The 72,089-nt window shown below is 32.8% G+C and overlaps 1 protein-coding gene, 1 long non-coding RNA gene and 1 pseudogene across 2 annotated transcripts in view; 1 reads left to right on the forward strand and 2 right to left on the reverse strand.

Moving 5' to 3' along the window:
• Positions 1-1,927, reverse strand: part of LOC130949979 (uncharacterized) — a 2,810-nt gene extending 883 nt beyond the window's left edge. The window contains exons 1-4 of the mRNA XM_057878560.1: positions 1,818-1,927; positions 1,283-1,547; positions 1,037-1,180; positions 257-501 (exon numbers count right to left, since the gene is read on the reverse strand). Coding sequence (XP_057734543.1) covers positions 257-501; positions 1,037-1,180; positions 1,283-1,547; positions 1,818-1,927 — 764 coding nt within the window. The remainder of the gene's footprint in view (positions 1-256; positions 502-1,036; positions 1,181-1,282; positions 1,548-1,817) is intronic.
• Positions 1,928-29,224: 27,297 nt separating this feature from the next.
• LOC130949981 (uncharacterized) lies at positions 29,225-48,595 on the forward strand (annotated as a pseudogene).
• Positions 36,299-39,297, reverse strand: LOC130951515 (uncharacterized). Its single transcript, XR_009073997.1, has 4 exons — positions 39,147-39,297; positions 38,998-39,051; positions 38,775-38,922; positions 36,299-36,485 (listed from the first exon to the last, which is right to left on the reverse strand). It is a non-coding gene; the product is annotated as an uncharacterized LOC130951515 (long non-coding RNA).
• Positions 48,596-72,089: the final 23,494 nt, after the last annotated feature.

Below are 72,089 nucleotides of genomic sequence, written 5' to 3' on the forward strand. Positions count from 1 at the left end.
TGAAATTCCATATTTTGTTTTAAAAGAGAATTTTACTTGTTTGCTTAATTTACAAGCATCACAAGTAAGATCCTTATCAAATTTAATATTTGGAATTCCTCTAACCAAGTTTTTCTTAACTAGCTTAGAAATTTGGTACATGCTAGCATGACCTAATTTCTTATGCCATAACCATTTTTCAGATTCAAGAGAGCTAAAACATGTCACTTTTTGATCTTTCAAGTCCTTAAGAGTCAATCCATACACATTGTTGCACCTTTTAGCCTCAAACAAAATATCCCCAGATTTTTCACAAACAACTAAGCACACAAACTTTCTAAAAATAACTTCAAATCCTAGATCACACAATTGGCTAACACTTAGTAAATTATGTTTCAAACCATCAACAAGAAGAACATCATTTATAGAAGATGAGAAGCTTTTACCAATTTTTCCAATGGCCACTATTTTTCCTTTACCATCATTACCGAAAGTGACAAACCCTCCATCATACTCATCAAGCTTTATGAAGAAGTTTGTCTTTCCGGTCATATGCCTAGAGCATCCGCTGTCCATGAACCACATATTGTCCTTCCGCTTGGATGCTAGGCATACCTACAAAATAAGCTTAAGTGACCTTAGGTATCCAAATCTTCTTGGATCCTTTCACGTTAAACCATCTCCTATGTCCCAAACCATTGTACTAAAAAATAACTTTGTAAACTTTGTCACCAATCATTCTTTCACCAAAAAAACATTGAATGGGAAAGTGGCCATTTCGGTTGTATAGTCTACAAAATCTTGGAGTTGCTGTTTTGCTAAAGCTTGTTGGGTTTTGAAACCTTATATCATTTGAAGATAAGGCTATGTTTTCAAAATAAGATTTTTCAACAGATTTGAAATTCTTGTGAAACCCCAAGCCAGCTTTATCATAGAGAGGTTTTTGACTAGCCAAGATTTGATTTAAATTTTTAGAACTTTGAGTGAACTTGGCTAAGTCATTTTCAAGATTTTTTATCCTTTTTAGCAAATTTTCATTTTCTTTAAAACAGTTTACGTATGAAACAATAGAATGGTCACTTTCACAGCCTCTAAGTTGAGCTTTTAACTGCATGTTTTCTTTAACAAGTTCAACATCAGTTTTAGTCTCCTTTAGTTTATCTCTAAGAAAACCATTTTCAGCTTTAAGAATGGTGATTTGCTGTTCAAGATCTTGGTTATCAAGCAAGAAACATCTAATTTTTTCAGAAAGGTGGTCTATCATAAGATGAAAATCTTTAGTGTCAGGGTTATAAAAAACTACCTGTTCAATGTGATCTGCCATGAGACATGGTTGGGACATAGTCTCTGATTCTTCATCATCGTCTGAGTCATTTTCCAAGTCCTCCCAAGAAGCCATCAGTCCCTTTTTCTTTCCTTTCTTTGGCTTCTCCTCCTTTTTCAACTTAGGGCAATCAGATTTAAAATGGCCAGTCTCTTTGCAGTTGTAGCATGTCACCTTGCTGAAATCTTTCTTTTGTTTTCTTGAACTGCTTCCCTTGCCTCTTTCCTTGAACTTTACCATTTTCCTGAATTTTTTGGCAAACAACACAAATTCATTTTCAGAGGAATTATCACTGGATTCATCATCCAGGGGGTTAGTAATAGATGTAAAAGCAATTCCTTTCTTTTTTGAGTCTTTTTTCAGATAAGTATTTTCGAAAGCAAGTAAGTTTTCTCTCAAATCATCATATGTCATGGAATCTAGACCACTACTCTCAGATATGATTAATGCCTTAGTTTTCCACTCTTTAGTGAGACATCTCAACACTCTTCTCACAAGCACAGATTCAGGATACTTGATTCCCATAGCATCCAAGCCAACAATGACGATGTTGAATCTTTCGAACAGTTCATCAATAGATTCTCCTTCCTTCATTGCAAACATATCATACTCTCTGTTTAACATATCTATCCTGGTCTTTTTTACTATGGTGGCTCCTTCATGAGTAACTTGAAGTTTGTCCCAGATTTCTTTTGTCGTTGTGCATCGTGATACCCGTCGGTACTCCTCGAAGCTGATTGCACAGTTGAGCAAGTTGATAGTCTTTGCATTGAGCTCCACCTTCTTTCGGTCTTCTTCAGTCCAGCTAGCTTCGGGTTTAAGAGAGACTACTTCTTCAGCACTTGTGGTGGTTGGGAATTGGGGACCCTCCAGGATGATCTTCTATAGTCTGTAATCTACTGCTTGCACAAAAATCTTCATTCTCTCCTTTCAATAGGTGTAGTTCTTTCCATTGAAAAGAGGAGGTTTATTGCTTGACTGTCCTTCTGTTAGATTGTAAGACACTAGATTTGAGCCACTGTTTTCTGTCATTTGGATCTTTTTCTACAAGCTGCTGACAAACCCCGTTTTGATGGTTTATCTTGTATTGATTTTAGGGGATTTTATAACCTTTTACCCACATTTATCCATTGAAATAGCATGGTTTTATAACTTCTCCTTTAATTGTGCTTAAGAGTGAAAACATGCTTTTTAGGTCTTAAAGTAGCTAAATCTAATTCTCCTTGATTCCAGTAGATGCCTTGATATGTTTGTTAAGTGATTTAAGGTTTAGGAGGCAAAGATTGGATCAAGGAAATGAAGAAAGAAGCATGAAAAGTTGGAGAACTCATGAAGAAATGAAAGAACCGGAAAGCTGTCAAGCCGACCTCTTCGCACTTAAACGACCATAACTTGAGCTACAGAGGTCCAAATGATGCGGTTCCAGTTGGGTTAGAAAGCTAACATCCGGGGCTTCGAAACGATATAAGATTTGCCATAGTTGCATCGCGCATAGGGGCGCGCACGCGCACGGTACGCGGACGCGCCGATGGTGGCACATGACCCACTTAATGCAACACGTGGCCAGCGATTTTAGAAGCCTTGTGGGCCCAATCCAACTCATTTCTGATGCTATTTAACCCAAGGAGTGAAGAGGGAAACACATGTTAGTTACCATTAGTTTAGTTGAGGAATTTTAGTTAGTTTTCTAGAGAGAGAAGCTCTCACTTCTCTCTAGAATTAGGATTAGGTTTAGGTTAATCTCCTTCCTTAGATCTAGGTTTAATTCATGCTTTGATTTACTTTTCCCTTGTTAATTCTTACTCTTCTCTTCTCTCTCTCTCTAGTTATATACTTTAATTCTTGCAATTCTTCATTTTTGTTGTGGATCTAGTGTTATTCTTTTATTTTCTTTCAATAATGCAATTTGAGATAATTCATGTGATTGCGATGTTGTTGATTGTTGTTTTGTTAATTCTTTGTAATTGTTAGTTGTTGATTCCTTTTATTCTTACAAATAAGAATGCTTTCTTTCATTACCCTCCAAGTGTTTGATGAAATGCTTGAGAGGATGTTAGAGTAGGATTTTATGTTCTTGGCTTGAGAAGGTAACTTAGGATTTCTTGAGTCACTAGTGTCCAATTGATTGCTAGTTGATAGCCATTAACTCTAGCCTTCATTAATCCAATTAGTGGAAAGCTAGGACTTATGGACTAGGATTGATATAACTCACTTGACTTTCCTTTGTTAATTGATTTAAGGATGACTAAGTGGGATTAATCCTTGCAACTACCATACTTGTGGCTAGTGATAATGATGAAGACCCTTGACAACCAAATCTTGCCAAGACTATTTTGTTAATAAAGTTTTCTTACCATTTACTATTCATGTTTCTCATCTAAAACCCCAAAATAATTCACAACCAATAACAAGACACTTTATTGTAAGTCCTAGGGAGAACGACCCGAGGTTCAATACTTCGGTTTATAAATTTAGGGGTTTGTTACTTGTGACAAACAATCTTTTGTATGAAAGGATTATTGTTGGTTTAGAAACTATACTTGCAACGAGACTTCATTTGTGAAATTCTAAACCGTCAAAAATCCAATCGTCAGCTGCAAAGCTTGATCTCTTTGAGACCAAGCTCTGATACCAATTGATGGTCTATCAGTGGCTAAGAGAAGGGGGGTTGAATCTTAGCCCCCTTTTTTGCTTAGTAACTCTTGTTGTCCTTCAGAACACTTGAGGAGATATTTCTTGTTTTTGCCTCGTGCCTAGCCAAGGGACTTTTTCATTTTGTCTCGTGACCATCCAGGAGATATTTTTTAGTTTTGTCTCATATACAGCAGAATCAGAAATGGAGTAGAAGAGAGAGAAAATTACACCACGATATATCCTTGTTCAGCTGCTAAGCGCAATGCAGCCTACATCCAGTCTCCATCACAATAATGATGAAATTTCACTATAATCATCTTTGATTACAAACACCAATTCTCCCTAGGAGCTACCCTTCCTATCTGGGACAAGTCCAGAGTCTATTCCAAAACTGAACTTGACTTGGTAACCCACCAAGCTTTCAACTGCTAAGTGCAAACCCAACTTGCAAGGAGATTCCCACAGAATCATGAAACACAACACATATGTACAAAGGACCTCTAAGGACATCTATGGCTTTTTCTTTTAATTTTTCATTCTCTGCCTTTTTCTGCTCTATGACTTTTTCTTACAAACCTCACTATTTGCCTTTTTTATGAGACTCAAGATAGACAAAATTAAACAGAAAATTACAAAATAGAAAACATTGAAGGAGAAGAACTTCTTGTTAGCTTAGGTAGCTATGTGAACACTGTGCTTTCACTCTTTTTCTTGCTTCAAGCCCTGGCTGTTCTCCCTTATTTATAGAGGGAGAAGCCTCCACGATTAAAACTGTTGAACCAAGCTAAACTTCTTCTTCTTCATGCAAAACCGGTTCGGCCAGAGAGAGAGGAGAGATAACCGAATGTAAAACCCAACATGCAATTACCTCTGTGTCTTTTCTTTATACCAAGCTTCATCAATCCTAGCCATCCATCTTGACTTACACTCCAAGAAAGATTCCTAGCCCTTGATACATTCTTGATGCATAACAGCTCCTCTTGCTCCACTTTTGCTTCCTCCTTCACGTAGCCTTCCTAGCTACCTTCTGTGATGAGTGAACACAAAGCAGAGACGAGCCATGCCTCTGAAATCTTCTTCTTCTGACCGAGATCAACTTCTTCCATTTTTGGTATGGAGAGCATGAGCTTACTTCACCAAATCTTACCTTTATTTGGTGAAGATCTCAGGCACAACATACTTTTTATTTTCTTTTTCTTGCCATCATTACAATGGTCTTGTTACTAGCTTTTTCTTCTTTCTGGTAGCTTGCTTTAGCTTCCATATTTTCCTGAGGAGTGACTGAAAGAGAAGAGAGAGTAGAAAGAGAAAATTTGAACAATAATTAATGTAACAAAGAGAGAGAATTAGAATGAATTAAGTTTCTCACTTCCCTTTGCTGAGTTGTGTGCATCATTAAGGCAATCAATCAAATCAATTGTAATTTCTCCCTCATGATTCTAATGCAAGTTAATTCAAATTAATTAAATTTGAAATCCATCACAACTTGAAAGTGGAATCCGTTGGAAGCATAGAACTTTGCTTTCTTTTAATATTGGTTTCGGACCAAGCGTTGGTCTTAGTAGCAAAGATTTAAATGGGCTTGTTTTAACAATATATTGGCCCATTTAACAAAACTTGCTTCAGTCACAATAATTAAATCAATTTGATCCAAGGCTGAATTTTAGCATCTCATTGGGCTTTGTTATTTTTTCTTTTCGGCCCAACTGAAATCTGCACCAACAAAATTATTAAATTAGCAATTATAAATATGAAGATCTAATTAACAATTTTGCAATTAATTATGTTAATAATATTTGATCATCATCAATTTAAATTAGATTTTTCCAAACTCATCAAATGTTTAGCTCTCCAATCTTTGTTCTTTAGTCCCGTCAGAACCACATTGTGAGCTTCTATAAGATAAATAGGTTGTCCATGGGCTTCTTGTTGCAAACCAAACTACCTCCTTTTCCTATTTGATGCATGTCACTCAATGCACTCAAAAGATATTAATGATACTGTTGCGCTTTATATTGCATGATGACAAGATGCCATTTGGAACTACAATGTTCCCCATACAATTATGATTATATGGGTTCCACACAAACTGCAAAAACATATAGTTTCACAAATATTTCAATAACTCAATAATTTTTAAATTCACAAACAAGGTTTTTATAATTTTAAATTTCTAATAAACATAATCATCAAGCAAGTATTTTGTAACAAAAAATATTCATCAAACATTTTTCAAACCAAAATAAACATTTTTTAAGTTCTAATCAATTAAACAATGTCAAAGTTATAACTTAAAAGTAAAATGAATTATGTTTATGGGTAGGGTTATTATGCTGGGTTGAGTTTATAATATTAATATTTATAAGAACTTAAAAACCAAAACAAATGGCAGGCCCATTGGCAATCTCTTCGTGTCGAAATCTGCCAAATAATGTTTATGGGTTAGGCGAATTTTTTTATTATAGCGGTCTAAAATTTTTAGTCCGATCAGCTTTTTTTGATGAGTTATACGAATCAATTTGACAAGTTTGAACCTATTTGCCGCCCCTAGTTAGTGCGAAGTAAGTTTCTCAAATTGAAATGAGTAATAGAATCTACTATCTCATAATTCTACTTCAACTTTGGAATCAGATACATCTTGATGGAGATGTTTTGATTCCAAATTTTTTGAACTTTAAAACAAATCGAAAAATAAAATCAATAATAATAATAACAATAATAATAATAATAAACAAATATAAAAAATAATAAGATATTTAATAATGTGATCTGTAGAATATATAATGTCATAAATCATTGTCTGATTTTATTCTTTCCAAAACCAAAATATAATCAATTATATTATATAATCTATAGGGTAAATCACTTAAATAAGTCAATGGGAGCTCAAAATTATACAAATCAGCTAAATGTAAAAATGGTTCATGAATTTATCAGAGACACATATCTATATAGTTCGAATCACCCTAATTCGAACTTCATTTTCATGTAATTCGAATCATCCTGATTCGAACTACACACACGCACACACCCACTAATTCGAATCAACCTGATTCGAATTACACCTAGAGTAATTCGAATCAGGGTGATTAGAATTACACACGTGCACATAGTAATTCTAACTGGTCAGATTCGAATTACTCATGAGTTAATTCTGTCCATTCTTTTATTAAAAAATTAATAATTTAAAAATTAAAAAATATGTATTTTATTTCATACATTAAAAAAAACTAACAAAATATTTAATTACAAGACTTTTTTAAACTATTAATGAGTTATCAATTCGAATTTTTTAACACCCCGATTTTTTTAAAAAATTAAATAATAAGTTATTTATGATTTATTATTTTATTTAAAGAAAATTGTGCTTCTAAAAATAATTAAATTAAATTTTATGATATTTTGAGTTTAAAATCTATTAAAATTTTTAAATTATTCTTATTATAATGAGATATTTTTAAAAAGATAAAAGAATTATTATTATTATTATTATTATTATTATTATTATTATTTCATTACTTTTGGTAAAAGCCATTAAGAAACAAAAAAAATTAAAGAAAAAAACGTGCCTGTATAAGTTTGACACCTAACCTTCTTTCAGTCATATAATTATCAATTAATTGCCACATTCTCTTGTATGATTTCTATTTAATATGACCGTGGATCACATGAAACCATGACACATATCCCATTTATTTATTAATCTCTATACTCATCATCTTGCTTTATTTGGTACTTTCATCACGAACCAATATGAAGAAAAAAGAGAAGGAAGTGACCGAGAGAGAAAGTGAGAGAATCGTGATTTTTATCGATCCTCCGATCTTGATTTCTTACGATCCTTACGATCCGTAATTCTAATAAGAAATTTAATTCGATAAAAATGTTCGTATTCTCTTCTTTTACGTGTTGGTGTCACTTTTGTCTGGTAAAAGTTAACAGTGCTGTAACGACTCTCAATTTTAAAAATATAAATAAAAATAAATTATAATTTATTTCATAAATTAGAGCTTTTTTAGTTTTAGAAATTATTTTTATTATCAGTAATGAACTAATTTTATAATAATTTAAATTTAATTAAATTATTATTATTATTATTATTATTATTATTATTATTATTATTATTATTATTATTATTATTATTATTACAGTAAGTATTAAATTGCATTATAAATTTATATATATTATATTCATTGTATTACTATTATGACGTTTATTATTATTATTATTATTACATGATCATCATTACTATTTTTAGTATGATCGTTACTATTATTAATTATGAAACATGGAAATCAAAGGCGATTTACATTTCTCATTAAGTTAGATATATATTATCATTATCATTGCATATATATATATATATAAAATAATTAAAAAGAAAGCCAAAGGCGGCTTAATAGCTTACTAATTAAGCCTGCATATATATGTATATGATGAGCATATGCGGGAGAGAAAAAAAAAAGAAAAAGAAAACGGGAGAGAGAAGAACATAACAAACTGTAAATCCCACCAAACTTTCGGCTTCGATTTTTAGCAATCCGTAACTTTAATCAAAAATCTAATCCGGTGAAAGTATTCGTAACCTCCTCCTCTGCACGTTGACACCATTTTTCATTAGTAGAAGTTGACAGTGACGTAACTCCTCTACTCTTTGAGTTTGGCCAACGAAAGATTTAGGAGGCACAGATGATTCTGGACGTTTTCTTCTTCGATAGCTCGGTCAGAAAGCTTCTTCAAAGCTTTGAATATTTTGATTCCGTATGAAGGTATGGTTTTGGTTTCTCGTAGTTAATATTTAATGTCACGTGAAAACTTAGGCTAAAAGACCTTAAGATAGGAATGAAATGAATGAATAATTGATGGATTGTGTATATGGTATAAAATGTGAGGTTTAGCTGTTGTCAATAATTTGCTGTTGAAGTTGGTCAGTTTGGAAAAAAATTTAATATTGGTATTTGTTTGATTATGAAATAATTTGTTACTGGAAATGATTTGAGTGACTGAGAGGTGTTTGGTTTGATAGTTGGGACCCTTGAAGGGTTGCAGAAATTTGAGTCTTAGAGGAGATATTGCCAAACTTTCTTTAAGAATTGGAGTTTTGATTTGAGGTAATATTTTTAAAAGGGAAAGAGATTATTATGTGGCTTGTATATTTGAGACTATTTGTTGACCCTCTGTCGCAAGATGTGACCGGGCACTTTAACTCCCTGGATTCCCCCATGGGCATGCATATAAATATGAATATTGAATATTATTGAGCTTGGAGTTTAACTCCATGGAATACTATATTATTGAGCTTGGAGTTTAACTCCATGGAATACTATACTATTGAGCTTGGAGTATGACTCCATGGAATATTATATTTGAGCTTGGAGTTTGACTCTATGGAATATTATTGAGCTTGGGGATGCGCGCACAGAGGATCTGTCCAATGGTTAACTACCAGGACTTGTCGGGTTGGCTGTATAACCGACAGATGAGACTCATCAGTCATAGGACAGACATACATCATATGCATTTGTTTGTTTGCTTGAGTGTGCATTGTTTTGGTTTGCTTAGCTGTTTAATTCTGCTTATCCGCTACTTGTTCTACTTGCTGTAAATGCTTCTCTATCTGTGTTTTCCTTGCTTGAACTGTATGTGTATGTTTTCTGAGAAATCCCTCTTGACGAAGGTGTGAGGGGAGAGGGTTGTTCCACCAGTGATTCGGAGGATTGGAGGCGACAGAAAGTGAAGTATTAAGTTAAAGTTACATTCAGAACTAGAATACGTTAGATAACTTACCTAACTTTTGGTTTAGTTTATTTTATTTAAGGATGATTTTGAGTGTCGGAGTTTTAGAAATGCCTCTGACTTTTCTGAGACCTTTTATATTAACTATGCGGGCACCTTTACCATACTGAGAACCTCCGGTTCTCATTCCATACTATGTTGTTATTTTTCAGATGCAGGTCAAAAGGTATCTCATTAGGCGACTGGACACCTGAAGCGAAGTGGTTACTGGGTTATTTTGGTGTGTAGTGATGTATATACACGTACTTAGCTTTCTCTCCGCATAACTTATTCTTTTTGATCCTCCTAGAGGTTTATGGAGAGGCAGGGTTTTGTTTATGTACATTTTGGGTTTTGGATATGTGTATATATATATATATATATATATATATATATATATATATATATATATATATATGTAAATATTCTCTAGCTAGCCTTGACTTCGCGGACTGAGTGAGGAGCTTGTTATTTTGTACCTTTGGCTTTCTATTCATACTTTTATTATCTTACGTTTGATAGTTATAGTTTGACTCACACGTAAGTTATTCCGCTTCTGGAGCGTGGTGCTTTTCATTTTGCGGTTTTGTTTTACCCATTTTTCAAGGCTCCTAGTCTATTATCTTCTTTCTACTACTATAAGTATGTATTTATTTTTTTAGAAGTCGTAATACCTCACCACCTATGCTTTACGACTTAAGCGTAAGGCTCTGTGTGGTAGGGTGTTACATTATGGTATCAGAGCAGTTCGTTCCTATGGAGCCTGAGGGATGGACTGATTATGCTTCTGGGCATACTCTGGGTGTGTGTGTGTGTGCTATTAGGATATCTGATTGATATATGTGGCATAAATATTCATGAGCATGCATTTGGAACTTGAAGCATTAAACTTGCGATATTGAGACTGATCAACTTAATATCACTTGTTTGGTGTGAACAGGGACCAAATGTCGTCTCGTGGATCCGAACGAGGTATACGGAGAGGAAATCCCGTGGTTGAACCAAAGCAAGGACGTCGAGGTGGAAACTCTAGTGCTAGTATGAGTAACGTAAGTTGATACTATAGGTCAATGATCCTTACTGACTTCCTCAAGAATGGTCCACCTCGGTTTAACGGAAACGCCAATGCCCTGGAGGCTGATCAGTGGTTTCGAGAAGTGGAGAGGTTTTTGTACACTCAGCATGTTCCTGAAGTACAGTCAGTAGAGATAGTGACTCATATGTTGGAAGGAGATGCTCAGAATTAGTGGCAAGAATTGTGCCATACCTTGCAGGTGGAGTTAACGGATGTCCCTTGGAAAAGATTCAAGACAGAGTTTTATGGGAGATATTTCTTGCATGCGTTTCACATTGCAAAGGAATTGGAGTTAATGCAGTTGAAGCAAAAGGATATGTCCGTCGCTGACTATACCCGTGAATTCGACAACCTGTGCCGTTTCTCAAAAACTTGTCAAGGAAATCCAGCCGATTATGAGGAATGGAAGTGTGCTCAGTATGAGAAAGGACTAAGGAGAGACATCTTTAATTACGTGTATCCACAAAAGCTAACAAATTTCATTGAGTTGGTTAAGAAGAGCCAGCTCGCAGAGGATCGCTGCTTGAAGTAGACACTGCTACAGGAAGACTTTGGTGAGACTGCTCCAGAGGAGCCGCATAGGACTAGACTGAGAATGTGCTTTCGATATAGAGCACCAGGACACATGTCTAGGGATTGTCCGCGTGGAAGAGTCGCAAATGCGGGTTGGCCATGACAAGATCGAGGTAAGTATGATACAGAATGCGTAGGACAGATTTGTTCTATGTAGAGCTAGGACCTCGCTTTCATTTAGGTTGCATAATCGAATTGGAAAATTTAGGACTGAAAAGACTGGACATAGTTTTGAACTTGGATACGGACTAGGAGTTTAGGCCGATAGAAATATCTGTTTGATAACCGGTTAGGTGCCGAGAGAAAGAGTAAGTTGTGATAAATTCAGTGTCAGAGGCTGAACCAGTTTCGATTGTATTACGTAAGATGACACCAATAGAATTGGCAGAACTTAAGAGCTAGATGAAGTGAGTATTAGAAGTGATAAACCCGTTATTCTATTACCAACCTGCCTTATAACCTTTCAGCATCGAGTTTAACTTGTACCTTCTGTTTTGCGTAGACTTTTAAGCCATAAGAATATTCTGGATTTACAAACAAAGCATGTCAAATTTTTCTGTTTTTCTTTGACATGTTTAAGAAGGGAAGTTACGTTAGTATGAATCTTTTTCATTTTATATCAATTTTTGAGGGTGAAAATTTTTGTAAGGTGGGTAGAATGTAGCGACCCTCAGTTTTAAAAATATAAATATAAATAAGTTATAATTTATTTCATAAATTGGAGTTTTTTACTTTTAGAAATTATTTTTATTATCAGTAATGAACTAATTTTATAATAATTTAAATTTAATCAAATTCATATTATTATTATTATTATTATTATTATTATTATTATTATTATTATTATTATTAACATTGTATATAATTACAGTAAGTATTAAATTGCATTATAAGTTTATATATATTATATTCATTGCATTACTATTATTATTACTATTATTATGTTTATTATTATTATTATTATTACATGATCATTATTACTATTTCTAGTATGATCGTTACTATTATTAATTATGAAGCATGGAAATCAAAGGCGGTTTACATTTCTCATTAAGTTAAATATATATTATCATTATCATTGTGCGTGTATATATATATATATATATATATATATATAAAATAATAAAAAAGAAAGCCAAAGGCGGTTTAACAGCTTACTAATTAAGCCTGCATATATATGTATACGATGAGCATATGCGGGAGAGAAAAAAAAAGAAAAAGAAAACGGGAGAGAGAAGAACGTAACAAACCGTAAATCCTACTAAACTTCCGGCTTCGATTTCTAGCAATCCGTAACTCTAATAAAAAATCTAATCCGGTGAAAGTATTCGTAACCTCCTCCTATGCACGTTGGCACCATTTTTGATTAGTAGAAGTTGACGGTGACGTAACTCTTCTACTCTTTGAGTTTGGCCAACGAAAGATTTAGGAGGCACAGATGATTCTGGACGTTTTCTTCTTCGATAGCTCGGTCAGAAAGCTTCTCCAAAGCTTTGAATATTTTGATTCCGTACGAAGGTATGATTTTGGTTTCTCGTAGTTAATATTTAATGTCACGTGAAAACTTAAGCTAAAAGACCTTAAGATAGGAATGAAATGAATGAATAATTGATGGATTGTGTATATGGTATAAAATGTGAGGTTTAGCTGTTGTCAATAATTTGCTGTTGAAGTTGGTCGGTTTGAAAAAAGATTTAATGTTGGTATTTGTTTGATTATGAAATAATTTGTTACTGGAAATGATTAGAGTGACTGAGAGGTGTTTGATTTGATAGTTGGGACCCTTGAATGGTGGCAAAAATTTGAGTCTTAGAGGAGATATTGCCAAAGTTTCTTTAAGAATTGGAGTTTTGATTTGAGGTAATATTTTTAAAAGGGAAATAGATTATTATGTGGCTTGTGTATTTGAGACTATTTGTTGACCCTCTGTCGCAAGATGTGACCGGGCACTTTAACTCCCCGGATTCCCCCATGGGCATGCACATAAATATGAATATTGAATATTATTGAGCTTGGAGTTTAACTCCATGGAATACTATATTATTGAGCTTGGAGTTCGACTCCATGGAATACTATATTATTGAGCTTGGAGTTTAACTCCATGGAATACTATACTATTGAGCTTGGAGTATGACTCCATGGAATATTATATTTGAGCTTGGAGTTTGACTCCATGGAATATTATTGAGCTTGGGGATACGCGCACAGAGGGACTGTCCAATGGTTAACTACCAGGACTTGTCGGGTTGGCTGTATAACTGACAGATGAGACTCATCAGCCATAGGACAGGCATACATCATATGCATTTGTTTGTTTGCTTGAGTGTGCATTGTTTTGGTTTGCTTAGCTGTTTAATTATGCTTATCCGCTACTTGTTCTACTTGCTGTAAATGCTTCTCTATTTGTGTTTTCCTTGCTTGAACTGTATGTGTATGTTTTCTAAGAAATCCCTCTTGACGAAGGTGTGAGGGGAGAGGGTTGTTCCACCAGTGATTCGGAGGATTGGAGGCGACAGAAAGTGAAGTATTAAGTTAAAGTTACATTCAGAACTAGAATACGTTAGATAACTTACCTAACTTTTGGTTTAGTTTATTTTATTTAAGGATGATTTTGAGTGTCGGAGTTCTAGGAATGCCTCTGACTTTCCCGAGACCTTTTATATTAACTATGCGGGCACCTTTACCATACTGAGAACCTCCGGTTCTCATTCCATACTATGTTGTTGTTTTTCAGATGCAGGTCGAAAGGTATCTCATTAGGCGTCTGGACACCTGAAGCGAAGTGGTTACTGGGTTATTTTGGTGTGTAGTGATGTATATACACGTACTTAGCTTTCTCTCCGCATAACTTATTCTTTTTGATCCTCCTAGAGGTTTATGGAGAGGCAGGGTTTTGTTTATGTACATTTTGGGTTTTGGATATGTATATATATATATATGTAAATATTCTCCAGTCAGCCTTGACTTCGCGGACTGAGTGAGGAGCTTGTTATTTTGTACCTTTGGCTTTCTATTCATACTTTTATTATCTTACGTTTGATAGTTATAGTTTGACTCACATGCAAGTTATTCCGCTTCCGGAGCGTGGCGCTTTTCATTTTGCGGTTTTGTTTTACCCATTTTTCAAGGCTCCTACTCTATTATCTTCTTTCTACTACTATAAGTATGTATTTTGTTTTTTTTAGAAGTCGTAATACCTCGCCACCTCTACTTTACGACTTAAGCGTAAGGCTCTGTGTGGTAGGGTGTTACAGGTGCCGTAATTCCCCTGCTCCTTGAATTCGGCCAACTGGAGTTCTAGGAGGTATGGACGATTCCTGACATTTTTCTCTTTAGCAGTTCGGTTAGAAAGCATCTCCGAAAGTCCCATTGGTTTGATTTCGTATGAAGGTAAGGAGTTTCATTTTGACATTAACTGTTTTAAATTATGAATGCCACGGAAGTCTAGTGGATATTTGCAAATAATTTATGATTGCTTAGAATGACTGAATGATGAGTTTGAATTGAGGTTGTGATTGATATTGTTTTTTTGATTTTGATAGAGTTGTTGAAATTCTGATTTTTTGTGATTATGATGAATTGGTTGAGTTGTGACTATGAAAAGTGATTAAATTAGTGTTACTTTTTAAATTGTAATATGATGAGTTAATTATTGAAGAAATTGTCGTATTGATAATTGTTGAATGGAGTTGGATTTGAGTTTGGTTTGGAAAGTTATAAATCTGAGGGAGTCTACATGGGTAGTGAAGTCTAATTTTTAAGAGGAGATTATGCCCAATTTTATGTAAAAGTAACCGAAAATGTGGTTTTATTTCGAAAATCTTATTTATAAATTTATTTTGAAACATGAGTTTATAGTGTAAAATATTTTATTTACATATTTACTTATATTGAGAAACGGGTTTTGTATTGAAAATTTATTTTATTAGTAATAAATTGAGAGTTAGAAAAGATTTTGACATTGGAACTAGTTGAATTTTCAGATTTATAAATGTTTTGGATATTGGACTTGGCCTGCTAGTTTATCGGAAGTAATCTGTGAGAATTGAAAATAGCTTTTTAGTACTGAATTTGATTAGTTTGAATTATCAAAAATGTTTTCTGAGAATTAGAAATGGTTTGGTTGGAACCCTGGAAGGGTGTCATAGTCCAAATTTTAGAAGAAATGCTGTCGAAATTTTTATAAAGTTTGGGACTTTATTTGAAATGCTATTTAAAAGATTTGTTTTGGAAAGTTAAATTATTTGAGGCTTATTTAGTTGGAAAAAGATTTATTCTATTTCGAATTCGATTTATTAAGAAAAGTATAATGTTTTAAATCCAATATTTTGAGGAGAGATTTTATTTTAAGTTATGAAATGAATTCGGTTTGTTAAGAATAAGAGAGAAAAGGGATAAGAGAACGCGACACGTGTGATTAAGGAATGACTAAAAGGTCACGAGAGGGTGAAGGAAAGTAAATAGTTGAGGTGCTGATGTGAGAATGTTAAGTCGTGGACTTTATGTGTGAATGATTGTGCGAGGATGCCCGTGTGTATGGAATGGCTTCCAGGAGAAAGTGGCACATGCTTCAGCTGGAGAATCAGCGCTTGTAAGTACTTGCAGAGGTCATGTTCGGCATACTTCAGCTGGAGAATCAGCGCCTGCAAGAAGTAGAAACTTGCAGAGGTTATGCTGCTGGAATGCCTTATCTGACTTCCGAGTCGGATTGCGTCGGGTGCGGGTCGAAACCGACAAATGAGCTCATTACCTGCGATAGGGATAAACATGCATCATCATTGTTTGCACCTTTACATTTGGTTGTGTTTTCTTGTATTACTTCTTTGTAATTGTGCTGTTTGACTTGTTTGTATGTTGGTCTGGATCTCTTTCTTGAGCTATTAGTTTGCGAATTATTGAAATGTTTAAGAATTGATGTTGTGATTGTTGAGAATTAATTATGTGGCTAAAAAATAGTTGATATGATAAGTTTTGTGAATGAGATTTTGTTTTAAACTCAAAAATTTAAAAGAAAGTATTTAGTTATCTAAAGTAAAATTTAAAAGTATTTTTAGGGTTGGTAAAAATATAGTTCTCTTGAGTAAATGGATTATTTGCATTTTAATCTCTACTTTTACGGCATTCTCGTTCTCTACTGAAAACGTGTGGTTTATTCTCACCCCAAAATCTTCCACCCTTTTAGTGACAGGTTCGAAGGTTCAATATAAAGCTGCGGACGAGTAGTAGTTTTACTTGTGATTCCTATTGTTTTTATAGAGTTCCCTCGCCCTTGTTGCTTTAACTTTTATTTTATCCAAAGGGATAAGTATTGTATTCGAGTTTTATATTGAATTTATTTGTATAGCACTTATTATTATTAATTATTATGTGATTATTATTATTTGAAGATCTTTGATATGTGATTTTAATTACTAAAAATATTTTCCTGAAATTTTTTATAAAACTGAAACGAGATATCGAACTAAAGACTCAATATTAAATAGTTAATAAGGAAGACAGGTTAGTAATGCCTTACTTTTGGCACGATCATGACGTGCTAAAAGTTAGGGTATTATAAATTTCATACAATACTTTTTTGCCCATTTTTAATAGCTTATGAATATTTTTTAATAAATATTTTAATAAATTTATTTAAATTACACCACAAAAAAAATATTTTATTCTATACAAAATAATTTAAAAAATAGCTTAAAAGATGTTAGGAGTACTATAAAATTTTGTAATATCCTAATGACTTAGGACATTAAAGAAATACTCTACATAGTCAATAATAATTTAGAAATTAAAGAAAATATATTTTTATTATGTATTTACCTAAATTATTATAATATTACAAATTTTTATAGTACTCATAACATCTTTTAAACTTTTTTTTTTAATTGTGTTGCATAGAAAATGGCTTAAAATGACTTAAAATACCCTTTATTTTAATTAGGGTGATTTAAAATATATAAAAATGTCTCTTGATTGATTCGTGAACTAGTTTTTTATTTAACTGATTTGTGTAATTTTTTCCTCTTCTTGATTTATTGAAGTGATTTGCCCTAATCTATAATATATGTTTAATATACAATATAATATAGGTTTCTTCTGTAACATTAAATAAATATATTAAGATATATTTAAATAATAATATAATATTATTTAAATGTATTAATAATATTACAAATTATGTTTCTAATTCGTCTACTTTCTAAAATTTAGCATATTTGAATGTATTTAAATATATGTTCAATTAGAATATTTTAAATAATTTAAATATTATACAAATATATTTAAATTCAAAATATATTTAATATTTGTATGTTTAGAAGGGATAGGGATTATTATCAACTGTTTTTATTTCTATAACTCTAGCCGACCTAAATTTTGCGGATCGTGACTGGTGGCTATTATACATATTTATATATATATTCTACTTTTACTCTATTTTTTCTTTAAGTTTTATTTTTACCCCACTTATCCAAATGCGATACTTTCGATATGTGTGTGTTTTTGCCCACGATTTTTTTTATTCCTTTTCAAACTTCTCGTTTAATAATTCCTTCTAATTATATATATATTCCACCTTGAATCATACCACTTTAATATCATTGACTTATAACTCGAGTATAAAAATTTGAATGTTAAGGTGTTACAAAAAATATCCTACGAAATATGTCGGGTGCATCATATAGGATAATAGAGACATTGAATAGGATCTAAATCATAGATCCAAGCAGGTTTGTTAAAATGGCGAGATGTGTCTGGTTTTATATGTGATAAAAAATTAAAGTGCCTTTAAAAATTACAGGTAAATTCTATCACACTGCTATCAGATCGGCTATGCTTTATGGTACAGAGTGTTGGGTGGCCAAAGAGGAGCAGAACATAAGTTAAGTATGGCATAGATGAAGATGTTAAGATGTATAAGTGGTTATATGTGATTGGATAGAATAAGGAACGAATCTATAAGAGAGAATGTTGGAATGCTGGAGTAGCACCTATTGTGGAAAAGATAGTAGAATCGCATCTCAAGTAGTTTAGACATGTGAGAAGAAGACTGACAGAGCACCCAATCAGAAGGGTGGATGAGATGAAAGATGGATAAGGCGTGAAAAATAGAGAAAGATTCGGAAAGATTATTTATAAGGTGGTCAAACAAGATCTATATTAAATGATCTGTCTGTAAATATGATACATGATAGAATTCTAATAACTTCGTTTGATCCATATAGCCGATCCCACCTAGTGGGATAAGATTTTGTTATTGTTGTTGTTGTTGTTGTTGTTTGTTACATATCATATAAATTTAAAGAAAAAATATAAAAGTAGCTTTGATCTTTGTTATAGTTTTGCGCTAAAGTTTAAACATATTTTATTTGCCATCAATAATTTAATATTGATTCATTTCTATCCCAAAATTTAAACAATTTTAATTAGAACTAAAGTTTTAGGGACAATTAAAATTTCTTACAAATACTGGTTGCACCTTTGCACTTTTTTTCTTTATTTAGCAACTAGAGATTTATAAATTTCCTTTAGTGCTTGAAGAAAAAAAATATATTTTTTTAAATTAGCCAAGTGTTAGATTCTTCTAGACAAATGATTTGTGAATTATAAATTGCATATAACCTATTGATATTTTAATATCAATGCAATTGTTTTATTGAAAAAGATTTAATTGTCAATATAACCTAGTTTTTTTTTTTTTTTAAAGAAAGAATCTACATTTCCTTCCTCTAGTTTTTCTTTCATACCCTCTTAATGAATATATATAAAATTTATCAACATTTCTCTGACCAAAGTTCTTATGCTTTAACTATTTTTAATTTCAGTAGGTTATTTTGCCTATTATTCTTTTCAAATAAAATTATGAAGATTATTATCTTTTGTTCATCTATCTTTTTATGTATATTTAATTAAATTTTAGACTACTTTGGTAAATTCTACCCTATGGTTACCATGTCTTGATGCATAATTGTTACCTTATTATTTTTTAAAATATATCTATAAACTTTAAAAGATGTAGGTAAATTTAGTCAATTACTGCTTCTTTTTTTTTTTTTTTTTCAGAACGTGACTCACAATCATAACTTATCAATGGGAAAGGAATTATTATAGGCCGGTAAACATTGCAAGTCTTGTGTTGTTTATGCTGCTTTATATAAACACTGATAAGTGACTAGGATTACTTAATAATTTCACCGCTTAGTTAGCTCAAGAATTATGGCTATTGATTATAATCCTTAGTTCAAATACTTTGTATTTGTTCTGCTACTTTAAGCTGCTTCTTATGCCAATGCCAATTTCTTGACTTTTCTTTTTGTAGTCATTGTAGAAAGAAAATGTAGTATGCATAAAATACTTGCAGTATACAGTATGTTTCGTTCTTTTTAATTCAGTTATTAGTCGTTGCATATACACTTCAATTTTCAATTAATATTTTCATATATTCCTTTTCTTAAAAATAATTTGTAATCGTCACTATACTTGTGGTTTCATCTTCCTCCATTGTCCTAGTGGTGCATTTTTATATTTGTCAAAGACCTTAATATGACAATATTTATAAGTCAATTTATGCTCTACATTTGACACCGTCCCTTTTTTTAACTAAGATCAAATTTTGAGCACACATGTAGAAGGATGACCTATATCTATATGTAAGATAATTTTGAACCGTGTAACATCATTGGTGCAATGATGTTCTTTATTTTCGATACTTGTTTTCCTTTTTACTATTAAGTAATTTGAATTAGTACAACTGGATGAAAAGAAAGGGAAAATGATGGGTTGTTAAACTTCAATAATTGAACTAAAAGTATATTCTTTTTTCTTAGTATTCTTATTCTTTTTCATTGATCAAAGAAAAATGCAATAGTTAACTTGAATTGGTTGAGTAGTCATCAGCTCACTTGTTCACTTAAATAAGTGTTAGAATTTGAATTTTGCTTTGTGTATGTAACAACTTATTAATCAGTAACAAATTCTTAAATAAAGTTTAGATCTACGATAAATTAGTCCTTACCTGTTGAGTCGAGAGATACCATTAAAAAAAATTAATAATTTATTTGGGAAAGAGGGCCTTTAGATTTGTCTTTCATGTTTGAGGGGTTTTTTTTTTATTTAGTATAGTTTTGTTATATTGTTTGTATTTATGCATTTTGTTTTAATTTGAACTTTATTAATCATGGTCAGAAGAAAATTGGCGCTGTTGGATATTATGTAAAGGCAGGTTGGTGGGAGTGAAAAGAATTGGACACTTACCGAACTAATGAGATCTATGCTATATATATATATATATATATATATATATATATATATATATATATATATATATATATATATATATATATATATATATATAATTGATTCTGTTATACATTTAAGTATTTTTGTTAATTAAATTTAATTAAATTAGTTTAAATATAATAAAAATTACTTACATAATGTATATGTAAATTACACATTTTTTTAATTTTTTTATCATCATTCTTTTATTGTTATTATTATTATTGTATTTTTTTATTTTTTTTCTCTTCCTTTTTTTTTTCTATGGATAGTTATTATAGTATTTTTTTCTTTTTTCCTTTTTTTCTTCTTAATTAAGAAGAAGGAAAAATTGACTTTATCAAAAAAATAGCATCAAAAATTTTTAATCATGACATAGAAAAACTTTTTTTTTTAATACTAAAATTTTTTATCCGTGACATAGGTTCTTGTTAAGAAAGTGAAACAAAAATAATTATGAAAATATGAAAAAAAAGAGGAGGAAAAAAATTTGAATTATGTGAAATTTATTAGAAATAGCGCCAAAATTTTTAAATCGTAACAGAAAAAATTTCTTAGTTTTGACACCAAAATTTCTCAACTATCATACGAGTTCTTGTTAAGAAGAAGAAAAGGAGGAGGAGAAGGAGGAGGAGTTTTGAATTGTGTTGAATTTATTATAAAAATAATACCAACATTTTTTAACCATAATAACATAGAAAGTTTCTTAATTTTTGACACTGAAATTTCTTAACAGTGACATAGGAAATTTTTTAACCAAATTTTCTTATTATTGAACTAATTGATTGTTATTAAACTCATATATAAGAGATTTAATCATTTCTATATCATTTGTAACAAATTAATATAGTTTTTTATTCCAAACACATTTGAATGTATTTTATTGGTTGAGTGAGTTAAGAGTTTGAATTTGTGAATCTTTAAAAATTTGAGTTAATAGCCAAATTCGTTTGTGAAAGATTAATCAATCTCTATTTTAGTTTCTAAAAGATAAAATTAATTAAAATAGTCATTAAAAAATAATCACGTTAGTAGAGTTCGTCCTTTCGTCATCTCAATTAATGAGGTGGATAATGTTCGTAAACGTGGCACACCCCAAACCTAGCTTTGATTTTTTTTTCTGCCTCCAAGTGTTGAGACAATGTCGTTTGACGTATTCAAACATCTCTCCCGTGATCACCACTTAAAACAACCATGTCTCCTCTGTTCTCTCTGACGTTCTTTTCTGAGACACTCACCCAAGCTTTGAACATCCTTGTTTACTTCACATTCTGCGAGGCGACACTTGCACACGAGTTCGCGCTACCAGAGTGCAAAATTAACAAGTATAAGCAAACTTTAATTCCCTAGATGTTAGAACCAATATTAGAACCCTAATCCGAATCTCAAGCATAAATAACTCTTCTCCTCTATATTGACGGCGGTGGCGGTGGTGGAAAAGTACTACCATGTGGTGGGGTTGAATCTTTCAGAGTTGTTTTCATGCTCGTGTATTCAAATTTCTAGATTTTAGAAATGGATTTATCAGTGATCAATTTGTATATCAAGCTACCTCAATATGGGTTCTATCTATTATGCAAAGAAGCGGTTCGGTGAAATACCTAACAAGAATTTTGTGTTGTGAAGCTCCTTGGTTTTTAAGTTTTCAAAAATGGGCCACCTTAGCAGGGTATCAGTTTATTTTCTATGATGAAATCTGAGTTTGCACTAAAATTGAATGAGTTTATACACTACTATTTGTTATCTCGGTTTATGTTTCTGCTAAGGTTAGGGATGAAGGTCAGTATCTTCATTGTCGTGCATTGAAGTTGGATATGCTTGCTAAAAGAACGTGTAAAGATATCCAACTGGAGAAGAAGAGTTATTTATGTTTAAGATTGGGATTAGGGTTCTAACATTGGGATTGATTTGACTTAATTTAACAAAATTATCTTGTCAGCATCAACATTGTCACATTTAAGGTGTGCCACACTATCAGTTAACGTTCTATCTCAGCGAACGTTAGCCACCTCATCAACTGAGATGGCGGAAGGACGAACTCTACCAACGTGATTATCTTTCGAGGACTCTTTTGATTAATTTTATCTTTTAGGGACCGAAATGAAAATGAGACAATTTTTCAAGAATGATTTTGACTATTAACTCTTAAAAACTTATTGTGTCATTTATCAAAATTTCAGTATCATTTTTAATAGATTTTTTGTGTCATTAAATATATGTGTTACTTTTGTTATCGTTAAACTAATTGTGTGATTTAAACTAAGAAGAAAATTATAATGATGATGTTGATGATGATGATGAAAGAGAAAGAAAAAAAAAAGAAAAGGAGAAGAAATTAAACGAAAAAAGAACATAAAAAAAGAGGAAGTAGAGAAAGAAGAGATGATGTTAATGATGATGATAATAAAAGTAAAAGAGAAAGAGAAGGAGAACCAAAAAAAAGAAAAAAAAAAAGAACAAAAACGTAATAAACGTACTTATGTAAATTTGACTTGATTAAATTTAGTTAAAAGGAAAAAACTTGGTTTGTCTAGCATTTTTGGTATATAAATTACTTCCATGTTAATTTGTTTGGTTGTGATATGATTTAAGTTCAGAAATTTTTTTTCTCATTGATTCCCTTCTGATGCAATTAATTCGGCAACTATTGGTGCAGTTTAATTTATTCAAAACAGAAATCTATAGCTTAATTCATTCAAATTACTAATAATTGGATCAATCTCACAAAGGAGAATTGCGCAATATTACCTTTTGTTTTAAAACAAGATAGAGTTAGTGGAAAAGGGATACATATATTTGGTATGTCTAATACGAGCATAATTATTATGTGCTTATTGGATACATCACATTTATATAAATCATTAGATTTAATTAGATAAAAATTAAAGGCTAATATGAAAGAAGAACATTGATGGATTCTAATAAATTCAGAATATTCTAGTACATGAATAAATATTTTAAATGACAATACTTTAATACATAATACTTTAAATGGTAACAAAATCTTTTATTATTAAATAATTAAATATAAAATATATAAATACAAAAATATAAATATTCTTTATTCAATAAGATTAATTATTATGCAAGAAATTTTTACAATATTAAAAATTTATATTAAAATAAAATTTTAAACTGTAACATAAAAATATAAAATAATTAAAATTTTATTTTATATTATTTGACAAATAATTAGATTATTATATTCAAAATTTATTAATTATCTAATTTTGTTAAAGATATTATTATATAAAATAATTTTTTATCAAAATATTTTAAAAATATAATTTATTTAAAATATTATATATAATACATGAAAATATTAACTTTTTTTTATTTTTTTCAATTTAAAAAAAAAAAAAGAATAAATAACATAGTTCAAAAAACATGCCTATCATATTACATATTTATTTATATTAGTAAAACCTAAACTAATCAAGGTTACGTAATTAAAAATATAAAACATATAAATACCAAAAAAAAATAAAAGTATTTTAGAAATATTATGGCAATTGTACACTAATTTTTCATATATATATATATATATATATATATATATATATATATATATATATATATATATATATAGTAAATTCTACTCTATTTTTTATATTTTAACATGTAAATTACCCTTTATAACATGTCACTTTTTAATTGGTTATTATGTTAACTATGATTAAGCTATTTTGTAATTAAAAAATTATTTAAAAGAATAAATGTATAATTTAATAAAATACTAAAAACTAAATCTTTATTCTCTGTAACCTCGTTGTTTTTCTCTCTGATTGCTCTTCTGTATTGATTTCAATTTGTAGTGGATCTGCGATTAGTTAAAGAGTGTATTTGGTCGTGCTGCTATTTTGTAGTTGTCTTTTGCTTTTTAGTTCGCATAATTTTGTGTCACATATAAATTTTGTATTATCAGGATGCATTAATCTATGATTGTGATGCTTGAATTAGATGTGCATGCATTTGATTCATCCATCTATTAGAATTTAAATTGGACTATATCAATTAGTTCAAAGCCGTTCTTTGGAATGGCTATGGATCATTGGATCGTACACAAGATCGGTTACATTAGATATTCAAAGGATACTTGCATCTTTACTCTCCATCCTACTTCGAGTTAGAGTGTGCTCTCAACGCACTTTGAGTGATGAAGAAATAGTGGAAGGAAGGAAATATACTTCACTCAACACAGAAGGTGTTTTTCAATGAAAGGGTGGAACGAATTTAAGTAATAATAATTTGGTAAAAGAATATAAATTTATTTTTTAATATTTACAATTATCTATCTTAAAAAATATTTAATTATAAAATGGTCCTACTTTAGTTAAGATGTTAATTCTCATTGAGTTAAATAAATTTAAATTAAAATTAAACATTTAATTAAATGCGTGACATGTCATAGAGGCTAATTTACATGTTGTTTTAGAGAGGATTGGATAAAATTCACCTATATATAAATTTGGTCGAGTTAGAGAATAAAAAATTTAACTAAAACAATAAAAAATACTTGATAATAATAAAAATAAAAAATGATCTTATTATAAATATATAATTTTAATAAATAAAAAATATTTATTTTTTATATTTATATATTTTATATTTTTAATTATGTAAGTTTGTTTAGTTTAGGTCTTACTAATATAAGTAAATATATAATGTGATAAGCATGTATTTAGAATTATATTATTTTTATTCCGTTTTTCTATAAAAAAATGAAAAAAATAAAAAAGTTAATATTTTCATGTATTATATATAATATTTTAAATAAATTATATTTTTGAAATATTTTGATGAAAAATTATTTTATATAAATAATATCTTTAACAAAATTAGTTAATTAATAAATTTTGAATATAATAATCTAATTATTTGTCAAGTAATATAAAATAAAATTTTAATTATTTTATATTTTTATGTTACAGTTTAAAATTTTATTTTAATATGATTTTTTAATATCATAAAAATTTCTTGCATAATAATTAATCTTATTGAATAAAGAATATTCATATTTTTGTATTTATATATTTTATATTTAATTATTTAAGAATAAAAGATTTTGTTACCATTTAAAATATTGTGTATTAAAGTATTGTCATTTAAAGCATTTATTTATGTACTAAGATATTCTGTATTTATTAGAGTCCATCAATGCTCTTCTTTCATATTAGCCTTTGATTTTCATCTAATCAAATCTAATGGTCTATATAAATGTGGCGCATCCAATAAACATATAATGGTTGTGCTCGTTTTAGACCTACCCCATATATTTCAGGAAAAGAGATACATTATTTGTCAAAAAAATAAAGGAAAAAGAGATGATAAATGCATATCGTTTTCATATCTTAATCATAATAATGGTAAAAGACTAAAATCAATGTAGAATAAAAAATATTTATAACCAAAAAAATTATAAAAAGAATTAATTTTTAGTTAATTAATATTAGTTAATTTTTTCTAGAATTTATAATTTAAAATTTAAAATAATAAGTTTAAAATTTATGACTTAAAACATATAATAAATAAATAGACTTTAAAAAAATTCACTAAATATTAGTTCTTAGCATTATTCTTGTAACTTATTTTAGATTCTGTTGTCAGAGGTCTCGCTTACTTCTGCTCCAGCGAGTGAGCCACACGCTTCCACCACTCGATACCATCATTCCGTATCTGAGGTAGGCTGGATTCGGCGACATGGTGCTTATTAGGGATTTTGTATTCGACAACGACATTCATGGAGCGATGGCGTTCTGAGACCCACACGTTCCATGGTTGGGAACTACTCAATATATAGCAATCATAAATGAGTAAGTACGCCACAATTAAACTTGAACTCACCAGTATCCGAGGTTTTGTCAGAGGGCAACACGGAAACTCTAGGGACATCCATTTGCAGCTTGACGGCAATGCACATGGTACTTTAATCGGTCCTATTCGACCATTCGGTACTCAGCACTTTTGTGAATATTGTAGTTCTTCACCCCTGCATTACTGCATCTTTGCATTTGAATATGTGGCCGACTCGAAACTCTATCTCATCGTTTAGGTTGTAATCCTCTTATCTAATGTTGGAAAACGGAGATTTCTCATGCATGACGTCCATATCCAATGTATGATAGTGACTTGGTACATCCAAGAGAGTCGGAATCGGGTGGGGGGAAGGCAAAACATAATGCATCGTTGTCTCGGCCGGCATATTTGGTACAAACTCCTCCTCGTCATCATCTTAAGAGGAATCACTATCGTTGCTATCCGCTACTCTTCGTCGGAGTCTTCCTCGCCCACCTCCATGTCTCCACTAGACTGGCAACATGAATCAGTGGTGGTGCGAGAGGTGGGTCATCCTGCACAAAGGTCGAGTGTACAGAACCACCACCACCAACATCACCAACCTTGGCGGAAAGCTCCATCACTTGTTCCGCCATGATTCTCCCATAGATGCCAAACATGAGTCGCACATACTCGTCGTCCTAGAGCCGAAACAGTCAAAACCAAAAAACTCCATTACCTAACGGTGCTAGCAACCTATACCCCACCCTTCCGATCTCTCTTCTCCCTATACCATCAAAGTTGCTCAATATCAAACTCTTCAACTCAGACAATGAACTTATACGCTGAGTGCGCAATAGTAACGGATTCTCACACTCAAATATCACCCTTGCTGTTTCTCATACAACAATTGAGGTATATAATACACAGACAACTACATATCCACTACTACTGGACGTTTTTGTCTATTTTTAAGAAGAAAAACAGAAGAGAAGAAGATAAGAAATGTATGTGGAAAATGCCAAGAATTTCATATCCTTTTATAACAATTAGAAATTTGTCTTAATATATATCGTTTACACTGTAAACGCTTTAATTTAACACGTATCTCGTTTACAGTGTAAACAAGATAAGTTTGTACGTATCTTGTTTACACTGTAAACGAGATATACACGTATCACGCACACTGATTTTATCTCATGCAAACTTATCTCATTTACATTTTAAACGAAATAAGATTGAGAGACGTATTTTCATAATAATTTTTATAATTATTTATTTTAATAAATAAAATAATTATTTAATTTATTTAAATAAAAAATCCAAACAATCTGTCTTCGTACAAATTTTTTTAACTCTCAGAGGCACTTAAGCTAAAAATACATTTCACGTGAAAAACTCGAAGTAAAGAAGCATCGTATGGGTTTACCGTTTACCTATCTTTATTAATTAGTAGTTTTATTTTTCTTATGTTTAATCGTTTTTGAGAAAGTAGAGAGAAACAATGATAATCGTAAACAATGTGAATAATAAATTAAAAAAAATAAAATTAAAATAAAAAACTAGATTATTAATTATTTAATTTCAAATTTTAAATTTTGAAAAATTAGAATTAGCAATTAAATACATTCACACTGCATACGATTACTACTAATCTCACCATAACCTCACAATCTTCGGTACACGCCCAAAACTTGTCGTCGTTGATCTCCGATCCACAATAAAAACTCATTGTCGTTGCTGGTTACAACCGTTCCGACAAAGCATAAAGCCGTCGTTCCAGTCACGCCGTTCAGACGCAGTCAAAACACCGCAGCCTGTGCACGCCACTGCAGCTTCACCCCGCGCCGCTGCTCCCCCGTTGTCCGTACTGACGCCACCACAGCCTCACCCCAAAGCCTCACCTCGCGCCGATATCCCTCCATAGCAAAGGCAGATCCCTCCGTACCTGCATCCATGCAACTCTCTTGCTGCTGCACCCCTTCCCGCCGATCGTGCCAATACCACCATAGCCCCGCTGACACCGTTGTAGCCTCACAATGTGCGGCAGTTCCCTCCGCAGCCAAAGGTAGCAATGAATGATGTTTGTGCAATAATTTAAGAAGAAAAGAAGATTATCGTTGCTATACTGTCCAAATTGGCAATGGCAAGGTGTTTAACAAATTAATAACTTGGATATCTTGAAAAGCCAAGATTGGAAGTAGTGTTATGGAAAGGTTTTTCTTTTTTTTTTTTTTTTTTTTTGGCGTGCCTTCCCCCTCACGTGCCCGTTGATGGAGTCTTCATTGGGTGAAGAATTTTGTAATGGTCCATCCTCATTCACCAATATCAATACTACTCATTCAGATGACAAGCTTCTCAACTTATGCGATGTGAAGGGTGAACAATCTAATAAGGTAAGTACCGAAAGTTCCTACATTGATAACAGATTTAAATAAATATAAGTCAAATATGCTGGATGTTAAATTCACTAAGTATGCATATGGTTATTTTAATTCTTAATTAGATGGTTATTTTGTTCGATTCGGTTTAAGTATATACAATTAACAAATGCTGGATGGTCATTTCACTAGGTAGTTGGATGATTATTTTAATAACCATGGATGGTTCACTACAAAATTTTTAATAATTAATGGAGGTTTTTTAGTGGAAGTTTTAAAAACCTACACAAAATATTTTATTTGTGGCAAATTATAAAACTCCCCTCCATAATTTTAAAAATCCACCCACTATTACACATAATTAAAATTCTCAACCCCGTCCTAACAAACCCTAAATCTCTCGCAGCCGTCGTCGTGTGAGAGAGAGATCTCGTCGAAATGTGCAAGAGGCTAGCTTCAACCCTAAAGCTCGCAGCCGTCGCCGCCTCCATCGCCACCGCCATCACCACCACCATATTCATTCGTCTCCTTGCCGCCACCGCTACCACATGCTTCGATCATCTCTTTTCCCGATGTCTCTTCCGTCAACGCATCGTCTCCTTTGGTCGTAACGCGGTAACTTTTGATATTTCCCTCTCTCTCTTTCTCTCTCTCTCTCTCTCTCTCTTTGTCTCTCTCTCTTTTTGTTTTTCGTGAAATCTTTCCGATTGCTTCTCTGATCTGGTTGTTTTACCTTTGCATGACTGAGGCTGAAAGAATGATATGGATATGCATACAAGAAAATAAGTGATAACTCTAGATAATGGCTGAGAAACACTGTGTGCACTTGTTGAACCATTCTTTGGTTATTTTTTTCCTGAAGTTTTATTATTATGTTTGCTTTCTCAGATTCTTGGCCGGTTCAACCGTGCTCGTGCAGCTCAATTGACCCTCCCTCACTTTGTGTGTTAAACACTATTATTTATGCCAGTGGGTACTCAAGGTTAGACTTTCCAATTTATCCTTTCTGATATTGATACGTGGTCAGGAGGGCATTTTTGAGCTAAGGGACGGAATGGTAATCTTGTCATATTCAAGGATTGGAATACTAGATGCCAGTCTTGGACATCAAGAAGACCAAGAATCCGTCTCAAAAACAATAGTGCAGAAAGGGAGACAACTCATAAGATCCATTTGGTTAAGTCAGGACAGCAAGAAATCCAATAATGCATTTCAAATTCAATGGGAGACATAATTTATTATTAATTTTTGAATTTTCAGGCATTTATTTTGGTTTGTTTTGTTGTTAGAGTTTGTTGGAAGATTTGATTTACTTTTGATTTGTTTAGTAGTATTTTTAAGAATTTTAAATTTAAATCTAATCTAATCTAATCTAATAAGATCAAATCTGATTTAAATTAGTTATCATATCTTTAGGATTTTAAAATTTAAATCAAATCTGATCTAATTCAATAAGATCAAATCTGATTTAAATTAGCTATCTTATCTTTTAACTAATTTGTTTGGGGTCTATTTAAACAGCTTTGGTGAGACAATTTACGTAACTTTTGATGAATAAATTTCAGTTGCTTTTAAGCACGTTTTATTGCGTGATAAGAGAGGTGAGTGATTTGCTTCACTGGTTGCATGGATAAGATTGAGTGATTCAATTTTCATCCCTCTGATCTAGGTTGTCAAGGACAAGTTCTTTGAAGGTCTAGTAGAGAATCCTTTTCGGTGACCTAGGTTGCTAGGAACAGGTATCTTAGAGGTCTAGTAGAAAACTTTAATTATCTTTTATGTTTCCGATGTGTCTCTTTATGCCAATAAATTCCTCTTCTTGATGTCATTCTTTTCTTGTCCCCTTTTATTAAATAATTCCTATCTATTGTGATATAGCTCCTAAGTCCCAATCTAATTTTTACATAATGATAAGGAATAGACTGGCACTTAGGGTTTATATCACAATAGATAAGGATTATTCAGTAAAAGGAACAAGAAAAGAATGGCATCAAGAAGGGGAATTTATTGGCATAAAGCGACACAGCGGCAACCTAGGTCACCGGAAAGGATTCCCTACTAGATCTTCAAAGAACTTGTCCTTGACAACCTAGATCAGAGGGACGAAAACGGAAAGAAACCACCACGCATATCACCTTAGTGTTGGATCCTCCAATCTTCCTCGTGCAACAAGCGAAGCAAATCACTCATCTCACTTCTCACACAATAAAACGTGCTTAAAAGCAACTGAAATTTATTCATCAAAAATTATGTAAATTGTCTCACCAAAGGTATTTAAATAGACCCCAAACAAACTAGTTAAAAGATAAGATAACTAATTTAAATCTGATTTGATCTTATTGGATTAGATCAGATTTAATTTAAATTTTAAAATCCTAAAAATATGATAACTAATTTAAATCAGATTTATTCTTATTAGATTAGATCAGATTTGATTTAAATTTAAAATTCTTAAAAATACTACTAAGCAAATCAAAAGTAAATCAAATCTTCCAACAAACTCTAACAACAAAACAAACCAAAATAAATGTCTGAAAATTCGAAAATGAATAATAAATTATGCCTCCCATTGAATTTGAAAAGCATTATTGGGCTTTTTGCTGTCCTAACTTAGCCCAATGGTCTTTATGAGTTGTCGCCCTTTCAGTACCACTGTTTTTGAGACGGATTCTTTGTCTTCTTGATGTCCAAGACTGGCATGGTACAGTTCTTCTAGTATTCAGATCCTTGAATATGATAAGATTACCATTCCGTTCCTTAGCTCGAAAATGCCCTTCTGACCACGTATCATTCTCTCCCTCTTCAAAAAGATTTATCCTCGAATCTTGAATGAGATGCTCTTCGTCCCTCTAAGGAATCCAAACCCAATCTCCGGGTTTAAATACCATGGTTTGATGACTCTTTTCTACCCATTGAATTGTGGCTATGTCTTTCACGTGTGCAAGTTCAATCTTTCCAACCATGCTTCTACCATCTTGTCTAAAGTGTGCAATTTGCCTTTCTTCCTCCATATTAATGCCTCCATAATTGACGAGTGAATCTACAAAGCTTGGGAGAGTTGATATAAAAACACTAGGAATTTTATAGTTAGATGTACGAGAAATTAAGGACTCCGTGAATTTTAATCATACTATTGCACTCTTGTCAAAGCTAGAATTGTCTAGATTTCTCTCACAAGTGTGTTTATTGTTCTCAGTTTCTTTTTCGTTCATTGACTCCTCTCACTCACTATTCTCATATTTTCTCTCAAAACTCTAGCTTTCAATCAAACATGGATTCTTTTCACTCAAACACTCAATCTCTTTCTCAATTTTATTTCTCTCATATTTTTCAAATTGCTCACATCCCAAGGATCCAGTTGAGAAATTCTGCACTTTTGAATCTTCTAAGGACACATCACCCTCTACAGCATACTCAACAAATTCTTCCATCTCTGGCTTTGAAGAAGAATGAAAGTTAGGCATAGAAGAAATCCTCCTCTTATGTCGATCTAACATTTGTTGCACCTACTCCATATCAATGGCCAATTTGACCAAATCGTCCATGGTCGTGTAACGGTAACGTTGGACTTTATCTGCAAGTTCTTCGCGTAATCCAAACAAAAATTGGTCCATAAGAATCTCAGGACTCCTTTTAATATTAGCCATGTCCATCAAATCGTCCATGGTCGTGTAACGGTAACGTTGGACTTTATCTGCAAGTTCTTTGCGTAATCCAAACAAAAATCGGTCCATAAGAATATCAGGACTCCTTTTAATATTAGCCATGTCCATCAAATATAGAAACTCTTTGTGGTACTCCATCACAGATTGTGAGACTTGTTGTAACTTACAAAATTTTCCAAAAAATGCATTGTGGTATGATGATGGCACAACTCGATTCTTCATGTGCTATGATGATGGCACAAACTGGTTCTTCATGATTTTCTTCATCTTCTCCCAGCTGCTAATTGGGCTCTTTCCCTACCGTCTTCTAGATCTTCCTAATTCAGTCCACCATATACAGGCATCATCGGAAAAATTGGCTTGTACTAGTCGAACCTTCTTTTCCTCTGAAAGGATACAATTTGCAAAAATCGACTCTACCTTCCTTTCCCATTCGAAATAAGCTTCAGGATTGTTCCTCCCTTTAAATGCAGGGATTTTCAACTGAAAACCCTTTTTCACATATGAGATTCCGTCATCATCACTATCGTAATACTCAATATTTTTTTTGTTTTTTTTTCAGACACTGACTTAAAGATAGAATAATTGCAAAAACAAAATTAAAAAAGAATTTTTTCATTTTTTTACTCTAACGTGAATTTACAGAAATTAAAGAGAAAAAAAAAGACTAAACAAGACCCATGAAACGTGTAGATAAATGAGAATTTACCTACAACCTGTAACTGATACCAGATGATAAGGAATAGGCTGGGACTTAGGGGTTATATCACAATAGATAAGGATTATTCGGTAAAAGGGACAAGAAAAGAATGACATCAAGAAGAATAATTTATTGACATAAAGAGACACAGCGAAAACATAAAAGATAGATAAAGGTTTTCCTACTAAACCTCTAAGATACCAGTTCTTAGCAACCTAGGTCATCGGAAAGGATTCCCTACTAGACCTTCAAAAAACTTGTCCTTGACAACCTAGATCAGAGGGACGAAAACGGAAAGAAACCACCACGTAAATCACCTTAGTGTTGGATCCTCCAATCTTCCTCATGCAACAAGCAAAGCAAATCACTCACCTCACTTCTCACACAATAAAATGTGCTTAAAAGCAACTGAAATTTATTCATCAAAAGTTATGTAAATTGTCTCACTAAAGGTGTTTAAATAGACCCCAAACAAACTAGTTAAAAGATAAGATAAGGTAACTAATTTAAATCAGATTTGATCTTATTGGATTACATCAGATTTGATTTAAATTTTAAAATCCTAAAGATATGATAACTAATTTAAATCAGATTTGATCCTATTAGATTAGATCAGATTTGATTTAAATTTAAAATCCCTAAAAATACTACTAACCAAATCAAAAGTAAATCAAATCTTCCAACAAACTCTAACAACAAAACAAACCAAAATAAATGCCTGAAAATTCAAAAATTAATAATAAATTATGCCTTCCATTGAATTTAAAAAGCATTATTGGGCTTCTTACTGTCCTGACTTAGCCTAATGGGCCTTATGAGTTGTCCCCCTTTCAGCACCACTATTTTTGAGAGACAGATTCTTGGTCTTCTTGATGTCCAAGACTGGCTTGGTATAATTCTTCTATTATTCAGATCCTTGAAGATGACAAGATTACCATTCTGTCTCTTAGCTCGAAAATTCCCTCCTGACTAGTTATCAGATATGCAGCAAATGAAGTTTTCTGTTTTTCCTAGTGTTTTTCATTCTCATGCTCAAGCCATTTCATGCTATAAGATAACAAAGTTCACCTTCAAAGTTGTTGCCAAATTGTTTCATATTTTTATAATATAATATTGCATTTATATTGAGTTTGTTGTTTTGGGAGAAAATTTTGGACATCGGTTACTCATGTCCATAGAACATTCAATGTTGATATTTGCATTGGTTGAGTTGATTTTCTCTTTCCTAGACTTTTGACAGATTTCTAAATGGTTATCTTGCACTATAGATGTCACAATTTTGCATTCCTAATTGGAGGGTTTTAAATGAAAAGGGACAATCAAAGGCTTGACAAATAATGAACTTGAAAGAATTGGTTGCCAAATAATTCTGGAAAACACATATCACTTGGCCCTTCGACCTACTTCCGAGCTTCTCGAAGAAGCTGGTGGTCTTCACAATTTTATGAACTGGCCACGGGCTATGCTTACAGACTCTGGTGGCTTTCAAATGGTTGTTGTTTGACTTAATGTATACTTTTTCCTTTTACTGTTGTAATTTTGAGCATTCTAGTAATTATATTATTATCATCGGGTTCCATCAAGTAATACTGTTGCATACTAATTTTATCTGATAATTTTTCATGCCACAGCATTGTTTGTGGCTTGTGTTTTTTCTTATTATTGTGTCTCTGTCTTCAACTTTTGTACAAGTTTAGCTGTATCAAAATCAAAAGTTATAGTATAATGTCACTTCAAAGTGAAGAATGATGTTGATCATACTAAGAGAAGTATTGAAAGTAATCAAGGTGATAACAGAAAGAAGCCTAAAGCTGTGTGGATAGGCACTTAGGCAGGACCAAAAAAAATGACATTGGAGCTAAATTTATTGTGTGAAGTGAATCTGTATTATCTTTTTGCTAATTGATAACTATATTCAGGGATGATGTTGAAAAAAATTATTTATATTTTTTGTTAAAAATCTTACCAATCTACCTAACTAATGTTTTAGGTCTCATTGTTGCATCTTGCTGATATCGCAGAAGAAGGTGTGACATTTCAGGTATATATTATTTTCAAGTTTCGCAGGCAAGTTTGTATCAAACCTTTTTTCCATTTTAAGACAAGACAAAAAATTATAATAAGAAAAGGTTGCAATTGTAATTTACAATGAAATTCTGTTATTTGTAACTATAGAATTATTTTCTTGCTTCACTCACCGGTGGATGGTAAGCTAATGCTTCTTACACCCGAAGAATCCATTCAGATACAAGTATGTAGATTAATTGTTTTTCCTCCATATGTTTCTTTCAATCAATACTTGATAGTTTATTTAAAATATGAAAAACTTTTAGGACTCCACATATTATGATTTGCTTTCAGATAAAAGTTGTTCACTGAATTCTTGTTTTAAGTTATAGTTATTCCCAATATAGTTTTTCCAAATTGAGAAAGATGATCTTTTATTAGATATTCGATTAATGTTTATAATTTAAGCCTCATAGAAAATTGCAAGTGACAATGCATAACAGATTGTAGTACTGGCTACAAAGTATAGCACTGGAAATTAATTCGTTGTTCTTATGCACGTTTTCTTGATGCCTTCAATAATTTCTGGTTTCTTGTAGCTGCTTTTGGAGTTTTTGGTTGGAGCTTACGGCTAGCAAATTGTAATAATATATTTTAAAAAAAATTGAATTTTCTTTCTTATGTTCGTCATAAATTGTACAGAATAGAATTGGAGCAGATATTATTATGGCTTTGGATGATGTCGTAAAGACCACCATTACTGGTCCAAGAATTGAGGAAGCTATGTATCGAATGTAACACCCTACTATCCTAAATCTTATGCTTAAGTCATAAGATTGAGATAGTAAGATATTACGACCTCTAAAAATAGAATTATATATATATGTAATAATAGGAAAAGAGATACTTAACTAGGAGCCTTGAAAAACGGGCAAAACAAAATCGCAAAATAAAAAGCGCAACGCACAAGGAATAGGATTACTTGCGTGCTAAACAACCTAATAGGAACATGATAAAACAATAAACGAAGGGATAAAGAAAAGCCAAGGAACAGCATAACTAGCCTCTGACTCAACCTGCGAAGCTAAGGCTGGCCGGAGGATACATATATACATATAAACATACATAAGTGTCCCCAAAATATACCAAAATACCAAAGTAAACTCCTATCTCTCCCTCAACCTCTAAGAGGAGCAGCATACATAAGTTACTTGGAGAGTAAGCTACACATATATATACATATATACAAATAGAAACCAAAATACACCCAAGAACTACTTCGCTTTCCAGAATCCAGACGCCTAGCGAGGAGCCTCTCGACCTGCATCTGAAAAACAACAACACAGTATGGAATGAGAACCGGGGGTTCTCAGCATGGTAAAAGTGCCACGCGCATAAGAAATACGGTCCTGAGAATGACATAGGCAATCCTAGAACTCCATTATACAATTATCCAACTTAATTACTAAACAGAAGCTATGACAGGGGTAGGTATTCTAAATCTACTTAACTTACTCAATTTCAAACTTAACCTAACAACAACCACTGAACCGAAAATCATACTTGCATAGAACCGAAATCACAATAGCCACCGAACCGAAATACTTTCATGTGGTAACTTAACCTAACAACAAACCACTGAACCGAAAATCATACCTGCATAGAACCGAAATCACAATAGCCACCGAACCGAAATACTTTCACGTGGTTAATCCTTCATTTTCGATTTTCAATCAACAAGAACAAGCAACCACACAAGTTCACGCACAAGTAATGAGCAGATAGTACAAATAGCAAGTATAGCAGGTAGCAGGTGATATAAATCAATTAGGCAAACCCAGAAAATGCATAGCAATCAAAGCAAACAAATGCATATGATGCATGTCTGTCCTATGGCTGATGGGGCCCATCTGTCGGTTATCCAGCCAACCCGACAAGTCCGAAAACCTTAGACTGTCCCTCGTCGCGCATCCCCAAGAGTCTATGCATAGATTTCACATACATTCATCATATAATCACTCAATGGGGGTTATCCATACCCGGGAATTTATACGTGCCCGGTCACCCTTACGACGTAGGGTTAACAGAGTATCGAGAATCAACCTGGAACACGTGGTGGCAAGCCACGGTTTTTACCCAGGGAAACTCGTATCTCAGATATCATCATTCATAAGCCATTTCATAGTCATAATCATTATTTAATCATTCATCAAGCCATGGCATGTTAACTCCTTTTGTTAACAACCTCTCTTTCACATTTTTCATCATCATTCCCTTATAATTCATCTTGATTACCCTTTCCAGGTCCTGACCAACCTATTTATCAAATTATTCTCAAACTTCTTAATATCGAATAATCTTAAAATCAACCCAACTCTAACATTAAACCAATCACATCACACGAAGATTAAACTTTAACTTCTTAAACCCATGACTATCACTAAGACATCCTCGATACTCTATTTTCTTTGCTGTTTTTAATATAACAAATGAACTCGGAATTGCACAAACTTTATGTCCAGGCATTCATCTTGAAATAAGCTTTCTAACAAACCAAAGATCATAATTTTCTATTTTTTCTAGCCTCAGGAATAAAGGAAAAACCGTGACTGCTCTGCAGTGCATAAAACCAGAAAAACAGCAGCAGCATGTGATATTCAAAATTCAATATAAAATCCAAGTTAAATCCAATGACTTTAAAAATTAATGTAGTTAAACTTTACTCATCCAGATTTCTTTATCAATTGGTTCTGAGTTAATACCATTTTTAATGAAGAAGTTACATTACCTGGAAGTTAAGTAAAAATGAGTCAAAATCTGTTTTAGAAACCAACAAGTTTAGTACCTTTCAATTTGAATAACTTTTATTTAAAAACTCCAATTAAGCTAAATTTTGGTTTGGGAACTCCTATCTCATCCAGAAACAAGTGTGTCTTGGTTGCAACCCAATTGCTATTCAATTCTAAGAGTTACAAGCATTGGAAGTTGATGCATAACTTGCTGAAATCTGTTTCTTTTTAGCTCTGATCACCAATATTCAAAAACTCACAACTCCCAATCCTCAACTCTTAAAATTATGAAGTTTTAGAGAAATAAAGAGAAATAATCAAATTTTATAACAAAATTGGTTTCGCTCCAAAACTCAACTCGTAGAAGTCGCAGCAAGACAAACAAGTTGCTGCCCTGTTTGACATTTTCTGCTGCAGGACAGATTTAACAACCTATCTTTAAAAAAAAGCCATAAATTGATTATTTAACAAAAAGGTCCCAAATTTTCCAGTTTAGTTCCTTATATTCCCAAGTTTAACCCAAATTTAGTCTCATGCAATTCCGATCATTACATAATTAGTTACAGCACATGCAATACCACCACAACACAACTCTACATCCTTATTAACAAACACCAATCCTAATCCATCATAAATAAATATAAGAACACACTATTAATAACTTCCACACCTCATAATTCCAATATATATATCCACCAACAAATCTTTTCCAATAACATTACAAGGCTAATCATTAAATACAACAACAATTCAACTTATCCTATGGTATCTCTAACCTAAGCTTTCACAACACCGTAAATATTAAACGTACGAAACTTAAACCATACCTTGGCCGATCACTCAATTCACCCAAGGCAGCTTCTCAACACAAAATTACAGCCTCTACAAGCTCTAGTAAAACAGCCACAAACTAAGCTTTGATCACCAACAAGCCTCCAAATATTCCCAATGCATATATACCCACTTAATCTACACCTAATACATATACATATTCCAATTTCAACTCTCCATTACTAAAACAAGATTGAGCTAGGGTTAGGGTATTCTTACCATACCCATATGCTCAATAGCTTGAGCCCACAAGTTCCAAAAGCTAACTTGAACCTAGAACACAAGAATTGAACAATTTTTAACTTAATTGTTCATAAATTTCCGAAATTAGGAGAAGCTGGCTGAGAAGGAAATAATGAGTTACCTACCAAATTGTTCCATGGGTTTCGTAGAGCTCGTCGCGGTGAACGCGTGGTCGCAAACGGTTCGTCAATCGGAGCTCCGGATCAAAAGTTACATGGATTTGAAATTAAAGTGAGGGTTAGGTTTTTGCTTGTATTCTTCTTCCCCCTAAGAAATGTTTCCCAGCGTGAATAATGAAGAAGAAGGGAAATAAGAAGCTGTGCCTCTTTAATGGATTGGGTTTGGTTGGGCCTTGGGCCCATTTTGGGTCCGGTTCAACCAGTCCGGCCCATCCGGCCCAATTTTGGGCCAAACTTTTCGAAATTGGTATCAAAATTCTCGTTTCGACGAGCTCTATCCTATTTTGATATCAGTTTTGCGTATTTAATTTTCCTATTGAAAATTCGATTTATTGACTAATTATATACCGATTTTAGCGGGGTTTACATCCTACCCACCTAATTAGGAATTTTGTCCTCAAAATTCAGAGTGCGCTACCTGAATAGAGGTGTGGGTAGTCCTTCCGCATCTCTGTCTCAAGCTTCTAGGTGTATTCTTCAATACCAGCCCAACACCAAGCTACTTTCACTTAAGAAAACCTCTCTCCTTCGTAAACGTTTAATGCTAGTATCATCAATCCTAACCAGAGTTACTGGAAGCGTCAGACCTTCTCTTACTTGGACTGGTTCTAGTTGTAGGACATAACTAGGGTCGAAAGTGTATTTATGAAGCTGTAATATGTGAAATACATCATGCAGGTTCGAACATTGTGATAGTAAAGCGATCCTATACGCCACTGGTCCGATGTGATGGGAATTTAGCTTTTTAGTTTTTGATTGATCATCCGATTCTAGTTCGTTGAAGTGATCTTCAGAAATAGGTATCCTCTTCCTTCCAACTTGAGAAGTCTTCTTCTTAGATCTGCCTAACTCTTTTGTCGGCTTTCATAGTGAGAATTCTAACTTAGATTTGTGTCACTCTTCCTCCGTTGTTTCGGCTGTCAAATTCAGGAACTAAGACGTTTGGTATTCCAGTTTTCGGTTAATTCAAATGTGTTTAGCATACTGTGAAGTCTCACCTTCTCCCTGATGTATAGTCTCTTTGATATCCCCAAGAAGTGGTTTACTCCGATGGGCAAAACGGGCCTGGTCACTTGATCCACAATTCCCTAACAGTATCACCTTTTGTCCTAGTCGTCGGCAACCTATTATGAAATCGATGGTTATTCTCTTTTACCTTTAATGCTGAATTTTTGACAGTTGTAGCATTCGTATGGCTTCTGGTGGTCTCTCTTTTCTTTCTCATGCGTCGAACATGTAATCACATGGATCGTCACTTTGTTCTTCACTTCTGGCGGCTCAAAATATCTTCTTGAATTCGCGATACGTCTTAGAAACCCCAAGGTAACTTCAAAAATCCTCTCTTGTATTCTTCGGACAACAGTTTCTCACTCTAACTCCTAATCTCGACACATAACCCGCTCATGGTGTCTTCTTGATTCAGCCGGCTTTGGTTCTCTTAGTAGCTCCTTATCACTGTTATTGCACTCCTTAAGTCCTTGACTCTACGATCTCTATTTCGACATTAAACATATAAATCCTTTCTTAGTTCCCTTTCGTTTGCCAAACTTCGACATCCTCGGTAGGTCTTTACCGTCCCCTCACGCTTCCTGCATTTCATCTTTGCTATGTTTTAAAATCGCAATAGATTTAGTTTGACTCCTTTAGCTATACCCTTAATATCCAAGCATTTTCCCAAAAACTTCTTACTCAGGGCATCTGTTACCACTTTACGATGTTGTATTTACACGTATCCTAAACCCCTCTGGTAATGTATCGCACTATTTCCGAGTTGTTAAATAAGTTCGGGTATCCTGATTACTGGATTTGGGGTTAATCATTCTCTTGGAGGTTGGAAACTCTCTTCATATTCGGGTATCCATGTAACCGGTGTATTTTCTAGCGTATTAAACTAATCATAGGCTTTATGGTCTGCAAGAATTAATGCTCCAAAACTCTTTTTGGCGGCGCATGCTTACCTGCTTCATTTCTCGTATCCAAAAGTCTTGCTCTTAAGGAATCAACATCTCAATAGTTGCAGTTATACTTTATACATGATACTAATATAGGCTCGAGTTAATTTTCAAAAGGACATTAAGCTCGAAAAATGAATGAGCAATACAAACGGTGTTCGTAAGGATTAAAAAGAAAATCTTGTACACGGTTAATCAGGATTATACCGAAATAATGAAATGCACAAGGAGAAGAACCTAGGTGCATCTCAAGAAAAGAGTTCAAATTAAAGACTCTTGGTAGAGAGAACAGAGCGTATAGAGTCAAAGAAATTTCAGCTGATTCTGAAGAACATGGTTTGCGAACAAGGCAACTCTAGTCATAGCGAGGGTACAAGATTCAAGGATTACGCGTTTATACCAAGACAAGCTCAGACTCATCCTGGAAGAAACAATATTCATGTGCACAAGGAGTAAAGTTAGAAAGGTAGTCAAGCTATTTAGGAAAAGCTCCGGATCTAATGTCAATGTAGGTTTCAAAAGAAGGATCAGATCGAGTCGCGAAGGTTCGTTAGCACACTCTCTCTGCATAAGGTTTCCTACCGTTCTCTTCTTTCTTCTCCAGCATAACCGATGCTTCCCACAAAGAAATAGTTTGTTAGGTGATTCCCTCTTCTAGTACTCCCTTCCACTCAATCCTAAATTCTACCGATTATGATGATGTCTTTGCTTGTGGTGCGATTGAAGTTAATTCGGCTTCCGGTACTAAGCCTATCGCAAACACGCTTTCTCTCTGAAATAGAAGTTTTGACACACCTTCAAGAATTGTCTTAGAAACTCTCTCGTATAGGGATTTGTTTCATCTTCACTTACCTCTTAACAATTAACAGCTAAAGATTGAATTCGCTCTATTCCTCTTCCTCAAAGTTTTGCCGTCACTGGATTCTGAACAATAACTCCGCATAGCCCTCAACACTCCTGATTCCTTAGATATGGTCCAACCTGCTTCCATGATACGGTCTAACCTGCTTCCACTACGTCACTTAATCCTTAACCTTCACAAGCCTAACCACTCCTCTAAGTTAGCTAAATGTTACTCCGTCTCAACAACCAATAGTTTTCGACTAATCATCGACTTGGACCTCATAATTACTGAAACTCGTCATGCGTCACGAAGGAACATTACATATCAATGGTAGGCAAGGAAATTAAAAATTCAACTGTTGGTTCATAATTACCTCGGGTTTGAAAATCGGGTTCGGTTGCATCCCGGCTTCCTCTGTACGAACAATTCCAAGACATATGCCCTGACCTCCCGCACTTGTAACATACACCTAATCCTGCCCTGCATGGTCTGTTTGGATGGTACCTCTTGCAACTTGAGCACCTTAAGTCACCCGGTTGAGCACTAGTTTGCCCTCCTGAATTTGGGTCCGAACGATTATCGTTCCTTCGGTCATTGTTCCGGCGCTGAGAATGTGAAGCGACAAAATGATTCTTCTTGAAATTTTGGCTCCTAGGTGTAATTTTTCCCTTTTTCTTTGCGAAGGGTTCCTGGCGATTATTCCTTGCTACCTCAGTTCTCCTTGAGCTTTCTCCCGTTGTTTGACCCGTGTTAACTTGCTCCGGATAACCCGCTGGCACCCATGTATTCGGAACATTATGTCCACCTTCATATTCACTATCACCATCGTTGCCAGTTCCAGCTTGTGATTCCATCCCATCCATCACTCGGATGGTCGCAGCAGCAACGGCGCCAACGGCAGCAACAACACTCGTCATTGCGGTCACGATATCGGTTAAACTACCTACCGGTATAGTCACCTCATCAGCTCTCCGTCCTCGACCTTGCTTACGCTCACGACGGCGCCTACGAGATGCCATTTGGTTCCTGTTCCCTCCAAACAAGTGATATCAAGGTGATCAGTCTCAATATCTCAAGTTTAGTATTTCAAAGTCCCAAATGCATGCTCATGAGCATTCATGCCTCGTATATCAGTTAGATACCCTAAATAGCATGTATAGACACCCAGAGTATGCCTAGAGGCATAATCAGTCCATCCCTCAGGCTCTATAGGAACGACCTGCTCTGATACCATAATGTAACACCCTACTATCCTAAATCTTATGCTTAAGTCATAAGATTGAGATAGTAAGATATTACGACCTCTAAAAATAGAATTATATATATATGTAATAATAGGAAAAGAGATACTTAACTAGGAGCCTTGAAAAACGGGCAAAACAAAATCGCAAAATAAAAAGCGCAACGCACAAGGAATAGGATTACTTGCGTGCTAAACAACCTAATAGGAACATGATAAAACAATAAACGAAGGGATAAAGAAAAGCCAAGGAACAGCATAACTAGCCTCTGACTCAACCTGCGAAGCTAAGGCTGGCCGGAGGATACATATATACATATAAACATACATAAGTGTCCCCAAAATATACCAAAATACCAAAGTAAACTCCTATCTCTCCCTCAACCTCTAAGAGGAGCAGCATACATAAGTTACTTGGAGAGTAAGCTACACATATATATACATATATACAAATAGAAACCAAAATACACCCAAGAACTACTTCGCTTTCCAGAATCCAGACGCCTAGCGAGGAGCCTCTCGACCTGCATCTGAAAAACAACAACACAGTATGGAATGAGAACCGGGGGTTCTCAGCATGGTAAAAGTGCCACGCGCATAAGAAATACGGTCCTGAGAATGCCATAGGCAATCCTAGAACTCCATTATACAATTATCCAACTTAATTACTAAACAGAAGCTATGACAGGGGTAGGTATTCTAAATCTACTTAACTTACTCAATTTCAAACTTAACCTAACAACAACCACTGAACCGAAAATCATACTTGCATAGAACCGAAATCACAATAGCCACCGAACCGAAATACTTTCATGTGGTAACTTAACCTAACAACAAACCACTGAACCGAAAATCATACCTGCATAGAACCGAAATCACAATAGCCACCGAACCGAAATACTTTCACGTGGTTAATCCTTCATTTTCGATTTTCAATCAACAAGAACAAGCAACCACACAAGTTCACGCACAAGTAATGAGCAGATAGTACAAATAGCAAGTATAGCAGGTAGCAGGTGATATAAATCAATTAGGCAAACCCAGAAAATGCATAGCAATCAAAGCAAACAAATGCATATGATGCATGTCTGTCCTATGGCTGATGGGGCCCATCTGTCGGTTATCCAGCCAACCCGACAAGTCCGAAAACCTTAGACTGTCCCTCGTCGCGCATCCCCAAGAGTCTATGCATAGATTTCACATACATTCATCATATAATCACTCAATGGGGGTTATCCATACCCGGGAATTTATACGTGCCCGGTCACCCTTACGACGTAGGGTTAACAGAGTATCGAGAATCAACCTGGAACACGTGGTGGCAAGTCACGGTTTTTACCCAGGGAAACTCGTATCTCAGATATCATCATTCATAAGCCATTTCATAGTCATAATCATTATTTAATCATTCATCAAGCCATGGCATGTTAACTCCTTTTGTTAACAACCTCTCTTTCACATTTTTCATCATCATTCCCTTATAATTCATCTTGATTACCCTTTCCAGGTCCTGACCAACCTATTTATCAAATTATTCTCAAACTTCTTAATATCGAATAATCTTAAAATCAACCCAACTCTAACATTAAACCAATCACATCACACGAAGATTAAACTTTAACTTCTTAAACCCATGACTATCACTAAGACATCCTCGATACTCTATTTTCTTTGCTGTTTTTAATATAACAAATGAACTCGGAATTGCACAAACTTTATGTCCAGGCATTCATCTTGAAATAAGCTTTCTAACAAACCAAAGATCATAATTTTCTAATTTCTCTAGCCTCAGGAATAAAGGAAAAACCGTGACTGCTCTGCAGTGCATAAAACCAGAAAAACAGCAGCAGCATGTGATATTCAAAATTCAATATAAAATCCAAGTTAAATCCAATGACTTTAAAAATTAATGTAGTTAAACTTTACTCATCCAGATTTCTTTATCAATTGGTTCTGAGTTAATACCATTTTTAATGAAGAAGTTACATTACCTGGAAGTTAAGTAAAAATGAGTCAAAATCTGTTTTAGAAACCAACAAGTTTAGTACCTTTCAATTTGAATAACTTTTATTTAAAAACTCCAATTAAGCTAAATTTTGGTTTGGGAACTCCTATCTCATCCAGAAACAAGTGTGTCTTGGTTGCAACCCAATTGCTATTCAATTCTAAGAGTTACAAGCATTGGAAGTTGATGCATAACTTGCTGAAATCTGTTTCTTTTTAGCTCTGATCACCAATATTCAAAAACTCACAACTCCCAATCCTCAACTCTTAAAATTATGAAGTTTTAGAGAAATAAAGAGAATTAATCAAATTTTATAACAAAATTGGTTTCGTTCCAAAACTCAACTCGTAGAAGTCGCAGCAAGACAAACAAGTTGCTGCCCTGTTTGACATTTTCTGCTGCAGGACAGATTTAACAACCTATCTTTAAAAAAAAGCCATAAATTGATTATTTAACAAAAAGGTCCCAAATTTTCCAGTTTAGTTCCTTATATCGAACGCTTAGATGGATAGACAGATGCATAGTAGGTAATTATGTTATTAAAGTGTATTATTTAAGTCTTTGGCTGTTTCCAATGCTAAAATGGACATTCCTTCTGTTAACAGCACACAAGAGACCTCACGATCAGAACTTGTTTGGTATTGTACAAGGTGGTTTAGATCCTGAGTTGAGGTAAATTTTAGCACAAACCATGATGTTCTTCCTATTATCAATGTGGATGTTGTGAAACAAGTAACTAACTATAAATTTATAATTTGCAATATGCTGTACTCGGGGACATCTGTGTCAAAGGTTTGGTAGACCGCAACTTGCCTGGGTAAGTATATAAGTTTATTTAGTCATATAGTTTATTTTGTGGTTTGAAGCTTATTTCCATTTCTAATGTTATTTATTTATTTTGTGCTGTCTTTTAGAATTATACTAGACAATATACAATACTAGCTGGTTTGAATGTCAGCTCTAATTTCTTTTTATTTAGGCACCACACAAAATGGGCTTGGTCATATTATTCATGAATCATTACTGCGTAATTTCTTAAAGTTAAACTATAAATTGTGAGTTAAACTAACTCGAGACAATTTAATATGTTATTCCTGATTCAATTTAACAAAAGAAAAAAAAAACTAGGATTGTTGATCTGGTATCTAGTACTTATCAAAAGAGTGAAGAAAAATAGTATAGCATTCCAAAAATATGCATGAATAGATAAAGGTCTTATTTCATTGACATACTACAGTTAGAAGTAACCTTGTGAAATAAAGGAGGACATGTGAAATTAATAGTTTTGTAATACTGCTAAGGAGCTTAATATAATTTTCTTTTGTCACAGCTATGCTATTGGTGGTCTTGTAGGAGGCGAAAATAAAGATTCGTTTTGGCGAGTTGTTGCTCAGTGCACTGCTGCTTTGCCAGAGGATAAACCACGATACGTTATGGTCAGAATAACTTCCATCATAGCAGCCATTACTTTGATATACATTTCAAATTAAATCAATTTCATACCATTTGCTTGTACTTGTTCCAGGGAGTTGGTTATCCACTTGATATTGTTGTTTGTAGTGCTTTGGGTGCAGACGTGTATGATTGTGTCTACCCCACCCGTACAGCACGTTTTGGGACTGCCCTTATTCCTGAGGAGATCTTTTTTCATTTTATGGACAATTTAGGCTATGTTACAATTAAAATTTTTGGAAACAAAACTTTATGGAATAAAAATTAAAGGAGGAAAATATTATCTCCTTAAAATTACAAGTTGTTTGATATACAAAGAAAACAAAAATTCTCAAGAGCTCAAATATACAATTCATTAAACAGGGACAAACATTTACCCTGGTCAAATATAAAGTAAAATTTATCCGTAGAATTCCCAAACGGAGCTCCAATTTTAGCAGGAACTTACTTATTTGGAAGCGATAAGTAGATTGATTGCTCGAAAGAGCCGTACCTAGCTAAGGGAGGAAGCTATCTATATTCGCCGGACAGAGAAAGGGCTATTGCAGTGGCTACTATAGAGATTCCTCAATCCGCTCCCGTACGGACGTTGACATGCTTAGCGAAGGTCTCCTTATTTACAATTTACGACGAAATTTAGATTAGATTAGGTTTCACGAAAGGAATGGAGAAAGACCCTCCTAATGCTGGGTGGGATGGAGATTCCGGTCCGGTGTAGAAGACACCTTATTCTTGATCTAGGGCTCAAAAGTAGCTTGCGCTAAGCAATTACTCTGAAATTTTTCCTTTCTTCCTTTAAAATTTAGCACCACAAAATATAGCCCCTCTTTTCCGTCTAGCTGAACATAACCTTATAATTTTTTCCTGCCATCATAGTCCACTTGTTGATGCATCCGCATGATTTTAAACTTAATTCTTTGCGGTATGTTTGTAGGGAGTACTAAAACTAAAACACAGGGCCATGACTGATGATACTCAACCAATTGATCTTACCTGCCCTTGTATGGTATGCTTCTGAGAGGGTACTTCTTTATTTGATGAATTATTTGACGAAATTGGCATATTTTTATATTTTTTTATTTTTTTCTCATAGGTTTGCAAGAACTACACCAGGACCTACATCCATTGCCTTGTCACTAAAGACGCCATGGGGTCTCAGCTTCTATCATATCATAATTTATATTACATGATGCGGGTAGAAAACTCTACATTATATAAAATTTTGCTTATAAATTAATGATCAGTATATGTATATACATGTTCAACTAAAGTCCTTGTATTTTTAAATTTGCAGCTTAGCAGGAATTTACACACATCAATAGTTGAGGGAAGGTTCCCAAAATATGCTTATATTTAATTACGTGTTCCTATCATTGGATCTCTCTTATATTATTAATTATAGCTTTTTCCCTTGAGAAGTTCAAAGCCTCCCTATATGCCACTAACTCTTTTATTTTTATTTTTTTTAAGGTTTGTATGTGACTTTTTACAAATAATGATATTTAATACTTCATTTCATTATTGTTCTCAATTTCATCTGCATTCATGTTAATGTTTGTATATTTGAAATTTAAATATTTATCTTTAAATTGAAAGATATTTACCAACATCATCTTTTTCAAACTATCAAAAATATTTGTTGACTGTTATTAAATCTTCTCACACCTTTCTACTGCAGTTCCTCAAAGATGATGTTCCTGAATGGGTCTGCAATGCTATGAAGGTGGCCGAAATCGACATTTTTTCCTGCTGTGCTCCATTTCCATCATGCCAAGAAAAGTATTCCAGCGATGAAATCGGAACTAATGACATACACATGGAGTTAAGGCTTACACACAAAAGTTATAGACCAACACGAAATTTAGAAATTTAGCTGAGTATGGAAGACATGCACAAATTAGTTTACACAATGATTTTTTTGCAGGTTAATGCTTAATTTGGTTCTTCTATGTACACGCGTGAATCATTTTACTTGACTCGTTAAAATCAATGAGAACTAAAATGATTGACGCATGTACTTTATGGAGATCAAAGTGAGCATTAACCTGCTTACTTTTGGTAGCATAAATTTTGTATCCTGTATATGCTGCTTTGAGTAGAATTTATTTAAAGGTTTACAGCAAATCTTTTGTTCTTTCCAATTCTTATTGTCAACACAAGTGGAGATTAGGGTTGTGTTCATGAAAGGAAAAAGAAATGGCGTAACATTATTTAAGTCTTGCTATTTATGTTATGTGATTTTATATCTTTTAATTCGAACTTAAATGAGCCTTCTTTAAGCAAATTTTTTTCCTTTCAAGTGTCAAAGCTAATGGCTATCCTATCATGGAAATACTTGTAATTTTTTAGGTATATTTAATGTCTCATAGAAGCTTTTCTTGAAGTATTGTAAATAAAAAAATAGGAGTGCTAGGTAAACAATGACTATCTTGAATAACATGAACAACCACCAATCAAATAAAAATACACTACACCCTAATTTAATGCTACTATTTAAATTTACTCTTTTAACCCTATTAATTCAGATTATTTATACATTGTTCAAAAATATTGTTAGTTACCTATACTTCTCCATAAAAAAATAGTCGAGAATATTTCTAAAGCTCGCCGAAAATGTTTTAGAAGTATAGGAATCTAAAATTCATAACTTTCATTTTTTTGGTCTTGAAATTCATACTTACAATTACAACAATATCTATATTTAAAATAGACATTTATGTACGACTATATGAACTGAATGTTTTGTTTAATATTTTATGGACAGTTGGACACCGAAAGGCGAGAGTCTAAAAATTGAACACATCCTTCAGATTAAACATAAATAAAGAGTAATTGTTCCGTTAATTTTTTGAAAATTTTATGGTAATTTCTCTTTATCATCCATATCAAATAAGGTCAGTAGTTGTATACTGAGTAAAAACTAGTAGTTATTTAAATAATTGCATTATTTTAAACATTGAAATTTTACCTGTCGTTAATTGTCTATTACTAATTTTACAAGTAAAACTAGTAATTTTATCCGTAATACTATTATGGGAATATAAATCTTTTAAAATTACGTCGATCCTGATATAATAGATTATGACACAAAATTTATAACATTAAATTACATTTACAAAATGGTCGTAAATGACAAAAGTCTCCGTTGGTTAAAAAGACTAGAATTTTTGTAAATAAATTCTTTTACATGAAAACAATAATTAAAAATTTTATTATTTAATTTTTTTATGAAAACTCTAATCTTCTTAGTCAATGAGGACTTTTATTCCTTGCAGTTTTTTTATAAAAATAGTTTGATTTTATTAAATTTTTTGTAATATAATCTATAATATTAGAATAAAATTGACGTAATTTTAAAAAGATTATATTCTTGTAATGTTATTATGGTTAAAATACTAATTATATTTTATAAGTTATTCTGTTTATTGATCAGCCAATAACACTAGTCAGTAGTGAATAGTGATACATTGATGTGGCTTGTGTTATGACATGTAGATGTAGTATTGACTGATGTAACACCCTAACTTTTAGCACCTCATGATCGTACTAAAAGTTTGAGTGCTACTTACCTCTAAACCTTTTTATTATATACTATCTTTATTTAATATTGAGCTTTCGCGAATACGAACCGAAACTTTAATTAAGAAAACGAAAAAAAGACTTTATTTTACGCCACTAAATCACAAAAGTATATATATTCACATAGTATTAAATACATAAACTTATTTCAAGATTCCCAAAAACAAATCCTACCCCTCTAAAAACTCTAACTAACAAGGCGAGGGGAAAACAAATCCTAATAACTCAACTTATAAACATATTCCTCTGTGCTCCCGTAACTTGACAATGAGCCTTTGCACCTGTAGCTGAAAGGGATGGAGATAGGAGATAAGAACCGGGAAGTTCTTAGTAGGGTCGGAGTTAGAAGTTAAGTTTATTTTGCCATTATTAACCAACCGCAACTAACAACAAAACACTTATAAGCATGAATAATAAAAGAACTCAGAAGTCAATTAGTCACGCAGCACACACACACAATCACAGAGTTACACAGCACAGAGATATGCGCAAACAAGCATGATGCATGTCTATTCCTATCGCAGGTAATGAGCTCATTTGTCGGTTTCGACCCGCACCCGACGCAATCCGACCCGCAAGTCAGATAAGGCATTCCAGCGGCATAACCTCTGCAAGTTTCCACTCCTTGCAGGCGCTGATTCTCCAGCTGAAGTATACCGAACATGACCTCTGCAAGTACTTGCAGGCGCTGATTCTCCAGGTGAAGCATGTGCCACTTTCTCCTGGAAGCCGTTCCATACACACGGGCGTCCCCGCACAATCATTCAAAAACAAAGCCCATGGCTTAACACTTTCACATCGGCACCATAACTATTTACTTTCCGTCACCCTCTCGTGACCTTTCAATTATTCTCATAAGTACACGTGCCAATTTATCTTCTCTTTTTCTTTTAAAACTAAAACTAATCCCCCTTTTTATTTTTTTTAACACAAACTCTTTAACATTTTTCAAATTATCCTACCGTAATCCAGAAATCACAATCATCAGAATAACTCAGTTTCTGGCTGCACTTAAACCTTCCAAACCTCAAACTTATCACAAATATCAATATAAATTCAACCGACAAGTAATCACGACATCAATTCACTTATCAAATATCAATTTAATCGATGAAAATTTACCAAACCCTACCTCCATACGAAATCAGACTAACAGGACCTCCGGAGAAGTTTTTTGACCGAACTACTGAAGAAGAAAACGTTAAGAATAGTCTGTGCCTCCTAAAACTCCAATTGACCGAACTCAAGGGAAAGAGGAGTTATGTCACCGTCAACTTCCACCGATCAAAAATGACGCCAATACGTAGAGGAGAAAGATACAAACATTTTTACCGGATTAGATTTTTTATTGGAGTTACGAATCACAAGAAATCGAACAACAAAAATTTACGGTGCCATAGCTTCTCACTCTCTCTCACTCACGGCTCTTTGTTTCTTTTCTATCTTTCCTTGGTTCGGTTAGAATCAAATAAAGGTAAGAAAGAATGATGATGATTAAAGAATATAGAAAGGGTATGTGTCACATTACATATATATGTGTTTATATAATCACAAGCCACGTTTCTTTGATTTTTGGTTCCTTCATGGTTTCGGCCATTATTAATAATAATAATAATAATAATAATAATAATAATAATAGTAATAATAATAATATTTATAAAAATTAATTTAGACGGTAAATATCTATATAGTTTTTGATAGATAATTTAAAATAATAGAATAAGTCATAATTAAATTAAATTTTATTTTTAAAATTAAAGCGTAAAATTTAAATTTTAAAAACTTGGGTGTTATATCCTACTCACCTTACAAAAATTTTCGCCCTCGAAAATTGATATAAGATGGAAAAGATTCATATCAACTCCATTTTCAAAAAATATCGAAGAAAAGAAATAGAGAAGTGTGACATGTTCAGTTTGCAAAAGTGAAAGAAACCATATCTGATGAAAGAAGTTTGAAACAAAAAGTCTTACGGCAAACAACCAAGAAGAGATTCACATTAGCACGAATAAGGATTATGCGTTGAAACGGAGCTAACCCCTAAGCTTAACTTCTAACGTTTCCAAACCCCGTAATTTACGTTACTTATTACTTCTATTGCGTCTATGATAACCCGTTAGTACTCTCATATACATAAATCATTAGTATTAAGTTGGCCAGACCTAATACCATGAGAGATGCAATGGTCGACTAACAGCATTAATTAATAGACAATCATGCATTTGAAACTCAAACTCTTGTCAGTGGGACAAGTCCTACTGCATGACTGACACTCAAAGTATGCAGTAAAGCATAGTTAGTCCATTCCCAAGGCTCTAACGGGAACGAACTGCTCTGATACCATAATGTAACACCCTAACTTTTAGCACCTCATGATCGTACTAAAAGTCTGAGTGCTACTTACCTCTAAACCTTTTTATTATATACTATCTTTATTTAATATTGAGCCTTCGCGAATACGAACCGAAACTTTAATTAAGAAAACGAAAAAAAGGCTTTATTTTACGCCACTAAATCACAAAAGTATATATATTCACATAGTATTAAATACATAAACTTATTTCAAGATTCCCAAAAACAAATTTTACCCCTCTAAAAACTCTAACTAACAAGGCGAGGGGAAAACAAATCCTAACAACTCAACTTATAAACATATTCCTCTGTACTCCCGTAACTTGACAATGAGCCTTTGCACCTGTAGCTGAAAGGGGTGGAGATAGGGGGTAAGAACCGGGAAGTTCTTAGTAGGGTCGGAGTTAGAAGTTAAGTTCATTTTGCCATTATTAACCAACCGCAACTAACAACAAAACACTTATAAGCATGAATAATAAAAGAATTCAGAAGTCAATTAGTCACGTAGCACACACACACAATCACAGAGTTACACAGCACAGAAATATGCGCAAACAAGCATGATGCATGTCTATTCCTATTACAGGTAATGAGCTCATTTGTCGGTTTCGACCCGCACCCGACGCAATCCGACCCGCAAGTCAGATAAGGCATTCCAGCGGCATAACCTCTGCAAGTTTCCACTCCTTGCAGGCGCTGATTCTCCAGCTGAAGTATGCCGAACATGACCTCTGCAAGTACTTGCAGGCACTGATTCTCCAGCTGAAGCATGTGCCACTTTCTCCTGGAAGCCGTTCCATACACACGGGCGTCCCCGCACAATCATTCAAAAACAAAGCCCACGACTTAACACTTTCACATCGGCACCATAACTATTTACTTTCCGTCACCCTCTCGTGACCTTTCAATCATTCTCATAAGTACACGTGCCGATTTATCTTCTCTTTTTCTTTTAAAACTAAAACTAATCCCCCTTTTTATTTTTTTAACACAAACTCTTTAACATTTTTCAAATTATCCTACCGTAATCCAGAAATCACAATCATCAGAATAACTCAGTTTCTGGCTGCACTTAAACCTTCCAAACCTCAAACTTATCACAAATATCAATATAAATTCAACCGACAAGTAATCACGACATCAATTCACTTATCAAATATCAATTTAACCGATGAAAATTTACCAAATCCTACCTCCATACGAAATCAAACTAACGGGACCTCCGGAAAAATTTTCTGACCGAACTGCTGAAGAAGAAAACGTTAAGAATCGTCTGTGCCTCCTAAAACTCCAATTGACCGAACTCAAGGGAAAGAGGAGTTATGTCACCGTCAACTTCCACCGATCAAAAGTGACGTCAATACGTAAAGGAGGAGGATACAAACACTTTTACCGAATTAGATTTTTTATTGGAGTTACGAATCACAAGAAATCGAACAACAAAAATTTACGGTGCCATGGCTTCTCACTCTCTCTCACTCACGGCTCTTTGTCTCTTTTCTGTCTTTCCTTGGTTCGGTTAGAATCAAATAAAGGTAAGAAAGAATGATGATGATTAAAGAATATAGAAAGGGTATGTGTCACATTACATATATATGTGTTTATATAATCACAAGCCACGTTTCTTTGATTTTTGGTTCCTTCATGGTTTCGGCCATTAATAATAATAATAATAATAATAATAGTAATAATAATAATATTTATAAAAATTAATTTAGACGGTAACTATCTATATAGTTTTTGATAGATAATTTAAAATAATAGAATAAGTCATAATTAAATTAAATTTTATTTTTAAATTCAAAGCGTAAAATTTAAATTTTAAAAACTTGGGTGTTATAACTGATGGTATGTCATGTACTAATGTATTTAATGATATGTGAATATTTATAGAAAATTGACTATTTTATTAAAAGAAATAATTTTTTAAAAAATAATTAATTCTGGTTATTTTATATTTATAAAATATTTTTGTCTATACTTTAGACCAAATTACTTGGGGCCTAATAATTTGGCTCGAGGCATAGTTAATATCTTTGCCGACGGCAAGTGCGTAATGTTTAGTGGGATCATATTGGAATTTTATTCCCTACTATGACTTGAATTGCCAATTCAGCCACATCATGTTTATTCAGCCTAAATTTCGAGGAATTAGGATGCATTTTTTTCCCCTCTAATAAAAGCAATTTTGAAATTTTTAACTAAGGAATAATCGAGTAAGTGACACCTATGTTTCGGCCTTTTGGGTGAATTTTAGTCCGAAAAGGACTAGGGCCTCTCAAAATGGGTTAAATTTATTGCATTAGTCTGTCTTTGTTATTAAAATCAAATTTATTTAAATTATGGGTTAAATAAAATGAGTTCAATTAATTCAAAAAAAATAAATTCATTACCTGCGATAGGACCAGACATGCATCATCCTTGTTGTGCATTTGCATTTTATTTGATATGGCAAAATGAACTTAACTTCTAACCCCGACCCTACTAAGAACTTCCCGGTTCTTATCCCCTATCTCCACCCCTTTCAGCTACAGGTGCAAAGGCTCATTGTCAAGTTACGGGAGCACAGAGGAATATGTTTATAAGTTGAGTTGTTAGAATTTGTTTTCCCCTCGCCCTGTTAGTTGAGTTGTTAGGAATATGTTTATAAGTTTATGTATTTAATACTATGTGAATATATATACTTTTGTGATTTAGTGGCGTAAAATAAAGTCTCTTTTCGTTTTCTTAATTAAAGTTTCGGTTCGTATTCGCGAAGGCTCAATATTAAATAAAGATAGTATATAATAAAAAGGTTTAGAGGTAAGTAGCACTTAGACTTTTAGTACGATCATGAGGTGCTCAAAGTTAGGGTGTTACATTATGGTATCAGAGCAGTTTGTTCCTATTAGAGCCTTAGGAATGGACTGACTATGCTTCATTGCATACTCTGAGTGTCTGTCATGCTTTATAACTTGTTCTGATAACAAGAGTTTATGTTTTATATGCATGACTGTCTGATGATTAACGCTATTAGTTTGCCGTTGCATATCTCATGATATTAAGTTTGGCCAACTTAATACTGATGATTTGTGTTTACGGAAACACTAATGGGTTATCATGGGCGAAATAGAAGTAATAGGTAATGCCAATCACGGGTTTTGGAAACGTTAGAGGTTAAGTTTTAGGGGTAAGCTTCGTTTCAACGTATAATCCTTACTTGTGCTAATGTAGCTTGAAGTCATATCTTCCTTGACTACTCGTAGTGAAATTTTTTGCTTCGAACTTCTTTCTTGAGATATGTTTTGAATAACTCCCGACCATATCTTGTCATTTATAAGATATGAATTCCTTCACATGAACTGGACATGCCAAATCTTTTTCTTTCTTTTTTTTGACGTTTTGAAAGTGAAGTTGATGCAAACCTTTTCTATCTTATATCAATTTTCGAGGACGAAAATTTTTATAACTAGAGTAGGATGTAAGACTCCAAGTTTTTGAAAATTAATTTAATAAAATAAAATTTAATTTAGTTATTATTATTATTATTATTATTATTATTATTATTAACGTTTAAAAAAAAAGAAAGAAAAGAGAAAAAAAGTGGCCGAAGCCTTTTGGGAGAAGGAAAGAAATGAAACGTGTTTTAATTTCATGCATATATACGTGTGTAAGATTATAAGATCATCATGCATATGTATATATAAGATTATGACACCTAAACCCATAAGTTGTGTAACTTGACACCTAATGAATCATTTACCCACAAATCACCATTAGCCTTAACTATCTTCACTTTATTTCATTCAACACCGAACATGAACCCAAATAAAAAAAGAAAGAAAGGCCGAGAGAGAGACCGTGGGTGAGGGAGGAAACCATGAGTTTCCGGTTCCAATTTCTTGAGATCCGTAATTCTAATAAAAAAATCTAATCCGATAAAAGTGTTCGTATCCTTTTCCTCTACGTATTGGCGTCATATTTGATCGGTGGAAGTCGACGGTGACGTAACTCTCCTGCCCCTTGAGTTCGGCTAACTGGAGTTTTAGGAGGCACAGACAATTCTTAACGTTTTCTTCTTCAGCAGTTCAGTCAGAAAACTTCTCCGAAAGTCCCGTTAGTTTGATTTCGTATGGAGGTAGGGTTTTGATAAATTTTCATCGGTTAAATTGATATTTGATAAGTGAATTGATGTCGTGATTACTTGTCGGTTGAATTTATATTGATATTTGTGATAAGTTTGAGGTTTAGAAGGTTTAAGTGGAGCCAGGAACTGAGTTATTCTGATGATTGTGATTTCTGGATTATGGTAGGATAATTTGAAAATGTTAAAAGTTGCCGGTTTGATTTATTGAAAATGATTTGAAAAGAGTGTGGAAAATGGTTTGGATGGAACCCGAGAAGAGTGGCAGAGTCCGGATTTTAGGGGAGGTGTCGCCGAAATTTTGCTATAAATCTTAAAAATTGATTTGAAATTTATTTAGAAGAAAAAGATTGGATTTGAGAAATGGTATTATTTGATTTTTGATTTATTTTTAAAAAGTACTATGTTTAAGTTTGATTTGAAAATAAAAAGGGGGATTAGTTTTGGTTTTAAAAGAAAGAGAGAAGACAAACCGGCACGTGTGATTATGAAATAATTAAAAGGTCACAAGAGGGTAACAGAGAGTAAATAGTTATAGTGTCGTTGTGAAAAAGTTAAGCCGTGGGCTTGATGTGTGAGTAATTGTACGGAAATCCCGTGTATATGGAATGGCTTCCAGAAGAAAGTGGCACATGCTTCAGCTGGAGAATCAGCGCCTGCAAGTACTTGCAGAGGTCATGTTCGGCATACTTCAGCTGGAGAATCAGCGCCTGCAAGGAGTAGAAACTTGCAGAGGTTATGCCGCTGGAATGCCTTATCTGACTTGCGAGTCGGATTGCGTCGGGTGCGGGTCGAAACCAACAAATGAGCTCATTACCTGCGATAGGACCAGATATGCATCATCCTTGTTGTGCATTTGCATTTTATTTGATATGGCAAAATGAACTTAACTTCTAACCCCGACCCTACTAAGAACTTCCCGGTTCTTACTCCCTATCTCCACCCCTTTCAGCTACAGGTGCAAAGGCTCATTGTCAAGTTACGGGAGCACAGAGGAATATGTTTATAAGTTGAGTTGTTAGGATTTGTTTTCCCCTCGCCCTGTTAGTTGAGTTGTTAGGAATATGTTTATAAGTTTATGTATTTAATACTATGTGAATATATATACTTTTGTGATTTAGTGGCGTAAAATAAAGTCTCTTTTCGTTTTCTTAATTAAAGTTTCGGTTCGTATTCGCGAAGGCTCAATATTAAATAAAGATAGTATATAATAAAAAGGTTTAGAGGTAAGTAGCACTCAGACTTTTAGTACGATCATGAGGTGCTCAAAGTTAGGGTGTTACAGGAAGGAGAGAAGTCATCTTGCAACATCTGCCGGGTCGGGTTGGGGTTGGAAATTTTATCGGTTCAGGATCCTCAACACCGGGGTATGGCCGAAAACAAAGAGCTTCGATGATTTTGGCATTCCACTGGTTCCCACAAGGTGGTGTGGACAATGTGAGTCCGCTCTGGATTTCGATCCTTTCCTCTGTAATAAAAATCTCATCGGAGCCAGAATTTTCTCCAAGGGATACTTATTGTCCTCCGACAGCAGTTACATGGTTAGGGAGAAGGACTAAGTGTCACCACACGACCGTGACGGACATGGAGAGTTTGAGGAGGGATATTTTGAAAAGAGAGAATAATATATTTTAGAAACAGTCACACTATGTAACCAAGAGCGGTTTTGCCAACTCCTGACAACTTTTATTGGGCTGGACTCCAAAGCCAATTTTCAAAAAGAAAAAACACATCTCCAATCTCCATGGTAAACTTAATTCACCCCTAATTACCACTAATAAACATAACTAACCCTATCTTTTACTATTCACCAGTGTTTTCGTTGGCGAGTAACCACTGGTCTTCGGAAGTGTATCTGTGTGCTGTCATTGCTATACAAGACACCTCCTGTACAAGATACATTCGCAAAAACACCTCTATTTAAAAGACACATTCACAAAAGACACCTCCATTAAAAGACACATCTATTAGATGACACATGTATAAAGAGACATTTCTTAAAGATACATGTATAAAAAGGTACCTCCATGTATTTTTAAAAAGACATCTCCATATTATTTTCATGTATGCTATCTTTTTCACTGGTTAACACCCTCAACTTGATGAATCTCTTTAATCATTATACTTCCTTATGTTTGAAATCTACCACTTTTAGTTAAAAATTCAAAGGAATTGTATTAGACTATTTGGCCAGTACTCCTAAGAGTATTCCACAGACAAACAAGCCCAAATAAGATGATCAACAATTATATATTTTTCTATTATTATATCACATGTTTATTTTGCCTTCTTTTATTATTCTGGAATGTGTGAGTCAACTTTTATTCTTTATTCTATTAGCCTCTTATTAGAATATTCTACAAATTAAAAAGATTTACTAGATATGATTGTATTTATGATGAGCTTGTAAAAGATGTATATATTACAGCAGCATACAGCAGAATAAATCAAGAGAAAAACATTATACAAATTTTACCCTTCTCTTCTCCTTACTGTCCAGAATTCAGTATGGTATCAGAGCTTTAAAGCTTTGCTATATCCATCCATGGTAAAGACCACAAATCCAAACGGAACACCTTCTTCTCCTTCTCATTCTTCTTCCTCTGTCATACAAACAATGAGTGATAATGATTCAAACCCCTCTCAAAATCCTGCTAGCCCCTTCTATATACACCCAAGTGAGAACCCAACATCAATTCTTGTTTTTCCTGTCCTCACAGGAAACAACTACCATTTTTGGTGTCATTCCTTTTCTATGGCCATAATTTCCAAAAACAAATATGGCTTCTTGACAGGCTCAATCCCTTCTCCTTCACTTGATGACCCTGTTTATCCCGCCTGGGAAAGGTGCAATAATTTAGTCCTTTCCTAGCTATTTCATTCCCTTTCACCTTTCCATTACCCAAAGTGTCATTTATCTGTCTACTGCTTCTTCTGTCTAGGAAGATCTTCGAGATCGCTTCTCACAGTCAGATCTATTGCGCGTTGCTGAATTGCAGGAGGAAATTTATGCACTCAAACAAGGTTCACTCTCTGTCGCTGACTTTTTCACTGCCCTAAAGACTTTATCAGAAGAGATAGAAAATTCATGCCCTCTCCCTCTTTGTACATGCCCTACAAAGGACTTACCGTAATCAAGACTTCATCATCCGATTCTTGAAGGGACTTGATGAACGTTTTTCAGTGGTAAGATCCCAATTGCTTCTCCTTGATCCTCTACCTCCAGTCAATCGAGTTTTTGCCATGGTAATTTAGCAGGAAAGACAATTACAAGCAGCTACTGGCATTCTGGATGAACAACGAACTATTGCTGCCGTCATTGAAGGTCAACGACCAGGACACAGTCTCGAACGCGGCTCTGGTTTCTCCAGCAAAGGACGCGGCGGGAATTCCTCCAAGTAGTGTACTCATTGCGGCAGAACAGGGCACACAGTGGACGTGTGCTATGGAAAGCACGGGTATCCACCTGGACACCCGCGATACCCTGGACGACCACGTGCTGGTGATCACGCTGCTCCCTCCATCAACATCATCGCTTCCTCCGTTGCTAACTCTACTCTGTTCTCCAGTGGCGCCACACCATCATCCTCTTCATACAGCCTGGTTCAAGAAAAACAAGCTATTAGGGCACCAACAGAACCAGTTCTTGGACTGACCCAAGCCCATTATGCAGCCTTAATGAGCTTTCTGAAAAGGGCCGAGGTCCACAGTTCATTTTCTAAGGATGAGATTAAACCCTTCAGTTTCTCTTCCTCTCAATCTCAAATTGGGCTTCTCCCCAGTCTAAATTTGGGTAGCCATATTTTATTTTCTTCTCATACTTTTTCAATTTTAAATTCTGCATCACACTCTATTTTTAATAGTGCATGGATATTAGATTCAGGTGCCACTGATCATATTGCTTCCAATTTTTCTTATTTTATTTCATACATAAAAATTAAGCCAATAATTGTCCATATCCCCAATGATTCCAAATCTATAGCATTTTTTAAGGGTGTAATTCAATTTTCATCCTCTTTAGTTCTTTCTGACGTACTTTATTTGCCTCAATTTCATTTTAATCTAATTTCCATCTCAAAACTTACTTCTAAACTTCCTTACGATGTCACTTTCTCACAATTTTCATGTATTGTGCAGGAACCGAACAGGTTGAGGATAATTGTTTTGGGTAGTTTAAAAGAAGGATTATATGTTCTTGAGCAAGCTTTCCACAACATAAGTTCATCACCTTCCTCCATCAATTCTACATATATTACACCCATCACATTTTTAAACTTATGGCATTTTAGATTAGGTCATCTTTTTGGACAATGGCTTAATGCCTTGCATAAACAATATCCCTTTATTTCTTTGCATCATGATGAACCTTGTGATGTATGCCATTTTTCTAAGCAATGAAAACTTTCTTTTTCTCTTAGTAATAATAAAGCAAGCATGAAATTTGAATTATTATATATGGATATATGGGACCTTTTTGTCAAAATTCAATTCATAATCACAAATATTTTTTAACCATAGTTGACGATTTTAGCCGCTTTACTTGGATCATCTTGTTAAAATCAAAAAGTGAGGTATCTCAACATATCAAAAATTTCATTGCTTTGGTTGAAACACAGTTTAACTCTAAGATTAAATTTATTCGATCAGATAATGGTCCAAAATTTCTTTTGACATTCTTTTATTCATCAAAAGGCATTATTCATCAAGAAAGCTACGTTGAAACTCCCCAACAAAATAGGAGAGTCGAATGTAAGCATCAACAAAATTTGAATGTTGCTCGTGCTCTCATATTTCAATCAAATTTGCCTATCACTTTTTGGTCTTATGCTATTAACCATGCAGTTTATTTGATAAATAGAGTTCCATCTGCCATTCTTAATTTTAAAATCCCTTTTGAAACTCTATTTAATAAATAACCCGATTACAATGAACTCAAAGTTTTTAGCTGTTTATGCTTTGTTTCAACTATTTTGAGTCATCGTTCTAAATTTGATTCAAGAGCACAAAAGGGTATTTTGCTTAGTTATCAAAATGATTTTAAAGGATATATTGTTTATCTTTTTGAACATAAGAAAATTCTAATTTCTAGAAATGTGATCTTTTATAAGGTTATTTTTTCCTTAGCCAAAATCAATCAACAGTCCACACAAAATGATCTCATTCTTATCCCACATCAAAATAATCCAAGCCCAAATAACATCAATAATTCAAAAATACCCTCCATTCCTATTGGACCCATTCCTTTACCCAATGATCCATCCCATACTTCAAGCCTACCTCACAACAATAATTCCCAACCCCCCTCTTCTGGTAGCACCGAACCCATCTCTTTTCTAATTCCCATTCGTCTTCTTCCTCCCAATCCCCTTTACCTTGTTCCCCCAACTCTTCTTCCAATGTGACTTCTCCCCCATCCTCTCCTCAATCACATACAGCCCCTCACTCCATTGAGCCAATTGAACCTAGACCAATCAATGTCCCTCCCTCTACGCGACATAGCCACCGTCATATCCTGCCTTCCGCTCGTCTCTCTAATTATGTCTGTAATACTTTTTTTAATCCCCAAATTTATTCATCCTCACGTTCAAGGTATCCTCTATCTTCAGTTTTCTCTTTTGCCTCTTTTTCTATCTCACATACCAAGTTTGTCTCATCCTTATACTCTGACTATGAACCAAAGAGTTTTCATGATGCTATTAAGGTTTCTCACTGGCAGCATGCCATGATAGAGGAAATTGCTGCACTTGAGCACCTGGGTTCTGGTTGAGTGTCCTCCTACCGTAAAACCCATTGGATGTAAGTGGGTTTACAAGATCAAACGCCAGCCTGATGGTAGTATTAACCGCTACAAGGCTCGCTTGGTAGCCAAGGGTTTCACACAGACAGAAGGAGTAGATTTTCTTGAAACATTCTCACCGGTAGTGAAACCTGCAACTATCAGAATCGTTCTTGCTTTGGCTTTGATTAAGAGTTGGCCAATCCAGCAGCTTGATGTTAACAATGCTTTCCTTCATGGCGATTTGATGGAAACTATCTATATGGCTTTACCACCTGACCTCAAATCTTCTTAGCCAAATCAATGTTGCAGATTGCTCAAATCATTATATGGATTGAGACAATTCAGTAGAATATGGTACGAGAAACTCTCCCTTCTTCTTGTTTCTTATGGATATCAGCAGACGATTTATAATTATAGTTTGTTTTTCAAAATTCTAGGCACTGACATTTGCATAATACTGGTCTACGTTGATGATATTGTGATTACGGGAAGTTCTTCTTCTGAGATAACAGCAATAAAGGAACTTTTGAACTCTAAATTTAAAATTAAAGACCTCGGTACATTGAAGTATTTTTTAGGTATTGAGGTAGTTCATTCTTCTCGGGGAATCTCTCTCTCACAAAACAAATACTGCTTGGACCTTTTGAACGATTCTGGGCTTTTGGGTGCAAAACCCACACCTATTCTTATGGATAGTACCACTAGACTTCATCAAGATGATAGTCCTCCTTTGTGTGATCCATTTATTTTTTGGCGTCTTGTGGGTCGATTGCTTTACCTAACCACAACTCGTCCAGATATCACCTATGCCACCCAACAACTTAGCCAATTCATGGCAACCCCTACTCAGGTTCACTATGCAACAGCTCTTCAACTACTTCGATATCTGAAAAATAATCCGGGCAGAGGTCTTTTCTTTTTCAGATCTTCTAGTCTTCAGATATATGGCTTCAGCGATTCCGATTGGGCAGGTTGCCCAGATACCCGTCGTTCATTAACTGGTTATTGCTTATTTTTGGGAGATTCTTTAATCTCTTGGAGGACTAAGAAGCAAACTACTGTTGCTAGATCTTTAACGGAAGCTGAGTACCGAGCCTCGGCTAACACTACATGCGAGCTTTTATGGATCTTGAATTTGTTACAGTTTCTTCGTGTGTCTTGTGATCGTCCACCTGTTCTATTTTGAGATAATCAAAGCGCCTTACACATTGCTACCAATCATATGTTTCATGAGAGAACTAAGCACTTGGAGGTGGATTGTCATCTGGTTCGTCAAAAGGCTCAAGCTGGTGTAATGAAGTTACTTACCATCCCATCTTCGCGCCAATTGGCAGATATATTTACTAAGCCTCTCCCAACAGATATATTTTTGAAATTCAAATTTATTAAAATAATTTAAAATTATTAATTATTAATTGAGTTGTAAAAAGTTGGCTGATTCATTATTGATACCCAATACTTTTCTTTTTAGAAATGATGATGATGGTGAATAGTTTTTTAAAGGGTAAAATTGGAAAAAAATATTGTTAACTATATTTTGACCAAAAAAGTTTGGAGATAAGAATAAAATTGATGCAAATCGAAAACGTTAGGATAAAATTAAAAGAAATTAAAATTTAGGGATATTTTTAAAATTTTTGACAAATTTTAAGGACAAAAAATATACTTTATCCTATTTTTTATGTATAATTATATTTTAATAAAAAATAAAATGTATTGTTTTTGATAGGTTTGGACACATATAACCATAATCAAGTGTTGGCATATTTGATTTTATTTTTATCTTTTTTTTAAATAAATTTAGAAATAATAGCCAATAGCTTAAATGGTATAGTCGTTTCATATTTATTTTGAAGTCGCAGATTCGATATTGTTAATGCAAAATATTATCTAAAATATTTTATATAATTAATTTTTTTATACTTTGATATCAATATATGACACTTTTTTTATTTTGACCATAATCAAATGTCTTCTAATTCTTGTTTATATTATTATAAAATGGGCTAAGTCTATCGAACTAATTTGTTTGTCTATTTAAACGAGCAGACTTTGTCTCTAAAATAAAACTCGTTTAAATAACAAGCTAAATAGATCACGGACTAAATTGAGTAACTTTTTTTTACATTAAAAAAATTCAGCAAATATCTTCTCTGATCCAACCTATCAATTAATGAAACACTATTTATTTAAAATTTTTTACTTAAAAATAATATTTTTTGTTAAAATATTTTTAAAAAATAAAATAAAAAAATAATTTATCAAACTCATTTATGGTCCGTGCTACAAATTTATAATCCATGAATAAAATGGATTTAAACTGCCATACGTAGAAGGAAGTGTTTCAAAATCGTTGTCATTGAGACCTAAAAAAAATATTGCATACCGTAAATAATAAAGGGTATAGTATGTATGGTGACTATTATTATAATAGTTTCGATAATTATATAATTCTAGTAATATTTAAAAGATATTGTTAAAATTAAATGATATTTTTTATATTAAAAAATAAAATTAACGAATGTTACAAATAGTATAAAAAAATATAATGTTAATATTAACAATACTATTTAAGTAATAATTAAGCGTCAAAAATATATAACCACCTTAGCAACTAGAATAATAGATTCCACTAAATAATAATAATAGGCAATCACTTTCTAACGCTTAAGAAGACAAGAGTTATCTTTTATCAAAAAACAAAAAATAATAAAAAAAAAAGGTAAATGCTCGTGGAAAGTTTTTTCTTTGAATAACTAAATTAAAAATTTGAAAAAGTTATAAAATTAAAGAAACCTGTAGTGAAATTAAACTAAATTTTAATCTTGTTCACCATCACCCGTGCATAAAGTATGGCTTATATTTACTTTTCTACACTCTTTAGATGCACTCACTTTTTCGATTAGATAATAAGATTATAAGACAATACAAACATATCAGTATAAATTAAAATGATATTGTACAGCTAAATACATTTTTTTTTATTGGTTTTTCTAAAATTAATCATCACATTATTAATAAGAAAAATCCACGACGAAGATGAAGATTTCATATTTTATATATAGTAACAATATAAAGGAAATGCACACAAACAGACACACACGAAAGTGTTGATTACAAAAAAACTTAATTGGCTATCTAATTTTATATGAAAGTTTACGTGAATGGAATTTATTAAAATTTATAAAAATAATAATTACTTAAGAGTTAAGAATGTAACTGCCATGCTATTTAATATATATTAATAATATGTCAATATTTTAAAAAATATACTAATAATACTAATAGTTTAAAGATAATTGTATTACAGTTATAATAAATTTAGTTATTACTTTAAATAAATAAAATAAATAATATATTTAAAAACAAAAAAAAAAGATTAGCGGTAATTATGTTTAAAATGTTTTCACGTTTTTTCTCATTTTTTTGCTTGTCATTTCTGCACGTAATCTTAGATAAAAAAATTTTAAATTAAAAATATAATAATTATGAATATATCACAGAAAAATAATGAATTAAAAGAGGATATATATATATATAAAGAGAACAGATACAAAAAGATATATTATCATAGTAAAATATCACATTATAAATAATTATATTTGTTAAATAAATTTATTTATATACTATATCTATTATATTATTTCATGTAAAATTAAAATCTACTCTCCTAATTTAATATCATATAAATATTTACTCTCGACATTACCCAAAATTAAATTGGAATTATCTCTAAAGTCTTAACACTGCAAACTCGGTATAATTAATATATAATATTTTAATAATTAAATACCTAAAATAAGTTAATAAATAACAATAATTAATACTTAAAATATCATATATATATATATATATATATATATATATATATTTGTTTCCGGTATTGCCCAAAATTAAATTGATCTCATGTTCAAAGTCTTAATATCACAATTAGAGTATAACTAATACCTAAAATTTTAATAATTAAATACCAAAAATAAGTTAATTAAATAACAATAATTAATACTTAAAATATTGAAAAAGAATTTTTAATAAATGTAAAAAATAAAAATAAAAAGAATTAATAAATAATAATAGTGTTTAAATAAAAGAATTGATAAAGAATAATAATTATAGATAAAAATACTTTATTTATTTTGGAGAAAAAAACATATGAGAAATTATTTAATAACTCGTGCCATACACGAGATAATAAATTGTTCAATAACTTGTACCATACACGTGATAAGGTTGAAGTTATAATTTTAAATTATTTTATTAAAATTAATTTGAATTGTAATAATTTGATTAATAAAAAAGTAATATGTTATGCGTTCGTTTTTTCTTAATCTGATGCTAAGTGTAATAACTCTAATATAATCATTAATCGTTTTTGTTAATCTTCTTTTTTTTTCTAAATTTATGATTAAAATAATAATTATAAATATTAATAATTAAATAAATTATTATATTATAATTATTTACGTTTTATTCCCAAAATAAAAAACGTATTATTTCTTTTTTATTTAAGGATTTTTTATTTATGCTACCAGTATATATTAATCGTTTAGTCAATAGTTTTTTTATTGGTAGGATATATTTATTTATTTTGTTTAAATAATTTTAATTTTTTTTATTTAAGTATATATATATATTAAGTCACCTATGCTAATTATTTTTTAATTTTCTGATTATGAATATTTTATTTTGAACCTACAATCATTCAATGATTTTGTTATTCCATTAATACTATCACACGTATAATAATCTTTATAAATAATAATAATTATTTATTTATTTATACGTATATATTAATTGTTTAGTTAATAATATCTTTTATTCTCAGAATATATTTATTTTATTAAATAATTCTAAATATTTTTTTATTTAGTTTATACATATATATTAATTGTATGTAGATATATTTAAATCGCATGTATTAGTTATTTTCTGATCATAATTTTTTTTTGAGCATATAATCAGTCGATATTTTTTTTATTCTTTATTATTAATATCTTCGTATGTGTAATCTTCATAAATTATAGTAATTTTTTATAGTAATTTTCTTTATTTATGTATATGTTTATATTAATTTTGTTAAATAATTCTAAATATTTCCTTATTTATGTATACATATATATTAATTGTACATAAAAATATTTAAGTCACATATATTAATTTTTTTTGTTATGATTATTTTCTTATATATATGATTATTTTTTATTCTACAATCGTGCAATAATTTTTTATTTTTTCTATCCATGCATATTTCTCAATCCCCTTTCATACGCATGATGATTAACTATTTTTATTTTAAATGGTGATGTTTTAATTTTTTTTCTTTTGCATATTTTTATACATTGGCAAGAAAAGAAAAATCACGTATTGCATAACACCCGAGTTTTTAAAAAATTAAATTTTACGCTTTGAATTTAAAAAATAAAATATATTGTTAAGAAAAGATTTACTCTATTTTAAAGTTTGATTTATTAAGGAAAATATAATATTTTAAACCCAATCTTTTAAGGAGAGATTTTGTTTTAAGTAAAGATTTGAGCTCGGTTTATTAAGAAAAAGGAATCTCTGCCACAGGAGAGCAGAGAACAAGGATTTAAAGAATATATTAATTAATGAAGCGTCTGCCACAGGAGAGCAGATGTGACATTGTTTGGGCCTTAGTGCCAAATATAAAGTGGGGACGCCCACACACTGAGAACTGTTTTCCAGATGTACGCTTATTGATTTGGAAAGTCACACTGTATGCGGCTTGGCCGTACGACTTAAAGTCACACTGTATGCGGCCTGGCCGTACGACTTATAAGCACACTGTATGCATCTGGAAAGCCATATCTGGGACTTGTGCCCGGGTAATGTCGGGAGCGGGTAGGCAATCGACACATGAGCTCATGGCCTGCGTTAGGAATAGACATGCATCATGTTGTTTGCACATTTGCATTTGATTGCGCTTGCTTGTTTTATTACTTTGTGATTGTATTGTTTGTCTTGTTGTGACTTGCTTGTGCATTGAATTGAATCTCTTGCTTGCACTATTTGTTTGTGAGTGTATTAAAGTGACTACGAGTTGACATTTGACTGAGGATTAACTATGTAGCTGAGAGACAGAAAATGTGACTAGTTTTATATTTAAAATTTGTTTTGAGTTTAGAAATTTAAAAAAAAAAGTAATTAAGTATATGAAGTAAGAGTAAGAAGTATTTCCAAAGGTTTTAAAAAGAAGAAAATAGTTTTATTAAGTAAAGTTAATTATTTCCATGTTAATCATTACTTTTACGGCATTCCCATTCCCTACTGAGAACGTGTGGTTTGTTCTCACCCCAAAATCTTCCACCCTTTCAGTTACAGGCTCGAAGGTACAATATGAAGCTGCGGACGAGTAGTAGATTTACTTGTGATTCCTGTTATTTTTATAGAGTTCCATCGCCCTTGTTGTTTTTTTAATTTTATTTTATCCAGAGGGATAGGTATTGTATTCGAGTTGTATATTGAATTTATTTGCATAGCACTTATTATTATTAATAATTGTGTGATTGTAATTACTACAAATAATTTTCTGGTATTTTCTTATAAACTGAAACGCGATACTGAACTAAAGGCTCAATATTAAATAGTTAATAAGGAAAACAGGTTAGTAATGCCTTACTTTTGACACGATCATGACGTGCTAAAAGTTAGGGTGTTACATTATGGTATTAGAGCAGTTCGTTCCTGTTAGAGCCTTAGGAATGGACTGACTATGCTTCATTGCATACTCTGAGTGTCTGTCATGCTTTATAACCTGTTCTGATAACAAGAGTTTATATTTTATATGCATGACTGTCTGATGATTAACGCTATTAGTTTACCGTTGCATATCTCATGATATTAAGTTTGGCCAACTTAATACTAATGATTCATGTATATGGAAACACTAATGGATTATCATAGACGAGATAGAAGTAATAGGTAACGTGAATCGTGGGTTTTGGGAACGTTAGAAGTTAAGTTTAGGGGTCAGCTCCGTTTCAACGCATAATCCTTATTCGTGCTAATGTGAATCTCTTCCTTGGTTGTTTGCCGTAAGACTTTTTGTTTCAAACTTCTTTCATCAGATATGGTTTCTTTCACATTTGCAAACTGAACATGCCACACCTCTCTATTTCTCTTCTTCGATATTTTTGAAAATAGAGTTGATACGAATCTTTTCCATCTTATATCAATTTTCGAGGGCGAAAATTTTTGTAAGGTGGGTAGGATATATAACACCCAAATTTTTAAAAAATTAAATTTTACGCTTTGAATTTAAAAAATAAAATTTAATTTAATTATGACTTATTCTATTATTTTAAATTATCTATCAGAAACTATATTGATAGTTACAGTCTAAATTGATTTTTATAAATATTATTATTATTATTATTATTATTATTATTATTATTATTATTATTATTATTATTATTATTATTATTAGGCCTTTTTTTTTCTTTTCCTTGGCCTTTATATACATATATAAGTATATCCTATTATATATTCTTATATATACATCATAAAGAAAGAAAGAAAGACAAGCCACGTTGTGGCTTATGTATATATGTATATATATATATGAATTGAAATTGAAACTCGATTACAAGCATAATATATATATATATATATATATATATATATATATATATATATATTAATTATATTACTTAACCTTATGGAAGTAAGGTTAAACGTGGCATACATGCATATATTAATATATATAAACAAGACACATAATCCATTACATTCAATCATCAAAACATCTTTGTCCCATATTTGTTCCTTTCATCTTTGAACTCATAAGAAAAAAAATAAGGAAAGGGAAGGCCGAAGCATGCAAGAAAGAAAACCGTAACCCCATCGAACTTTTTACTTCGATTTCTTTTAATCCGTAACTCCAATAAAAAAAATCTAATCCGATAAAAGTGTTCGTATCCTTCATCTCTACACGTTGGCGTTATTTTTGTCTAGTAAAAGTCGACGGTGACATAGTTTTCCTTCCTCTTGAATTCGGTCAATTGGAGTTCTAGGAGGCACAAACGATTTCTGACGCTTTCTTCTTCAGCAGCTCAGTCAGAAAGCTTTTTCAGAATTTTCGAGAATTTTAGATCCGTACGAAGGTAGGGGATTTTGTTTTGAAATTAACTGTTTTTAAAATATGAATGCCATGGAAGTCTAGTGGGTATTTGTAAATAATTTATGATTGTCCGAAATGACTGAATGATGAGTTTGAGTTGTGTTTGTGACTGAATTTGATGAATATGTATTTGATTTCTCGATTGAAAAGAGGTTGAAAATGGTTCAGTTGGGACCCGAAAAAGGGTGGCTAACCCCGAGTTTTAGGGGAAGTGCTGCCAAAATTTTATAAAAATATGAGGTTTTATTTGAAAAGTTTTTTTAAAAGATTTGGTTTTGGAAAATTAAATTATTTAAAATATATTTTTAAGAAAAGATTTACTCTATTTTAAAGTTTGATTTATTAAGGAAAATATAATATTTTAAACTCAATTTTTTAAGGAGAGATTTTGTTTTAAGTAAAGATTTGAACTCGGTTTATTAAGAAAAAGGAATCTCTGCCACAGGAGAGCAGAGAACAAGGATTTAAAGAATATATTAATTAATGAAGCGTCTGCCACAGGAGAGCAGATGTGACATTGTTTGGGCCTTAGTGCCAAATGTAAAGTAGGGACGCCCACACACTGAGAACTGTTTTCCAGATGTACGCTTATTGATTTGGAAAGTCACACTGTATGCGGCCTGGCCGTACGACTTAAAGTCATACTGTATGCGGCCTGGCCGTACGACTTATAAGCACACTGTATGCATCTGGAAAGCCATATCTGGGACTTGTGCCCGGGTAATGTCGGGAGCGGGTAGGCAACCGACACATGAGCTCATGGCCTGCATTAGGAATAGACATGCATCATGTTGTTTGCACATTTGCATTTGATTGCGCTTGCTTGTTTTATTACTTTGTGATTGTATTGTTTGTCTTGTTGTGACTTGCTTGTGCATTGAATTGAATCTCTTGCTTGCACTATTAATTTGTGAGTGTATTAAAGTGACTACGAGTTGACATTTGATTGAGGATTAACTATGTAGCTGAGAGACAGAAAATGTGACTAGTTTTATATTTAAAATTTGTTTTGAGTTTAGAAATTTAAAAAAAAGTAATTAAGTATATGAAGTAAGAGTAAGAAGTATTTCCAAAGGTTTTAAAAAGAAGAAAATAGTTTTATTAAGTAAAGTTAATTATTTGCATGTTAATCATTACTTTTACGGCATTCCCATTCCCTACTGAGAACGTGTGGTTTGTTCTCACCCCAAAATCTTCCACCCTTTCAGTTACAGGCTCGAAGGTACAATATGAAGCTGCGGACGAGTAGTAGATTTACTTGTGATTCCTGTTATTTTTATAGAGTTCCATCGCCCTTGTTGTTTTTTTAATTTTATTTTATCCAGAGGGATAGGTATTGTATTCGAGTTGTATATTGAATTTATTTGCATAGCACTTATTATTATTAATAATTGTGTGATTGTAATTACTACAAATAATTTTC

The sequence above is a fragment of the Arachis stenosperma genome, chromosome 9, assembly GCF_014773155.1.
Source record: "Arachis stenosperma cultivar V10309 chromosome 9, arast.V10309.gnm1.PFL2, whole genome shotgun sequence".
Classification (NCBI taxonomy): domain Eukaryota; kingdom Viridiplantae; phylum Streptophyta; class Magnoliopsida; order Fabales; family Fabaceae; genus Arachis; species Arachis stenosperma.